The sequence below is a fragment of the Marmota flaviventris genome, chromosome 9 (assembly GCF_047511675.1).
Source record: "Marmota flaviventris isolate mMarFla1 chromosome 9, mMarFla1.hap1, whole genome shotgun sequence".
Classification (NCBI taxonomy): Eukaryota; Metazoa; Chordata; class Mammalia; order Rodentia; family Sciuridae; genus Marmota; species Marmota flaviventris.
The window spans coordinates 16098175-16170263 of NC_092506.1; the positions used below are offsets into that span (position 1 = coordinate 16098175).

The window sequence follows — 72089 nt, forward strand, 5'->3', positions numbered from 1 at the left end:
ATTCTATATGAGATACTCTGTAGTTTTACCATTGTGTTATCATTGACATTTAGTAGTTCCAAATCAATATCCATTGTATTGGATATAATGAAGATTTTTTCTGCTATCATTAATGAATAAATGTAGTATTGAAGGAGAAATTAATTCACAAACTAATTAAAAGTAATGAAGATAAAGAAAAAAAAAACAATATCATATAAACTGAAATTTGAGGCATGTATTTTCAAGGAAAATTAGATGTATTGGAAGCAGGATTAAATATGAGTGAACCAGAGATCCTTTTCTGTTATTTTCTTCCAGGAAAAATGATAGTAAGAAACAGTAGCGTTGCAACAGCCTCACAGAGTATTAGTGGTCAAGAGAAAAAAAAATAGTCAAAAGTGAGCAGTGGTCAGACCTGAGGGGAGTCTCACAATGGTTGATATGGGCTTAGACCTGGATAAAGCAAAATTGGCCAGCCAGTAGCACACAACTCTCTGAATTGTTTTCCTTTAGTGATTCGTACATTTTAATATAATTTTTAAAAATGCTGATGTATAGTTACTGCAGTCTGTGAGGAGTTAGAGAATAATCTTAGATCAGTGTTGTAGAAGGTATGATAAAAGAGAAAGAAATTCACCCTCAAAACTTATCCCAGTGATGACACCCTGGAATCTGATCAAGTTACTTCTGGTGTCTGAACCACAGGCTGAGTAGTTTGCTGCGTGGACATAAGGATATAGCAGATTTCTTTGAGCTAGAATCAGGTACAAATTACTCTACAGAAAATGCCATAGAATTATGAATGCAGTATTATATGATCTAGATAGAGGTTAAACAAACACACACAGCATTTTAAAGCAAATCATACGTAAATATATGCCAGCATGTGTGGATTTTTTAGCATTTCACTTAGTATCAGCATCAATGCTCACATTTATGTATACATATTCTTATACTGGTATGAACATCGTAAAAATCAAATGGATGTTAAACGTTTTCTGCATGTAAAACAACTTACTAGAAATTATCCATGAAATTTATTTTAAAATGTCTGCAAACAAGAAAATACATTAGCACATTCACATAAACACTTTCATTTAATCCCCTTGACACTGTATACCTATCACACAAATTTTGTCAATATAATTTTAGTATGAAAAGTATACTTTAATGATAAACATTTTTTTCCCAAACACTCCACATTGCTTCTTTTACATCCTTGTTTCTCAAACTGTAGATGAGAGGATTCAGCATGGGAATAACAATGGAGTAAAATATAGACACTACCATGTCATGCTCCAAAGCATAGTGGGATGTTGGTCTCACATACATGAATACTGCAGTGCCATAAGAAATAGACACTGCAGTTAGGTGAGAGCCACAGGTAGAAAAGACTTTCCGCTTCCCTTCAGCAGAGTGTATCCTCACAATAGCCAACAGAATGAAACCATAGGAGATCAGGATGGTTAGGATAGTACATATCACAATAGAGCCAGCAAAATAGAAGAGCAGAAGCTGATTGGGGCGGGTGTCAGAACAGGAAATTGCAAGGAGAGGAGGGATGTCACAGAAGATGTGGTTGATTATGTTGGATCCGCAGAAGGACAGGCTGAAAGTGGCTGTGGTGTGTGTTACAGCGTGCAGAATTCCACCAACACAGGAAGCCACGATGAGTGACACATAGACCCTGGGTGACATGCTCACAGAATACAGAAGTGGGTTGTAGATGGCCACATAGCGATCATAAGCCATGGCAGCCAAGAGAAAGCACTCTGTGGTTCCACAGGTTACAGCAAAAAACATCTGGGCTGCACAGGCACCAAATGAAATGGTTTTCTCCCTTGACAAAAAGTCTACCAACATCTTTGGAGTGATACCAGACGAATAGCAGGCATCTATTAAAGACAATACACTCACAAAATAGTACATTGGGTTGTGCAGCTGGGAACTCCCAATGACCAGTACAATCAGTCCTAAATTTCCCATGAGGGTGAAAAGGTAAATTGCTAGAAACAGGAGGAAGAAGAAGATCTGCAGTTCAGAATTGTCAGTGAAGCCCTTCAACACAAATACAGTTACTTCAGTGACATTCTTCATGCTGAAATCTCATGGAACACACTCGAAGATGATGGTGAAATGACAGCTGATGGTACTATAAAAGAATTAACAACAGTGAATTTAAGGAACATGAACCATGCCTATTGATTGTGTATGTTTGTGTGTGTGTGTGCATGCACGTGCGCACATGCACATGCACACTTATTTGTCTGCCTGATTTCCAAGCAGTAGATCAGAAGACAGTCATAATGTTGAATGCAGCACTCACAGCATTCCCTGGAGGATCATGTGGATCACAAGGGTGTTTTCACAGTCACTATACCCATGTCACTTCTTAAATCATCAGGTCAACTGAGTAATTTACCATTGAATTCTATTAGCTCTTTTCATATTTATTCATGTTAAAACACAAGGTATGGGTGAAAAATTCCTTCTGACATCTGAAAACACGAGCTATTGTCTGGGGTTGTGTCTCAGTGGTAGGGTGCTCGCCTAGCAGGTGTGAGACACTGGGTTCAATCCTCAACACCACATAAAAACATAAATAAATAAAACAAAGGCATTGTATCCATGTACAACTAAGAATATTTAAGAAAACATGAGTTATTATGTCAGGGAAATAGCTTTGGAACAGAATCAGAATTTTATATCAATTATCAACTGTTTAGAATGATTTGCTATAATTGACTCAATTATGCAATGTAAAATTCAATATTTATTTACAAGATTGTAGTTAATATTCATGGACAAATTTTTTGAAATCTAAATCTGTTGAATGGCTTGAATTATAGAATGTGCTAACTTAGGTTCATTTATAGAGTAATCTATCAGGAATAAATTCAATTAAACACTTTTAGAAATATGAATTTTTCCATGAATACATTGTATATTTCTGAATTACTCTTTAAAGAATAACAATTTGTGTGAAAACAATACACATGCAAACTATCACAGTTCTATTTTTTACATTACAGTGGCTTATTATTGCTTTGAATAAATAAGATATTTCAGACAAATTCCTCATGGGACAGGAATTCCAATTAGATGTTAAAAGAAAGTTATACTGTAAGAATAAGTCATAGTGACACGGTATTCAAAGACTTCAGAGAGATAAAGAGAAAATAACTATGATAAAGTTATAAAATTAGTGTACATAAATCCGATTTAAGTAGAAGTTAGAGAATACCACATACATTGGGCTTCATGAGGAAACACTATATTTTCAATAGAGGACAAAAATCATAATAACTATTTGATGCATGGACTTTCATGAACATTGCATTATTTCACGTAATAGCAAATTTTTCAGGTGATGATTTTCAGAACTAAAATGCCATCCCACCTCCGGTTCAGGAGTGCATGCTTTTTCCCGCATGTTCAACTGAATCCTGTAACACTGTGGCTCCCTTGTGCAAATGCACTCCTTCTTCTCAGGGAATTAAGGCAGAACCTTATTCATGATGGATTTGACCATTCTTAGACTATTAAAAATAAAGATATGTTAAGAGAAAGTCATACTATGAAAGATCACTAGATCCCATAGCTAGGATTTAAGTTTTACTAAGTCATTGCTTCTTAACTATTATACCAAAATATAATACCCACAGTGGTTTGATATATCAAACATTTTCTTACAATCTAGTGATCAATTTATGACTGTCCTTACTTTTAAATATATCAATCTGTCAGAAAAAAATAAAAATAACCTGCTAAGGAGCACACTTATTTGCCTATACAAACACAAATTCAGTATTTTCCTTTTTTTTTAACTCCTTACCATGAAGTTGGCTTAATGTAATAAATGAATTTTGATGAATACATGTGATTTATACTTGTAAGAACCAGGTACTTAGTACTTGAAGTTCAGCAATTATAATGTTTAATATAAAGTAACATAGTTTCTAATTGCAAGTTTATGTGCTAGCTCCAAAATACCTGTCAAATTATCTGAAATATTCTCTTACTCAAGAAACAGCAACACAGTTTCAGGTACACTGTGAATATGGCTAATTTAGATTGCTTATATCCACTTATGGAACTTGATGAAGCCCACAGGAGATGCCCCAAGGGAATATGCCCCAGTAGTCTTCTGCTTTAATATAGCAATACAAAGATTTATTTCATAACAAAAAAGTAAATGTTTCTGCTACTGTTAATTAAGCAAATAGTGTTCTGCTTTGGCTGTTGTTAAATGTTTCAGATTTGCATTTCCCTGATGATTAGTGACATGCAATATGGAATGTCTTTCTATACATGTGTAAGCCATTGTTTTCACTGAAGAAACATATTATCAATACCTTTGCCTACTTATAAATCAGATATATTTTTTCTTCCTTAAAAGTTTCCTATGTTTTCAATATTGAGTTTAAAATATAGTTTGCAAATATTTTATGCTGTTTTATTGTTTGCTTTTCCACTATGGTCATTATTTTCTTTGCAGAAATGTTTTTGGATGGATATAGATCTAGACCTAATTGTCTAAATTTTTTGTCACTGTTGGTTTTTATGGTGTCATTTCAAGAAATTATTGCCAACCCCACAGTCCTGAACACACAACCCTAAAGATTTTCCCTGATGATTTGTTCTGGGCATTTTACTTTCAGGTCTTTAGTATAAAACTTGAATGCAATTTTTTTCTTTTATGTTTATTTTTTTTTAACTTTCCCCCCCTGTAGTCCTGGGGATTCAATCCCACAGCACTCTACCACTGAACTACTTACTATTCCAACCCTAATTATTTGTTTTATATATTTATTTCTTTGTTTTTCAAGGACTGAGGATTGAATTCTGGGGTGCTTTACCACCATTACAAACATTATCAACCTTTTTTTCAATTTTTAATGTTGCTCTAAGTCTCCCTAAATTGAAGATGCTGGACTCAAACTTGGATTTCTCCTGCCTCAGCCTTCCAAAGAGTTGGGTTTGCTAGAATGTGCCACCATGCCCAGCAATTTTCACCCATTTTAAGCTGATATTTCTATATGTTATATATGGAGTGTCTCATTTCATGTTTTTTTCTGCATATGCATATTCCATTTCTCAACATTTGTTGAAGAAACTCTCCTTTCCTTATGGTTTATCTTGGCACCCTGTTGAAAACCAGTGGGAATATATATATATATATATATATATATATATATATATATATATATATATAAAATAGTGATAACTATTTGGTTAGCTATCCTTTTCATAGCTAAATAGTGTTCCATTATGTGTATATACAACATTTTCTCTATTCATCTCTCAGTTCATGGACACTTGGTTTGCTCTCAATTGTGCTTCATTGCCTAAAATGTCTTCCTTATGCCCATTCCTTATGTTTTTATTCTTTGCATTATAACTTCATATTAACTGATATGTAAGTCTGCAAATTATCCATATCGATGATATTAATGTGGGCACCATGCAGTGTTTTTATGCATTTGTGTATTGTATAATATTTCACCATGTTAAATGTGTTTTCCTCAAAAACCTGTTATTTCTTGAATATGAGTCATTAAAAACCCTTCTAGGTTTTGAAATATGCAGTAATTATTGCTGCTATAATCACCCTTCTGTGCAATATCAGAATAGTAATTTTTATTCCTATACAAATGTGATTTAGTACTCACTGATCAACATTTCTCTCCTGTTCTCTTTGCTCATATTGTTGCTTGTCCCTGATAGCCACCATTCCACTCTCAAAGTTTATAAATACAACTATTTAAATATCAACTATAAATCAAAAAATGAGATAACTTATATCATGCACCTGGTTTATTAAAAAAATAATGAAATTGTAACTATGTTGTCAATAGTGACAGGATTTCATTCCTTTTTGTAGTTAAATAGTGTTCCATAATAGTGTTCCAAAAGAGAAAATGTATACACAACATTTCATGGACACTTGGTTTGCTTCCAGTTGATGGCTTTTATGAACCATGCTACAGTGAACATGGGAGTGTGTATGTCTTCTACACACCGACTTCTTTTCTTTGGATGTGGAACCGGTAGCAGGGTTGCTGGATCATATGGTAGAGCTATCTTTAATTTTTTGAAGAACTTCTATATAGTTTTTTAATAATGATTGCACTAATTTAATTTAATAATTTAAATTCCCACCAATAATATGCAAGTTTCCTTTTTTACCTCATGCTTGCCTATACTGGTTATATTTTTTATAATAATCATTCTTATTGAGGTAAGGTGATATCTTACATTGGCTTTATGTGAATTTCCCTGATTATTATCATATTTAATCATTTTTATTCATCCTTTCTTCATTTGTAAATCTTCTTTTGAGAATCTCTATTCAGATTGATTGCCAATTTTTAATTGGGTTGCTTGTTGTTAGAGTTTTTAGAGGTCCTTACATATTCTGGACAGTAGCCCCTTATTGGATACAAATATATTCTTTCATTCTGTACATTGGATCTTCACTCTGATGATTGATTCCTTTATGGAAGAGAAACATTTTAGTTTGGCATTATCTTGTAGGCCAATTGATGCTTTTGTTTTTTTTGTTTTTTTTTTTTTTTTAAAATGTCTTCCCCAAAAGTCCTTGTCAATTTCAATATTGTGAGGCATTTCTCCTATGTTTCTTTCTGGTGGTTTCATATTTTCAGGTCTTCCATTTAAATTTTTAATTCATTTTGAGTTGATTTTTGTTGCTAATGAGAGATGAGTTCAGTTTCATTATTCTTCATGTTGATATCCAAATTTTCCTCACTACTAATCATTCCTTTTTCTCCTTCAATTATGTATTCTCAAAAGTCCTTTCTTCAAGCTCACTCTCTTATTGTTGATACCTTCTATCACACTTCTAATTTTACTTAAGGCAGTTTTCAGATCAAGGATATCAGCTAAATTTTTTTTTTTGATTGCTTCATTTTATCTTCTAAAAGTCTGTGTTAAAATATAGTCATTGATATGTGTTTCCTTGAAGGCCAATGTGTTAATGTTGAAGGCTATTTATAGGATTTCTATCATAGTGATAACTATTTGGTCATTTTAAGAAACCTTATTTTAATCATTAAGTGAAGTCATTATTTCCAGAATGCTCTTGGTCTTGTTAACATATGATATATCAGGGCAGAAATTAGGTGACCTAGCTTGTCTTTCTAGAAATTCTAAGCAGTTTTCCAATTGTCGTAGAGGCTATATTTCCTTCCTGTTTCTCACAACCAGATTGACAACATAACCCTGGTTTCTGCGAGTCAGCTATTGCTGATTTGTAATTATTTCAGCACTAGAGATTGACCCAAGCTTAGCTATGACCCAATCCACTGTTGTAGTGTCATTCAACAAGAACTAAGGGAGTTTCTAAGAGGGTAGTCCATCCCCCAAATCGCTTCTTGTTACTTGGGTTAGCCTGTATCCCTCACTCAAGGTCACTAGATCATAGTTGAATATTGCAGAATTTTACTACTTGACTGTAGGCTGAATTTCCATGAAAGGACCAGCCAAACCCATGAGCCCTGCTGCTGCCCAGTAATTACACAAAGTCACATTGCACTCTTAGCCTAGAGCTCACCAAAATCATCACAGCACTGAGGGAAAACCAAGTCTTACAATGCTCTGCACTGCCTATTGTTGAGTTATCCTCATGGCCCAAGTTTACTGTAATCAGCTATATTAGGGCTATCATGAATTCAATGATTTGGGGCTGTATTTCTCTAACTGGCAATAGGATTGTTTTAGAGGTTCCTTCTTCAGACAGGTCTGAGTTTAGAAGATGTTAAGTTCTGATCAACATTCAATTTCATCAGCTGAGTAAGAAGTTCCAAGGCTAAATTTGTGCTAAGTACAATGTCCTACTCTCAGCAAATGGAGTCTTGCTCCAAGTTATGATGCTTCAGTTTGGGGTACTGTTGGTGAAGGTAGTCTCTTGACTACCATGACTGATTCTATGTTGGGTCTTGCCTGAGTCCCACAGCTACAAGAACCTGCACAATCTCAGTACTCACCTGGCTTTGAAGTTGGCTAAAATACCTATGTATTCCACTGAGGCAGTGGACTCTGCCTGGTGCTGGGCACATTTATTGGCTCCATGTTTGAACACTAGTCTTGAGATAGCTGTGCTGCCGAAGTTTAGTAGCACTCTTTCTTTTTCTCCTTTTTAATTTTTTTATATAGTTTAGCAAAATCAAACTCAGTGGTCAATCCCCTGGCTTCCTTAGCTGCTATGTAGGGAATTTGATGCTTCAATAGCAATCATAATTGTTGTAATTTAGGGAAAAGGATGACTGGAAGATTTTTCTCATCTTCCTTCTTTTGCTACCTCCTTAATTTTTAAAATATAATTTACTGATTGATATTCTTAAATTCTTCTATGAATTATTAGTATTGCCTCATATTTTCTTGTATTGAATCATATTGTTTTATAATAAATATTATATAACAAAAATATTGACTTTATTTATTCAATTAGTTAATTTAGGTTTATTTGAAACAAACATTTTTCATGATAAATGAAATAAGTCACACTCAGAAAGTCCAGCCTCACATGTTTTCTCTTATATGCAAAAGCTAGAGAAAAATAAAGAATTAAAAGAGTGGGGGAAATCTCATGATGATAGAAAGGAGAATAGTGAATTAGATAGAGAAAGAGACAGGGAAGGGGTGATAAAGTGGAGGAATTGCAGAATAAAATTGATCAAGTTATGTTAAGTGCATGAATTAATATATCACAAAGATTTTCACTTTTATGTTAACTATAGAGCTTCAATTAAAGAAAATAAATAAGTAAATAAATATAAGGAAGCTTAGTAGTATAGAGGAAGAGAATTGAGGGGAAGGAAAATGAACAAACTATGGAATAAGATTTACCAAATTATGCTGTATACATATGTAAATATATCATAATGAATCCCACATATATGTACAATTATAATGTTTTAATTTAAAAATAAATACATGGAAGGAAGACCAGCAGAGTAGAGAAAGGGATTAGGAGAAAGGAGGAAAAGAGGGAGAGGAGAAGTACTAAAGATTGATATGAAGCAAATATTATATGCATTTAGGAATATGTGAAAATTAATCCCATGCTATTATGCCTAAATATAACTCACTAATAAAATGTAAAAAATGTCTTTTTTATAATTGAATCTTTGTGCATTATTTTCTCTTTCTTTTTAATCCATTTCCTGATACTGAGAACTTACCTCCTTTACCAGAAGCAAGACCTATTTATAGTTTTTCTTACCTGTGGATGTAGCCATTAGTAACATTTATGCATGTTCTCATTGACAATATGCATTATAGTTTTGCAAATATATTAAATTAATATTTTAAATGGTGAAAGTCTTATTCTTCAATTATTTTTTACTCAGGTATGTTTTATTCATGTTAACTCCTCCATAAACAAGAATTGTTCTTTGATTTTGCAGGATAAATATACTTATTAGACTTTTGTAAGTTGTTTACTATGATTTCATAGGCTCTCACTGAGAGTGGGAATATTTACTTAACTCTATCTCATTGCCATTATTTGGAAATCATGTACCTTTAAGCTTTTGTCAATAAAGAGCTTGTAGTATAATTTAATACTTAATTTAATTTAGAAGTATAATATAATTTTATACTTCATTCTATGGATTTTAGACCTATCAACTAATTAATTCTATATGCACAATTGCATCTATTTTCTATAGTCTGTGAATTATTTTATTTGTAAATATTCTCATTATGTAGACATTAGAAACATTAGTAACCAAATATATCCAACTTTGTGATTTTTTTTCACTTGTTTTTAAGAGTCATTTCCATGCTGAGTCACACACACTTGTGCACATACATACATATAAACACAAGCAAATACATGCACAGAGGACAGTCATTGTTTGCAAGCCTAAAAAAACTGCCCAGATAATGTATAAATATTACTCTTATTTAGTTTTGACATTTGAGTAAGTAAGCATGTGAATAGCAGTTAAGAGAGGCTGTGAAATAAAAATAGAGAAATTGTGGTAGGAATATGTGATAGGAAAAGATGTTCTTCTTATATAAATTTTAGGTATTATATAAACTTATTAAAAATCTCAATTTAGGAAAATATCATTTGATGGAATTCTGTTTTCTGAAGAGATTTTCCTGTGGAATTAAAGAATGAAGGGTGCACAGAAGCAAATACATGAGTCTAGCAATATAATGAAAGTTATCAATAAAAAACAGGAGAGATAGAGCAAAATTAAAATACTACTAATGTCATGATATCTCATTTTTAACATTAGTTGGGTCAAAGTTGTTGCCATTAATGAATATTGGAGCCTAACTACTTTTTATATCTATTTAGACGTAATTACATGCTTTCTTTTTTTAGTTGCTGGATATGGCGAATTACATTGTATTTTTAAATGTTGAGACATTTAAACTCCTGTATTATAGGAGCTTTTATATGATATTTTATATCAGGTTATGCCTAACATGATAAAAAGCTTATTGTGCATAGGGCTATATTCAGCAGTTAACATTCAGTTTAGAATTTTACACATTTGATACCTTTAATATCAAGGAGTGCTCACAAAAATGTTAGAAAATACAGCTTCTCTTTATATTTCTGGAAGAATTTTGAGAGAATGTTTACTCTTTTTTCTCTCTAAATATGTATTAGAATTCGCCAGTTAAGGAATGACTTGGGGGAGAAAAGATGAGTTATTTTTAACACAGTTTTCATGTTTGAGCTCCATCTCAACATGACTTTTTCCTCATGCCTCTGTAAGTGAAAAATCACAATACTTATATCTCTGGCAACCATAGAAAGCTCTTAATAGACATTCTGAACATCAATAAGATTTCTTTGAATATTTTATTTTTCTAAATTTGTTTTGAAGTTTCTCTATAAAATATAAAACTATATTGACAAAAATTATTTTAGCAAATAATAAAATCATAAGCCAAATTCTTTTTTATAATTTCTATATTCCATGAAAAACTTTCTGAAATAACTTTTAAAAATATATGTAATAATGAGAAAGATACTAACATTGAAAATGAGAACATATATTCATTCATTAAAACTTTAAGTATTAGCTTATTACTTTTATGTTTTTGTTTATCATTTGAGGATATCTGCCGCAGTCTGGCTGCAGCAAAATAACCGGGGGGTGACAAGCAACTTGTGTACATTGATACAGCAGGAGTGGGAGCCGTTTATTGTAGGACAGGAGGGGTATATATACATTACACACAGCTTATCTTAATTAACATAAACTAGATACAGCAGTCAACCAATAAGGTATCTCCACACTTAATGGCTTGCTGGTGTTACTTCACAAACCACTCCCTCTGACAAAATGCCAGGCTCGATCCTGACTTGTTTACAGACCCTAACAGATATCCCTATGAAAATTATTTTAGAAGTGCTATATTTAGTTGTGTTTATTGACTTTTTTAAAATTTAGATATTAGAAGCTCTTACCTTCATCTATTATAAAAGTTGAAATTTTCTGTGAAGTTAACTTGGTGTAACATAAAATAACTAATAAAATTGATAATACTCATTAATTCTAAAGTTATCACAATCTTGTGTCCACTAACAAATTATACTAGCATTTAATCTGACCTCTGTTCAACTTATAATTTCTAGGCAATTCCAACACTTTATACATACATATATGAGTAAATAAAAAGCTAACAACTAGGTATATTCTGTTGTCAAAAGAAAGAAAAAAATGAAATATGTAAACTCTGCAGTAATGTTTATTTCCACATGATAATATTTGTATGCTTTTAGTTCACCAATTAATTATTTTTAAACATATGTTTAGATACATAGATAATTTTTTTTTCTCAAATGTGCGTGTAAATTAGAAATACATCAATCATTTTATGACACAAATAAAATTCCATGAACGTTAAATAAAAATAAAATAAAGAAAACATGAAGTAATTTAGGGAGGGTTGTACACGAAATGTGCCAAGGCACCAAAAAAAGTGTTTGTGTCTACACAAAACACATTACATTCTCCCTGCAAATTAGCACAACTCAATCATGCAGTTTTTTCTTTTCAGTTCTTTCAAGTCATATTATCAATTTTATGCAAAAAATGTATACTAATAAAAAGATCTGATACCTTCTTTGGGACCAAATATAAGGGAAAGCAGTCACTGAAAGAGAAGCAAGAGACCTGCTTAATCACACAGCATGAAACTTGTCAAGAATAAAATAAAATACAGGCTGTTTTAAACAAGAATCATTGTGTTCATTTGGGGAGATGAGGACAAGAAACCAAGTATTAGACAAATATAGGGAGTTAAAATTTAAAAGAGAAAGAAGCTTCTATAGTAAAACTTAATATGGTCTCTTATTTGGTATATTCACCAGTCTCTATAAAGGACTAGATTACATGAATTTTTTTTTTTTTTTTTTTTTTTTTTTTTTTTTTTTTTTTTTTTTTTTTTTTTTTTAGCAGAACTATGATTTTCTGGATAGGATCATGAGTTAAGTAAATAGTCTCTTTTGAGTTCATACACAAAACAAAGGCCACCAATGAGGAAAACCAGAAGCCCAGGAGCCCCAGGTGAAAGAGGGGCTCAGAGCACATGATCTGACTCAGTTATTTCAATCACTGTACTACACTGAGCTCCTGATGACTCATGCTGTTGGATTTTAACACAACCCATGGATGTATATGAAACTTAAAACATAGGGATTACGCTTGCACAACCAGAAAAACACACAAGCACATTCACAGTCATCAGAAATTTATTACTATAGTTGTGACTAAAAAAAATCAACTCATTTTTTGTATTTACCATTCTTTCTCATTCTAATGCAGCATCAAACTCTGACACTTGCTTGTGGAGTCTATAGGTCTTAAATCCATTCTACTTTATTATACAATTTATTCAATTTTTTTTAAATTCATCTTTCCCCATTCAGAAAAGAAGAACGTGCTGTTTTGTTCACTAATATATAGATAAGCATTTAGAAATTTTACTGTTACTACAGTAAGATTAATTATTTGAATATATATTGTTTGCTAAACATGCTGGGGGAAAACTGACTGGCTTCATAACCAAACCACATTCATAGAACTCATATTATATGTAATCTTTAAGAAAAGATGTTGCATATCTTTTTCCATGTGCCTTGTAGAGCAAACTTGACATCTTTGTTCCTCAAGCTGTAGATCAAGGGATTAAACATGGGGATAACCAGTGTGTAAAATATGGACGCCACTTTATCAGTGTCCAAAGAATGACTGGACTTGGGCTGGACATACATAAATATCAAAGTCCCATAGAACACTATGACCACTGTCAGGTGGGATCCACAGGTGGAGAAAGCCTTGCGCCTGCCCTCAGCAGACTTCATCCTGAGAATGGCTAGGAGGATGAGCAGGTAGGACACTAGGACGATCAGAAGAGAAGAAATCAAATCAAAAGCTGCAAAGATCATAATTGTCAATTCGACATCATGAGTGTCTGAACACAGCAAAGATATTAAAGGCATACAGTCACAGTAGAAATGATTAATGACATTGTAGCCACAGAAGGATAAGGTAAAAATCTTTATGCTGACTGTAAGTGACATAAATGTACAATAGAGATAGGGAATTGCCACCAGCAACTGACATAACCTGTTTGACATGCTGACAGTGTAGAGGAGAGGATTACAGATGGCCACATAGCGATCATAGGCCATTGCAGACAGAATAAATAATTCACTTCCAATGAAGAAGAGAAAGAAAGCTAGCTGTATAGCACAAAAGTAATAGGAAATTGTATTTTGATCCACAACAAAATTTAACAACATTTTTGGGCCCACAGCTGTAGAGTATCCAAAATCAGTGAGAGCCAGGTTTCTAAGAAAAAAGTACATGGGTGTTTGAAGTCTGGAGTCCACCTTGGTGAGGAGTATCATGCCCAAGTTGCCCAGCACTGAGACCACATAGATGATGAGAAATAGCCCAAATAATGGAGCTTGCAACTCAGGGCGATTTGTGATGCCCATCAGAATGAACTCATGCACCACCGTGAGATTGTGTTTCTCCATCCAATTTCATTAAAAAACCTGTTTCAGATAAAGCATCAGTGCAATCAATGGATTTCAAATATTATTACTTGACAAATATTCATTATGGAAGGCTGGTGTAAATAAGATATATTCAAACTTTCCTAACAGTAAATTTGAATTTATATACATGTTTACATGAACAAATACATAGAAATGAATGATCAATAGTACTACTCTAGGGTGATTCTACTCACAAAATAAACCTATTAATTGTAGTTATATTTCAGTATAACTGAAATGATTAGAGGCCAGTTAAGCTGCTAAACATTCAACTCTGTTCAATGTCGAGGCAAAACAATATTCAAATCAGTTACTTTCTTCCAAGAATGATAAACCCTGATGCATAGAGAGATGTACATATATACAGGTAGATATGTAAAGCAAAATAGGAAAATAATCTAAATTTTGCTAATTTTTGTGTTAGATAAATGTACAATTATTATTTTTAAGTTTACTATTTCCATATACTTAATTACACTCACAGTCACATTAAATAATTGCATTCAATAATATCAGATAATTCATAGTATAATTACAAATTAAGGATTTCTACAGACAAAAAATCTAAGATTTTATGCAACTCCTTATATTACAAGGTACTGAATAATTTTCTTGAAAGAAAAGGTGGTAGAAGTCAGGCTATTAACTCAGTGGCTGATGTTAGATTATGAATAGACAATATACTATTATTTTAGATTATTTATACTTCTTATATTCAAAACTATTATAAAAATAATATATAATGTTATCACAATAGAAATTAATTTAACATATTATTCTTCCCCTGTGATATTTCCATTATAAATGAAATATACTTACTTGTGTGTATCAAATTAGATTCATTGTATTATACCACAAAATGGGAGAATATGAGGAAAATATGAACAAATTTGAAGAGAGTTTATTTCATTGATTCTGTACAATGAAGACTTACATAATCTTCTTGGGATATGATGATGTTATGCTTTAAAGTAAAAGGTTCAAATACTTTTATGATGAACTTAAAAATGTTCTACATTGCACATTTTTCACTAAATAGCACCATTTAGACAAAATAAACTATAATAAGGATGAGTTAAACATAGATATTTGGGTATGTTTTATAGCACTCTGTATATTAAAACAGCAATAATTTCTTCCAAATGTAATGTAGCACAGTTTGCAGATGTATGTGTGCATAACAAAATATAATATATCTGAACATCTCCAATAACCCTGAAAATAAGAAGATATGATATAGCAGCAGGTATATGGCAGGTACATCTTTATTTTGAAGTAAAAACAGTGAAGAAACATTTTTCTTTCATAAAAAAAGGAAAGAGAAATGACCAACTTTATAATGAAAATTTTAGTGACGGGCACTTGTACATGAGATATAAGTTAGCAATTTTCAAATGGTCAAATATAGCTTTCTACATGTAATTTGCACTTATCTCAAACAAAATGTTTCTTACATAGTTGTGGCTGCTGATATCCTACCCTAAATTAATTTAATAAACTGCATCAGTTTATGTTAGAGAAATACCTTCAATAAAGGAATAGGAAATAAATTGAACTATTTTATTTTGTTTTGTTTAGCAATCATGAAATACTACAATATAACATGCATATGATCAGTTTTAATTAATATTCCTGTAAGATAAAATTATGTTAATTAGCTTGGTTGAATCATTTCACCTTATATTAAATAGTCATAGTGCCATTTTATATCTACACATGTATATAACTATTAACAATAAAAAGTGAAAAAATAGAATGTTTTGTGTTCATCAGTTTTGTGGTTCTATGAAAAGAACCAAACTACTTTCTCATAGTTTTCTCATCTTTACTGAATAATCAATTTTACTTTTAAGCTTATACTCTGAGAAAAATTTAGTAAAATCTCACTGCAAAATATGGAAAATTTTGCTATTTCTGTAAAACCAGGTATCCTGGTATATTAAAAAAATGTTTTTTTTCTATCTCATAGTGAAACAGTAACTCCTATCTCTAAGAAAGAGATCTGGAATGAATCACATTCATGTATTTAATTACATAATTTTAAATGTTAATTTATCTTACAAATGGTCACAAAGAAAGCACAGATATATTAAATGCCTAAATATTTGGGAGGAAAAAAATGTAGGTCTTGATCTCTGTTGTTTTAGATTTTGCCATTACAATGTCTTTGAATTTATATTTTATCTCCTGTCACTTTTGCTTTTACATGGACAATTTAATCATTAAATTAAGCACATGGACAATTTAATTATTTTATAAGCACACAGCTTGTGGGTTTCCAGATACATATGAGCTTTTAACCTCTCAGGTGCCAATATTCTAAAGTTAAGATGAGGGAAAACAGAGAGAGATTGTATTGATACTGAGGTATTACAGAGCTGTAGAAAACACAGAAACTGAATCAGAAATGGTCACTTAAAAAAGAGGGTAATGCCATAACAAAGTTTATCTACTTCAGTAGGTACTGCTAACATATATGAAAACTTCTGTCTTTGTTACCTGAACTGAAGCCTCTCTCTCTTTGATTCTCTGATGTTTCCGAACATTGCATTATAGAAGACAATTTATGGGTTTTTTTTTCACCATTTGATACTCTCCCTCAGGAGATGCCAAGGAACTAGTAGAGTATCCCTAAAGCATTTGAGAACTTAATGAAAGGCCTGGAGTTTGTCCATTAATTGCCAGGGGAAATTTATATTCAATATTTATTTATTTATGATAGGATTCAGCAAATCCACTTCTGAATTTTGTGCAGAATATTTGAAATTAGGATTTTAAAGAAATGCCTGTACCCTCTTGTTCTTTTTAACATAATTTGAAATAGACAAGATGTGGAAAAAATCTAATACCTATTTGTACATTAATGGATTTGTAAAATGTGGTATAAACACGTGTGGAATATGAATTAGCCTTAAGAATGTAAAAAGACAAGTACCCATGCTCTCCCTTACATGGAGTATGGAAAATAATCAAACTTATGGAATCAGGTATTGGCATGGTGATAACCAAACCCTGAGAGTTTAGAGAAATGAGGAGAGGCTCATAAATAGACATGAAATCTTAATTATACTAAATAAAAAAAATAAAGACAACTGTTTTAAGAACAGTACTGTTTTCTACTTTGAAATTGTTAAGAGTCTAGATCTGATGTTAAGCACAGCACATTTTTTGTTGTTTTCAAAAGGAAATGTAGTTTCAACACATACCATGGCAGGCATGAATCTAGAAAACATTAATTCAAAGGAGACAGGAAACAAAGGTTACCTTTACCAAAAAATATTTTCTAAAATATATGCAGAATAGAAAAATGTGTAGAAATGGAAAACAGTTCAGGAGGACCTGAAGAAGTTAAAAATGAGGAGAGGTAAATAAATGGGTACTACATAGTGATAAGTGCATCAATTAGTAATAAATATTCGAAGGATTCATAATTATAAAGAATAAATCAATATGAGTGTTAGAGGTTGAATATTACAGGATCAACTTCTAAAATTAGTGTAAATCTACTTCTATGAATGCAATCTCAATAGCATTTGGAAAACTAAATATCTTGGGCTTTTATTTTGGATGAAGTACTAATTTCAAAAAGGTGAGAGAAATTATAGCAATCCTCTATTGAGCATGTGCTGCAAGAATGAACTTTTGCTTTTTTTCTTATTTTAATAATAAAGTCCTCATTCTATTTATAAATTAAATTGTTCATTACCTTTGAGTTTATGTAGTTATGTAGTTACTTATATAACTTCAATATTAATTGCATTTTAAATCTATGTTTTTAAATGTTTTCTCCTGTTTTGTAGTTTGCCTTTCACTTTGCTGATCATTTTTCTTTGATTTGCAGAGGATTTTTAGTTACATGTAATGATATTTGTGTGATTTTATTTCTTTCACTTGGCTTTGGAGTTATATCCTTTTACAGCTTTGCCAAAGCTGTCCTGATGCTTTCCCTTCACAATATGTTGTTGGGATTAACTTTTAGGTAATTTATAATATTTAATCGATCTGAGTTGGGTTTTGCATATGGTGCAAAGCTGGGGTCTACTTTCAATTATTCTCACACATGCATTCAGTTTTCCTAGTATGATATATTTAATTGACCATCTTTCTCCATTTGTATGTTTGGCACCCATTTATAAATCAGTTGTTATAATATGGGATTGCTTCTCTGTTTCGTTCCATTGGTTTACTTGTCTGTCTTCAAGCCATTTCCATAGTTTGCAGTTAATGTAGCTCTGTAACTTGTTTGCAATCCGAGAGTTTGATTCCTGTAGCTTTATTCTTGAAAATCACTTTGGCAATCAATGTGTGAAATTGCTTTTGGTATGTGTATTGGGCTCTAGTACTCAAAATGTCTCCTTTGTGCCAGTCCCACAAGTTTTTAAATGGTTTATTATTAAAGTGGAATTCATCTTAACTCATACATAAAATAATGAGGTTCTACATGATGTTTCTATATGTGTATGCATTGGGTAATGTTTAAATCAGTTGAAACAAGTTTATCCTCTTCAACACATCATTTCTTTATGGCAAAGTGTTCAAAATCATTTCTTCTGGATTTTTGAAACATGTAGCAAACTACTACTTACCTACACCATCCTACTGTAAAATAGCACAATAGAAAATCTTAGGCATGGCTAATGGTAATTTATTGCACATTGATCAACATTTCCTCAGTGTCCCAACCCACCCTTTCTTCTGACCTCTGGTAACCACCAGTCTACTATAAACTTTTATAAGATTAACTTTTTAAAATTTTTTCTGTAGTTGTAGATGGATAAAATATCTTTATTTTATTTATTTATCTTTCTGTGGTGCTGGGGATTGAACCCAGAGCCTCATATGAGCTAGGCAAGCACTCTACCACTGAGCTACCACTCTAGCCCCTAAATTTAAACTTTTTACATGCCATACATGTGTGAGAAAATGTAACGCTCAACTTTATGTGCCTGGCTTATTTCAGTCACCAGTTTCATCCATATTATCACAGATGCCAGGATTTCATTCCTTTTGAGGTTACACATCATCCATTGTGTATATGCACATTTCTCTGCACATTCACCAGTAGATGGATGCTCAGGCTGACTCCCATTGGTGGCTGTTGGAAATAATGTTGCACTGAACACAGGAGTGCAGATGTGTTGTTGCCAATATACTAATTTCATTTCTTTGAATATGAATCTAGCCATGTGATTGCTAGAACATGTGGTAGAGCTATCATTAATTTTTTGAGGAACCTCCCTAGTTTTGCATACCGCTTGTGCTAATTGATATTCCCACCAGCAGAGTTTAAGGTTCCCTTTCCCCCACATGCTTGCCTGCACTTGCTACCTTTTGTCTTTTAGATAACAGTCATCCTTACTGTAATAATGTGACATCTCCTTGTGGTTTGGATTTCAATTTCCCTGTTGGTTAGTGATGTTTATCATTTTTTTTTTTTCTGTCATCTGTTCTTCACTTGTGTACCTTCTTTTAAGAAATGTTGATTCAGATCTATTGTCTATTTTATTATTTGGAACTTTTTATGCATTATGGACATTAATCTTTGTTTAATATATACATGGCAAATATTTTCTTCCATTCTTTGTGTTGGGTCTTTACTTTGAAGATATTTTCCCCTGAAAACAGGAGCTTTTAGTTCAGTGTAATAAATATGACTACTTATGCTTTCAAATTGTGCTTTTCAAGTCTCCAGAAAATTCTTGTCCATTTCAATATTTTGAAGAATTGTTTTTTCAGTTTTCTTCTGGAAGTTTCATGTTTTGAGGTTTTTGATGTATATCTTTAATCTGTTTTGAGTTGATTTTTGTAGCTGTTGATAGAGGGCTAGTTTCATTGTTCAGCATGTGATTGTTCATGTTCTAAGCATTGTTTATTGAAAAGACTTCTCTTTACTAGTGCATGTTCATTATGGTTTGAATATGTGGTGTCCCCTAAAAACTCACAGGTAAGACAATACAAGAATATTCAGAAGTGAAGTGAGTAGATTATGATAGTGTCCAGCCCACGTCCTATGCGAGCAGTGGAAATGGGGTTCCCCTTGGTGGAATGGGCTGGCTGAGAAATGAAAGCTAAGAGAAATAAAATGATGAAAAACACAGAAAGTAGTTTCAAAAGCAGGGGTAGGACGGGCAAGCTGATCAGGTGGATTGAGTTTCTGGCAGGGAACGCACCTGCTTTATTTATATCAGGAAACATCAAAGAGATTCTGTAAAATTTTCTTTTTCTAAGAAAGGTTAAAAGTGGGCTGTTCAGTTCCTAAAGGTTAATTCCTGTCTCCAGAGCTACTATGAGGAATCTTCCTAGCAGAGTGGAGAGAATAGGTCACATGCATTGGGCAATCTTTTGCTGTGGGTGAACCCAGGCCTATCTCTCCTTGGTTTCCATGCAGAGAAGATTCTCATGTATTTCATGGATGGTTTCCCACAACAGTGTAACCTATCAGTGGATTAATCTACTGATATGGATTAACTGGGTGGTAACTGTATGCAAATAAGATATGGAGGAGATAGGTAACTGGGGGTGTGACTTTGGGGTTTATATTTTGTCCCTGGTGAACAAAGCTCTCTGTTTCTGGCTTACCGTGTCCAGCACTGCTTTCCTTTACCATACCCTTCCACCATGATGTTCTGTCTCACCTTGGGCCCAGAGCTATGGAGTCTGTCAACTTTTTCTCCTCTAAGTTGTGCCAGGTCCTTTGGTCACAGTGTTGAAAAGTTGACTAACACAACAAGGTTAGAAGACAAGGTTAGAAAAGTCCATTGTCCAGCAAGACTGGTGCTAAGCTGGGACACAAGTGATCCTTATATCCAGACAGCCTTTATGGATATGGGCCTGACCTATTCTAAGTCTGGCAAGGATCAGGCAAAACTTGAGTGTGACTCATAAGCATGTAGGTCTCCACCTGATGCCAAGGCTGTTCTTAGATTTCATCTTTGAGCTCTGGCTTAGATATAGGGCCTTTTGTTTCTGGCTCATGCTGGTTGTCATTGCAGTGGGCATGGTGCTAAATTCTACAACAAAGTCTTTTGGTTCCGTTTATTCTCAGATCCTAAGTGAGTAGAATCTTGTTTCCTACATTGATGCCTAAGGTTAGTGGAGGATGATGGAAGTCTCTTTGCAGATTGGATAATGCTGTTCCAGTAGATATAGATCAAAGTGCTCTACGGAGGACTAGGATTCAACATGGCAGGCTTGATACTGGGGGTCAAGTCTAAGGTCTGGATTTTATTCCTTTTGCCTCTCCCAAGTGAAAGGTAGCTCTTTCCTCACTGCACTATTGGGGAAATTGGGAGAAGGCTACTCTTTCTTTGCTGTCTTCTTTAACTTCCTTTCATTATACTAAAACCAAGCTCCATGGTCCCTCCTGTGGCTTCCTTAGATCTTGTGATGGTAGTTTGTTGCTTCAATATTAATTACAATTGGTGTGACTCTGAAGTGCAGAACTGGATAGTATTTCTCATTGACTATCTTGCTCCACCTCCCCAACATTTAAGATACGATTTAAATAATAAGGGGATTCTACTAACCTTAAGTGCTCTGGCAATTGGTACTAGTAGAATTGCAATTTTTTTTCTATATTAAACCCTGCTGGGTTTCCTAATGAATATTACATAGGAAAATATTTTTACATATTTACTTTCTTTAATCTTTGATTTATTTTTATCATAAAAGTATACTTTAATAAAAAATATTTAATATTGGGGTATTATTTAAACTGAATCCCTGTTCATTTGCTCTATTGTTTATACTAAATTTTGGGGCTTTTGACCCTCCTTACAATCCTTATCAGTTACCACCAGATTTCTCAGTGACATCATTTACCCTGGGGTCAGAAACACCTGGTCTGGTGGTCTTCACCCTGATCTTCTTGAGGTTTCCTCTTATCAGGCAGTGACAGCCTGCCAGGGACTTCACTCTATTTATCAGGGTGAAGGGAAATAACTTGTTTGAGGCCATTCGGGAGGGCTCTGTGTGTGTGCCTGTTGAAACTGCAGGTTTGGAGTTTTTAAAATGGAGTTGCTTAGGCTCAGGCCTAAGGCCATCCTAACAAAGTGGAAATTTATTTCTAACGCAAACTTCAATTTTGAGCCCATCTTCCACATACATTTTTTCCTGTAGTTATCTCTGAGACACTAAATGGAAACTAAAATACATCACTGTTTATCAAACTAATGCAAACCACAGAATTGTTTTTTACAGACAATCAAGTATTACATACAGTTTTTTTTTCTATTTTTCTTATACTAAATTGCATTGCAGTTTCTGAATCTCTGTTTTAAAGTATGAAAATCTGCTGATTCAAATTATTTTAGTAGTTAATAAAATTATATGATAGATCCTGGTTTTTAAATGTTTTATGCTGTGCAGAAGAGAGTCCAAATCCTTCTAAAGTAACTTATAAATTCCATGTAATAGTGAAAAAGAGACTAACTTTTAAAATGAAAGAGATATGTTATCAATTGTTAAATGTTAGCATATTGCTCTATGGTTTTTGTTTATCATTTGAGACACAATGAAAGTCCCACCTAGATTTATTTTAGATATAATTTATTGGGTTATATTTATTCAGACATTTATGTATGTAATTTAAAATAATTTACCTTTTTTCTATCATAATAGTTATGATTTTCAAAGGAATTAATTTGGTATAACACATAAGTAATTTTAAAATTTATTGTTTCAGCATTTAGATAATCTTGCATCCACAGAAAAACAATATACACACTTACTTTACATCTGTCCAACATACACTTCCTAGAAAATTATAGTATTTTCGTATATGTACGTGTCTATGAATAAAAAAATAGTTTACCATAAGGTATATAGTATTGTCACAATAATAAAAAAAATCAGCAATAAAATACTTAGGAGTGTTTATTCCCACATTAGATTATACATATGCTTTTACAATGCTACTTAATTACTTTACTCCTATTTGATTAGCTCTATAAATAATTTTATTACATGTTGGTGTAACAAAAACAACCAAATAATTTTTATATGATGAAAATAAAATGCAATGTGCCCCAAGCAATATAAATAATGGAAGAAATATAGAAGGTTTTACATATTGTTGAGGATGAACTGTGTCCAGAGAGAAAAAAAAAATCCATTGATTAAAACATATCATAGTATACTCTCACTGAAATTACAGTATAGATCATGGTAGTATCTGTGTCTATTTCTCACAATTCTGATCATTAAATGCATACAGCCAAAGAACAGATAGTACCAAAAAATATGACAATATCATATTGAACAAACATAAGGGAAGTGGGATATAACGAAAAGGAGAAACAAACTCATTTCATCATTAAGTGTGCAAATTATACAGGAATTAAACAACAAGGTATACTTTTTAAACTAGAGGTACTCTTTTCATTTAGAGAATAAGGCAAAGTGACCATATTTTAGCAAAAACAACCAATGAAGAATAAATAAAAAGCTGCCTTTAAGGAGGAACATCCGTCCAACCCCTAGAAACTTCTGTGGAAAACTTAAGAAATATATCTTAGTTGGTGTCTTCACTCAAATACACGTATAGTCTGAATGAAATAGAATTTGATGCAGCACTTAACAAATTGGGTGCTCAAAAAAAATGTACATTTAATAGACTCTCCTAAGCTCATGTCTGTGAAAAAAGGAACTAAGGAAAACAGAGGAGTCCAAGATCCCCATGTGGAATAGGAGCATCTGAATACATTCATGTCACTAAATGCTTCAGATTATCCAGTACAGTGAGTTAGCTGATACTTGTGGAAGTGCACAACCTAAAATGGAAAGATTGTGCTCACACAAAAAGAGAAATTCACACAAACACACATTGATTCAGGAAAGTTTATCATACTCATTTAGAATAGAATAGAATAGAACTATTTCAAATCCTCTTCTGTAAATACAAATCTTTCTTACTCTCCTACAACATGCTACTCTGCTACTCCATGGATGCTTGTTGACCTGAAACTTATTCTACTTCATTCTAGAACTTACTCCATTATTATGATTACAATTCATCTTTCTCCCTCCAGGAAAGCAAAGACTTAATTTTTGTTGTTCACTAAAGTTTTTTCAGCATTTAGAAGTTTTTACTTATATTCCATGCTGATCTCATTGGTGCTTTCTCTTGTTTCACCAGGAAAATAGAGCCAGGTCATTTCTAGCCCTCATGTGTAGGACTCCTTTTATCTTTAACTTTTAAGAAGTAACATATCTTATCTTTTTCCATGTGCTTTGTAAGGCGTGTTTTACATCTTTGTTCCTCAAGCTGTAGATCAAGGGATTCAGCATGGGGATAATCAGAGTGTAAAATATTGAAGTCATTTTATCATTGTCAAAGGAATGACTGGACTTGGGCTGCACATACATGAATATCAAAGTCCCATAGAACACTGTGACCGCTGTCAGGTGGGATCCACAGGTGGAGAAAGCCTTGCGCCTGCCTTCAGCAGACTTCATCCAGAGAATGGCTAGAAGGATGAGCAGGTAGGACACAAGGACAAACAGAAGAGAGGAAATCAAATCAAAAGCTGCAAAGATCATGATTATTAGCTCAACATCAAGAGTATCTGAGCATAGCAAAGATATCAAGGGGACACAATCACAGTAGAAATGATTGATGATATTGTAGCCACAGAATGGTAAGGTAAAAATCTTTAAGGTGACTAGAAGAGACACAAATGAGCAGTAGAGATAGGGGATTGTCACCAGGGCATGACAAACCTTTTGTGACATGATGACAGTGTAGAGAAGAGGGTTACAGATGGCCACATAACGGTCATAGGCCATTGCAGACAAAATAAAAAGTTCACTTCCAATGAAGAGAAGAAAGAAAGCTAGCTGGGTAGCACAAAAGTAATAGGAAATTGTATTTTGATCTGAAACAAAATTCACCAACATTTTGGGGCCCACAGCTGTAGAGTAACCAAGATCAGTGAGAGCCAGGTTTCTGAGAAAGAAGTACATGGGTGTTTGTAGACTGTGGTCCACCTTGGTGAGGATGATCATGCCCAAGTTGCCCAGCACTGTGACCAGGTAGATGATGAGGAACAGCCCAAACAGTGGAGCCTGCAGATCAGGGCGTGAGGTGATGCCCATCAGAATGAACTCATGCACCACTGAGAGATTGTGTTTCTCCATCCAGGTTTTGTATAAAGTTTAATCTGGGTAGAGACATCAGCACAGTTAAAAAAAATCCAGATATCATCATCTGGGATTGTATTATGCAAAGTTGGTATAAATAAGATAAATATATTTTTCAATTTAGAATATTCAAAAACACACATTTATTTGCACTTACAAATATGCATAGATGTGAGGTGCTCTACTTTTTTACTCACAGAATATTAATCAATATCTAAGAATATTTGGTTGTTTTGACTGGAGGAAGAACTGCTATTGGCATTTAATATTTAGATGAAATAGTTAAGCTGCTAAAAATTTTATTATATCCAGTATCCAATGCAAACTAATATTCACAAACAAGTTATTTAAATGGTCCAAGATAAGAAACTACGAAAGATAGAAAGAGAGTTAGATGCAGATATATAGATATATGAAACAAAAATTTTAAAAAAAAACTAAGTTTGATAAATGGATGATTATTGTACAAGTTTTCTACTTGTTACTTATAAATTACATTCACCCAGTGAAACTGAATAGCTACATTAAAAAATGTTATATGAAACATATGCAAATGCATAATAAGAATCTTTTTTATAATCCTCCAAAATGTACACAACTACCTACTTCAAAGTATAGTTCTATAAATTCTTAGATATCAAGATGATGCAGCATAAACTTTTAGTGCATTTGATAAATTTGGGCTGGGTGTATGCATAAATAAAATAGTAAAGAATCTCATTGGAATTTTATTTATAAGAAACTAGGAGAGATATATGTACATAGATATAGACTATATTAAACATTAACTTATGTATTACAAATATAATTTTACTTAAATAATTTGCCTGCAACTCTAACATCATAAACAAACCAGGTCTGTCCTCATAGTGTAGTTTGGAAGGTTGAAAAATGTTCAAGTACTTCTATGTGTACTTGGCACCTAAAATAGACTCAAAGATCATGAATGTATATATTTTTGTTTTTTATATTTATTTTAAAAGTGCTTCTAGTTGCCTACATGAAAGAAGTCTCATTTACATATAAATATGCACATTCTTCAGCACAGGGATAGCACTTATTTGTTTGGGATAAAATAAGAAACAGGTCAATTATTACATAATACATGCAAATTCATCCATTCTCCTTTAATACTATACCTCCCCATTCCATGACAACAGTTAAACAATCAATGTGCTATTATTTTGGATTAATTATATTCTATTTTCCAAATTAATTTAAGGAAATTTCAATACATGTTACCTTGATATAAATTTACTGAAATATTATTTCCCTCAGTGAGAATATTCATTATAATTAAAATATGCATATATGTAATATATCAGACCACTTTTTCATACCCCCAAAAACAAAACAAGAAACTAAGAAATTCTGAATAACAACAACAACAAAAAAGAGATATCATTTCATTAGTTTTATACAATGAAATCTCATAAAATTCACTTTGAGTAAACACACACACATATTTCTTTTTTTAAGTATTGAGAGTTGAACCCAATGCACTCTACCAACTGAGTTACATCCCAATCATTTTTTAAATGTTTGTTTCAATTAATTATACATGAGAGTACAATGCATTTATGTACTTTATATATCATGCATAAGTGAATTATAATTTCTTATTTTTCTGATTGTACATGTTGTAGAATCAATGCAGTTATGCAGTCATATATAAACATAGGGTAATAATGTTTGTTTCATTCTAATATTCTTCCTATCCCCGTATCATCCCAACCATTTTTAATGTTTGTTTTGAGACAAGATGTTGCTAAATTGCCCAGATTGGCTTCAAATTTGCCATCCTTCTATCTCAGGCTTCAGTCTCTCTGATTACAGGCTGTACCACCACACCCAGTAGAAATAATGCATTTTAAAGAAAAGAAGTTTAAGTACCTACCCTTGACCAAATTATGTTATGTGTATATACAAATATGTGACAATATTTGTTAACCATACTGTACCACTAGTTTTAAAGGTTAAAATGTTTATATAACTTTTATAAAATTATATATTTTATAAGATTTTAAATTTTTTTATGGCACACAATACCATAAAGACTGAATAAATAAACTAGAGTTGAGATACATGTGTATTCTTGGATGTATTTTGAAATCCTCGTCAACAAAGCCACAAGGACTTCTTTCAAATATGACAGAACACATTATGCTGATAAACAACTATATGATCAAATATAATATATTTGATTAATTCTAACAGCCCAGCTATTCAAGAATTTTGTATAGTAGCAGAGAAATGGCATTTTAAGATAATATGATTATTATTTATTATAATTTTATTATTATTACTTATGAGAAAATAAGTACCAATGTTTCCTAGATCAAAAAAATAAAGAATTAGAATTCACACAATTTCCATAAAAATAGTGACATCCATGTGTACATGGGCTAAAGCCCATAAAAATCATGCAATTTTGCAACATATATATAAAGCTGATTACATGTAGTTTGCACTAAACACACTTAAAATATTCCTTATTTGATTGTGGGTACCTGCTTTTCTACCTTGCTTTTCCCAGATAGCTTCCTCATATTAAAAACTAAAAAAAAAAAAAAAAAAAAAAAAAAAAAAAAAAAAAAATGTCAGCTACAGCCTTAAATAATTACCTTCAATAGATGCAATAATAAACAAATTATGTCTTTTGATTGTTTAGGTTTGATTCATAACCATGATATAGCCCTAAATAACTTGCACATAATAAATAAGTACAAATGTCACTTTAATGTAAACAAAGATACATGTTTCATTTAGCCAGTTTTGGAGTTTAATGGTAAGAAACAAAAAGCTTTTTCATTGTTTAATAATCCTCATTGAATTTTCAAGTTTATTTTTTAAAGTTAGACTCAAAAATATGTGGTCACATCTGAATGCATTTTACTATTATCATTCTTATAAAATTGAGCACTTAGAGTTTCCTAATACTAACAAAATGCTTTTTACATCTAAACATGAGGTCAAAACTTTCTTTTCCTTCTAAAGAGATCACAGGTAAATCTCATTCACACATTTAATTACATAATTAAAATCAAACTGAATTTTGAGACTGTTCCAAAAAATGCTGAGAGCCACTAAGTATGGAAGGACACAAAAATGAGAGAAATAATTCTTGCTGTTACAACTTCTCCCTCTACCAAAAAATAATAATAATAATTATGTTTTATCTACTGTCACTTTTTTCATTCATTTGATAAAAAAATTGAATGTGTTCAAAATTTAGTATTTTCTCATTGCACACAACGTAAGCATTTCACAGATGCTTATGAGTATTTACCAATTCAACTTGGGTGAAAATAATAACAATTAGTATGCAGAGAAAAGAGTTCCTACTCCTGATGCTATTCAGGCATTATGGAGTAGTAGAAACATAGACGCTAATCAGATATGGATTGGATTTAATAGCTATAGCAAATGAGATAATTTCTGTAGAGACTGTTAACATACTGTGAACTCATAAAACCTACCTGTTACCTATAATGTACCCTCTTTTGTGATTCTCCCATGTATTCCATAACTTGGCATTTTCAAGCATAATTTATGCATTGTTTCAACTTTAGAGAGGCTCCCTGAGGAAATGCCAAGCAATTTATTTATTATCACTATAGCATTTGAATGCATAATGAAATGCCTGGAGATTGTCCACTAATTGTCAGGGGCAATGTTATTTACTTACTTTCTTTCTCTCTCTGTCTCTTTCTCTCCTCAGTATAAAATTCTGCAAATTTAACTTTCAATTTCATGCAGAAGTATCTGAGCATTAGGGTCTCAGACATATTACTTCTCTCATGTTCATTGCAGCATTATTTGAAACAGCAAAGGTGTGTAAACAACATAAGTATTCACTGATAGATGAATAGATAAATAAAATGTGGTATATACAAACAATGGAATATCCTACTACCTTAAAGATTTCTATACTAAGGAAGCCAAAATTAGACAGGCAGTCAGTATAGATAAATCAAGTCAGGTGGGATCAAGGAGGCCAATTTGAGTAAATCTGGAAAGTTGGAGACTTCCCCCTCAGTGATTGAAATTCCTTCAGAGCCCTTCCTCCACTCTTATCAAGAACCTGGCCCTGCTCTACCTGTTGCTAAGGTAACCAGTCCCAGGAATTACCCCTCCCTACAGGGAGCTATAAAGTTGTTAATGACTGTGTCCTGGGCTGCTCCATCCTGCCCTTCCACCTTCAGCCCACCAGTTTCCCACCTTTTGGCCATCCCATGGAACATTCCTGGGCTTAGTCACTAGGCAGAAAGCAGAAAGACAAGGGGGAGAGGGCAAAAGAATGAAGGAAGACTAAGACATAAAAAGGCAGAACACCTAGCTTCTTGGGATACCAGGATACCAGCTATGGCCTCCTTCTCCCTCCTAAGAGAAGACTTTGTTACCCCATTTTAAATAAAACCTGCTTTATACGCTTGCTTTAGCGTGTTTCTCTAATGTTATACATCAACACATGAGGGTGCAGAACTCGTCACTGATAATTGGTGGTATCACTGCTTTGTATGATAAAGTGGGTGAACCTGGAGAACATTATTCTCAATTAATCAACCATAGAATGATCAATACTTCATGACCATTTACATGAAATACCCCCAAAACTCAAAGATTCAGAAAGTGAAACTATGGTTGCAAAGGAATGAGAGTTGGAGGATACCAGGTAATAAATAGGCATAAAGGCTCAATTTTGCAAGATAAGCAAATTCCAGAGATGTGCTGCAAAACTTTGTGCCTATATTTAACAATACTAAGAATGCAGAATTCATTTTAAGTCCAATGGGCGGGCATGGTGACACATGTCTCTAATCCCAATGGCTCAGGAGGTTGAAGCAGGAGGATAACAAGTTGAAAGTCAAACTCAGCAACTTAGCAAGGGTCTAAGCAACGCAGTGAGACCCCTTCTCTAAATAAAATGCAAAAAGGACTGGGATGTGGCTTAGTGATTATGCACTTCTGGGTCTACTTCCTGGTAGAAAATAAAATAAAATAAGAAATAGCAATGAGATGAGGAATATCACAGAAAATGTGTCTGATCTCATTGATCCACACAAAGAGAGTCTGAAAGTGGCCACTGTGTGCATACTTGCATATGGAATTCCTCCAACATAGAAAGCAATGATAAGTGTCACATAGCCTCTGTCTGAGAAGCTTAATAAACACAGAAGTGGGTAGTAGATGGCTACATAGCTTAATAAGCCTTTGCAGCCATGAGAAAGCCTTCTGTGGCTCTGAATGGTTTAGCAAGAAACATCCATGCTGCAAATACAAAAAGATTCCTTTATATAGTTTGGTCAAAATTTTTGTCATTAATGCATATTGGAACTTGTCATTATTCTGTATTCATTAACATGCCACATACATTTTATTTGTTAATTTCTCAATATAGATAACTACATTTTGATTTTCAAACGATTGATGAAACATTAATTTCTGCCTTAAACCTAGCATAGTGTATTATTGTTTTTATTTTCTGCAAGATTCATGTTCTAACATTTTGCTAAGATTTTAGAAGGACTTGATGCCTTCATTTGTCTTTGATATCCAGAGCGTACTCATCCATAAGTTGAAAAATATACCTCCTTCTTAGTTTTCTTTAAGTGTTTCTGAAAACTGATTGCTCTTTTTTATTTCCCCTATTCATTTTGAAGAATTTCAGATTGAATAACCTGGACCTGATTTGGGAATGGGGTGGAAAGTTAGTTTTAATACATTTTCATTTTAAGATCCTCTTCATCCACACTTTTCTTTTTTCTAGTGTGTTGTTTAGTGTCTCTGAAATTATTCAATTTAATACCTCATGGCTTATGATTCTAATCTTAACTGCAGATTTGTTTGTTTAGAAACTCAGAGGATTCTTAATTTTCAAAATATCTTATTCTAAATTGGCTAAACCTTCGGAATCATTATTTTATACAATAATAAATTGTACTGACCCCAATTTTCCTATCAAGTATTTTGATCATATGCCAGTCTTGGTTTTTAGAACATTACATTCAACAGAAAAATCCAAGTTGTCTGAAAGAATTTGTAATTCCACATAAGAATAAAATAAACACCAACTTTGTAAATGAGTGAAATGTTTTAAAATGTTCAACCTCAGCATACCATTCGCTTGATAATTTGAGGAATCATCAAAAGTCTAAACAATGTTTGTTTCAGAAGTAACATATTAGGCAACATTTATTCACAGTTTGGTGTTTGAAATTTAAACATTAGAATTACTTTTGTTTCTCTTTTTTGGTACTGACGATTGAACCTAGGAGCATTTAACCACTGAGCCACATGCCGGAACTTTTGACAGGGTCTTGTTGAGTTGCTTAGGGTTTTGCTAAATTACTGAGACTGACTTTGAACTCTCAATCTTTCTGTCTTAGCCTCCCAAGCTGCTAGAATTATAGGCATGTGCCACACCAGGCAAAATTACTTTTATTCTTAAAAAGTTATAATCATTCACTGGTATTAATTTGGGGGAACATAGAGGATTTAAAATTATATTAATTTAGACATTTCTAGAATTTGTACTCAGAAACTACTAATTAAAAATATTTCACTTATTTCTGTTGAACATATGTTTTTTGGGGGGAAATAAAACATTTTCTTAGCCAGGCATGGTGGTGCACGCCTATAATCCTAGCAGCTCAGGAGGCTGAAGAAGAAGAAGTGTGTCCAGAAGAGATGACAATTATATATAGGGAGAGATATAAAACATGTTACTCTCTATTATGGTTCATAATAATATGGTTCTCTATAATATGGTTCAAATTGTGGGACTATCTTTCTTTGCTTCCACCAACTGGGATTATGAAATTATGGAGGTAAGCCAAAAGATAGTACACTGTCATGTACCAAACCTAAGGAAAGTCATCAGAAATGGGGAGGGCAAGGGGAGAGAGAGAGAGAGAGAGAGAGAGAACAATAAGCCTATTCCATAAGAGAAAGTTCCCTTAGGTAAGAATGCAATAATAAATAGATTATGATTTTCAAATAGAATTATTCTTACATTAAGTAAGTATGCTTACATTAAGTTGAATAGAATAAATATCCATTAGACACAAGCACTAATGAATCAAGATGGAGCCAGGGAAGGGAAAGTAGGAGCAAAACCCAGAATTTTCAAGGACAGAATTTAAGAGTTTTGCTTTAATTGGTGCAGTCACTCCAATATACAGATAATATTATATACAGTACTGAATCTGTAGGACTAAATAGCCAAATATGTTAATAGGATGTCTTGGGCTAATATACAACTAACACTACTGTTAAGGAAAGAGGAAGATCCTAAGAACCCTAAGTGGAATGGGGTACTAAGGTATTTTCTTATGACTGAATCCTTCAAATCATTGTGATGCATAAGCCAAAGAAATATGCCTAAAGCAGAGCAATTACTTGTAAATCAAAGAACAACACATACAAAAACAAGCATGTGAATGGAAAATATGATACATAATTAAGATTTCAGAGCCACAACAACTCCTTTTCTATGCATATTACTTATTCTCATTCTCCTACTCTATACAACTTAAAGACTATAGACCCTAAGCCCTTTTATTCAGAATTTCCTTAATTTTTATACTATAATTCATCTCTCCCCTTCAAAAAAGACAAAATCATTCAGTATTTTGTTCAATTAAATATTTATAGTATTCAGCAATGGGTAGGCCAATCTTTGAAGATATGTCAAGCCCAGTTCTGCTGAGTGTTTTAGAGGGAAACAGAACAGGTTCACAACCAAACCTGATTTATGGTTCATAGAATACATAACATTCAAGAAATTATGTTGCGTATCTTATTCCAGGTCCTCTTTAGGGCACACTTTACATCTTTGTTCCTCAGGCTGTAGATCAAAGGATTCAACATAGGGATGACCATAGTGTAAAATATGGAAGCCACTTTATCAGTATCAAAAGAGTGACTGGACTTGGGCTGCACATACATGAATATCAAAGTCCCATAGAACACTGTGACTGATGTCAGGTGGGATCCACAGGTGGAGAAAGCCTTACGCCTGCCCTCAGCAGATTTCATCTTGAGAATGGCTTTGAGGATGAGCACATAGGACACAATGATGACCAGAAGAGAGGAAATCAAATTAAAAGCTGCTAAGATCAGAATTATCACTTCAATTTCATATGTATTTGAGCAGAGCAAAGCTATTAAAGGGAGACTGTCACAGTAGAAATGACTGATGACATTGTAGCCACAGAAGGATAATGTAAAAATCTTTATGGTGACTAGAAGAGACACAAATGTGCAGTAGAGATATGGAATTGCCACTAATATATGACATACCCTCTGTGACATGATGACAGTGTAGAAGAGAGGTTTACAGATGGCCACATAGCGATCATAGGACATGGCAGACAGAATAAAAAGTTCAGTAATAATAAACACAAGAAAGAAAGCTAATTGTGTAGCACAAAAGTGATAGGAAATTGTATTTTGATCCACAACAAAATTTACTAACATTTTGGGGCCCACAACTGTAGAATAACCAAGATCTGTAATAGACAGGTGCCTCAGGAAAAAGTACATGGGTGTTTGCAGGCTGTAGTCCACCTTGGTGAGGATGATCATGCCCAAGTTGCCCATCAGCGTGCTCATGTAGATGATGAGGAACAGCCCAAACAGTGGAGCCTGCAGATCAGGGCGTGAGGTGATGCCCTTCAGAATGAATTCATGCACAGCTGTGAGGTTGGGTTTTTCCATTCAGTTTTATTAGAAAATCTATATTGGAAACACAGAGTAGCAATGTCAGTAGATTACAAATATTATCATATGGAGTTTAATACTTCAAATCTACTACAGATAAGATAAATCCTTAGTTTTGGTGTTGTAATATTAAAAAACAAACATCTTTACAAATAAAAATATAAAGAAATTGAGACTGATATAAATTTATTCTGATCTAGGATGATTTGGCTCACCAATGAACTTTGTGCAATGTCTGGAGATATTTTGATTTTCACAACTAGGAGATGAACTGCTACTGGCATTAATGGTAAAGATCATATATGATCCAGAATATCTTGTCCCAAACAATATTCACACCAATAAATTGTACCAAAGTTGAGAAATCTAGACAGATAAATAGATAATGATAGATGTGTAAATAAATGAATAAACAGAGATATTGAAGAATTTCTACAGAATTATGAGGCAAAAATGACCAAAGTGTAAACATTCTAAAAATTATTTTTGTTGAATAAATATATAATTGTATTATTCTTTGATTTTATATATAATTGCAATGACATATTGATATTTGCTAATTACATTTAATAAACTGACATTGTATTTATGTAAATTATATATAAATTTCTAATAACCAAATAAAATTTCTAATAACCGGTTTTCAATTGCATACAAATCTCTTGGGCTAATATACAACTAACACTACTGTTAAGAAAAGAGAAAGATCCTAAGAACCCTAAGTGGAATGGGGTACTAAGGCATAGTTAATACATAGTCCTCTGAAATCCAAATTTTCACAGGTATAGCTGAAAGTATTAGCACACTTGGAATTTATGAATAGAAAACTATAAAAGATCATGGTAATTGTTCTTATTTGAAGAAACAAACCAGAAGAAAGTGCACATGTGTTGATATTGTCATTTGCATGTTAAATTCTCGTGTATAATTCCATGCCAATAATTTAATCTAAACCCTTTATTCTCAGATGCAAAACCAGTTTATCCTTCCAAATTTGTTCAGAAGGTAATTAAATTGTTCAATGTGCACATACTTCCCGTTAGTAGCTCTCAGATTTACATTCAAGATATTACTGTTTTGTTTCTTATGTGGCAACAGCAACCTATCTGAAAAGGTTTTCCTTGCAGATGTACATGGACACTGCTCAGAACTTCACTTGACAGACTAAGAAGATGAATAGGTAAGGAACAGGTCAAGGTAGGATGTATCCTTGTAATTTGTCCTGATTTCTGCAAATGCCCCAAACTTGATGACTTAAATTGGATAAACTAAGCTATGGTTTTGGATGACCTACCATCTATATTTTTTAAATTTTTAATAACATTTTAATTTAAGGTATCATGATTCAAAACCACTTAAAATATTAATCTTCCCCTGGGTACACAGTCAGTATTATTGAGATATACTTGCTTATATGCAACAAATCTGATATATAATACATGCAAAAACGTGGGGTGGGTATGAGGTAGTCTGATCAAATTAGAACAAACCGGTGCATTCTGTCTTTATATTTCATTTTGAGACAGGGTCTCACTAGGTTGTATACAGCCTCACGAGGTTGTTGCTATACTCCTTCCTCATCTGCCCGAGCTGCTGGAATTACAGGTCTACAAAACAATCTGCTTTTTCATAGTGTGCTTTCTTTACTGAATCCTAGAATTTCATTTTTAACCCTATATACCATGAAAAACTGAATCAGATATTAATCCAAAATAAAGAATATTTTACCATCAGTGTAGAACTGGGGTCTTAAAAGTCTCCTTAATCTTCAAGACAGGCTTTTCATCTCTCAATATAAAGTGGAAACTCCCATTTCCTTATTAAGAGATCAGAAATGAATCACATTTATATATAATTTACATAATCATTAAATTTTAAATTACTTTTGAGAGGGTGGCAAAGAAAAGCCTAGAGTGAGTACATAAGTATCTGGAAAAACTTCAAAATGAAAGCCTGAATGTTGGCAGTTTCAAATTCAGCCTTTTGTGTTGGAATTGTCACTCAGTGGTACAGTACTTACCCAGTATAAATAGGGCCTCAGATTTAGTTACCAGCACACAGAAATTCAAATTCTACCTTTTACAAAAAAAAAAAAAAAAAGTTATTTTGTGATTCACATCTTCTCATCTCCCCTTTCTTCTTTGAACTTCTGTCATACACACACACACACACAAATACACACATACACATACACACACATCAATGTATACATATGTGTATATATAATATTTTATTATATATGTGTATGTATTTAGTTTCAAGTATTTTTCAACCTCACACCATCTGTTTCAAAGATACTCCAACTATTTAAAAATATTCAATATTAAAAAAATAATATGAAGGAAAAAAATGAGATTTCATTGCATTTAAGGCATTGCAATGGATGGATAACCACTGTGATTAGATTGCAAAGCCAGGGAATATTGTGGCCATTTCTATAGATACTATTCACTTATGACACTACATGAAATCTTCAGTCTTTGTTACCTGTAATGTAACGGCTCTCTTGATTCCCCCATGTTTTCTTACCATGGCATTTGTGAGGACATTTTATAGATTTTTTTTCACATATTGAGATTCTCCCCAAGGAGAAGTCAAGCAAGTAATAGATTATCCCTAAAGCATCTGAGAGTTTAAACAAAGGCCTGGAATTCATCCACTAATTATCAGGGAAAATTTCTGTCCAACTGTGGATTCATTTACTTACTGATAGTACAATATGAGCCAGCCAACCAATTTACGGATTGTGTTCAAAATAACTGGAGTTAGGACTCAAGGAGATAATAGTGTCCTCATTTTCTTTAAAGCATAAATAGAAATAGCCAAAGGGGAAGCAACATAAATATATGTTCATGATTGAATGGATGAATAAAATGTATATATACAACATGGAATATTTTATTTATTTATTTATTTATTTTGAATTTTTATTGTTGGTTGTTCAAAACATTACATAGTTCTTGACATATCATATTTCACACTTTGATTCAAGTGGGTTATGAACTCCCATTTTTACCCCGTATACAGACTGCAGAATCACATCGGTTACACACCCACTGTTTTACATATTGCCCTACTAGTGTCTCTTGTATTCTGCTGCCTTTCCTATCCTTTACTATCCCCCCTCCCTTCCCCTCCCCTCCCATCTTCTCTCTCTACCCCATCTACTGTAATTCATTTCTCCCCCTTGTTTTTTTTTCCCTTTCCCCTCACTTCCTCTTGTATGTAATTTTGTATAACCATGAGGGTCTCCTTCCATTTCCATGCAATTTCCCTTCTCTCTCCCTTTCCCTCCCACCTCTCGTCCCTGTTTAATGTTAATTTTCTTCTCATGCTCTTCCTCCCTACTCTGTTCTTAGTTGCTCTCCTTATATCAAATAAGACATTTGGCATTTGTTTTTTATGGATTGGCTAGATTCACTTAGCATAATCTGCTCTAATGCCATCCATTTCCCTGCAAATTCCATGATTTTGTCACTTTTTTAATGCAGAGTAATATTCCATTGTGTATAAATGCCACATTTTTTTATCCATTCATCTATTGAAGGGCATCTAGGTTGGTTCCACATTCTAGCTATTGTGAATTGTGCTGCTATGAACATCAATGTAGCAGTGTCCCTATAGTATACTCTTTTTAGGTCTTTAGGGAATAGACTGAGAAGGGGAATACCTGGGTCAAATGGTGGTTCCATTCCCAGCTTTCCAAGAAATCTCCATACTGCTTTCCAAATTGGCTGCACCAATCTGCAGTCCCACCAGCAATGTACAAGTGTACCCTTTTCCCCACATCCTCGCCAGCACTTGTTGTTGTTTGACTTCATAATGGCTGCCAATCTTACTGGAGTGAGATAGTATCTTAGGGTGGTTTTGATTTGCATTTCTCTGACTGCTAGAGATGGTGAGCATTTTTTCATGTACTTGTTGATTGATTGTATGTCCTCCTCTGAGAAGTGTCTGTTCAGGTAACATGGAATATTAATAAGACTTAATAATGATATACTCTGCTGAGTATGATGGTGCATGTCTGTAATCCCAGTGACACAGAAGGCTTAGGCCAGAGGATTGAAAGTTCAAGGCCAGCTCCAGCAACTAAGCAAGACTCTATTAAAAAAAGAAAAAAGAAAACAAAAAAGTTTAGGGAATGTAGCTGATAAGTAGAGAACCTCTGGGTTCAATCCCCAGTAACCCCCCCAAAAGAAACAAAGGGTTGGCATTGTGCCTCAGTAGTAAAGCACTTGCCTGGCTTATATATGGCCCTGGGTTCAATCCTCAGCACCACATTTGAAAAAAAAAAAAAAAAAGATAAATAAACAAAATAAAGGTATTAAAAATGTGTCCTCTAATATGTGATATCACAGAAAACTGGGAGAACATTATGCTGAATAAAGTAGTCACAGACAAATAATTCATAATTTTTGCTTATTATGAAATCAGAATGTAGAGTGTAGTTTCCAAGGGTTGGGCATTGGGAAAATGAGGAGTTGCTAATAGATGTGAAGACTCAATTACTGAAACAAAATGTGTTCTAGAGATCTGCTGTGAAACATTGAGTTACAGTTAACAGTTCAGCTTTATACATTTGAAATTATTAAAACTGCAGCTCTTATGTTTAATATTATGCAATGAATATTTAAAAAGAATAATGAAGTACCAATAAAATGATAACAGATCTGAATCTATAAAATATACTAATTCAAAGCAGTTAAGAAACAAAGATCACCTCTATTATGAATTCTTTTTGAATTATACAGAAAGTAAAAATAAAGGATAACACATTAGAAGGGCTGAGCCAAGTGAGGATGAGGAGAAGTTAACTTTCACTGGAGGAAATGACAGCTCTAAAGTTGATTGGTTATAAAGCATTACAAATATAATTGACAATCATTCCTTTTAATTTAAAATAATTCACCTCAAGGCATGTGAATTTCATTTCAATAAAGAATCTTTAAATGAGTTTAGATATAATTTTCATCCTATATGAGTAGTGCCTACTTTTATAATTTATCTATGTAATATACATGCATTCTGGATAATAAATTATATATTTTTACATGCAATAAATAATTGCATTTTCATTAGTCATGATAGTCATGGGTTTATAGAGGTTTCCCACGTGGTGGGCTTACATTAATTTGTGTTTCAAATTATTATTTTTTTAAATTAATAAACTAAAGAGATTATACTAAAGGGATTATACTTAAGAGTTCTGGTAACTATTTACATATTAAAGATAAAAGTATACATTTTTTGTTTTTTTTTTTTTCTTTTTTAAACAGAGGATTGAACCTAGAGGTGTTTAACCACTGAGTCACATCCCCAGCCCATTTTTATGGGTCTTGCTGAGTTCATAAGTGCCTTGCTAAGTTGCTGAAGCTGGCTTTGAACTCCAGATCCTCCTCCCTTAGCCTCTGGAGCCGCTGGAATTACAGGCATGTGCCACCGCTTCTGGCACAATAAAAGTATACTTTTTCCTGTAATTTAATGTACTTGTTTTTCCTAATGGATATTAAATAAAAGTGTGATTTCCTTTACATATTAATGTTAATCTTATTTTACACATAAATATCATATTTTACAAAATTGGAGTTCAGTGTGTATCTGTTTCTCCTTTTGTGACTTCTGGTTCAAATCCCACCCAGTTTTCTCCTTTCCCGCGTGTGAACACTGTCCACACTTTGTCATTGGTTAAATAGAAATGTACTTACTCTTCAGCAGATATGCTATAAATTTACAGAGGATTTAAGTAAATATTTTTGACATATTACTGAATATTCTGCAAATTTCCTTCCTCACATGGTTATTTTGTACTATTCTATGTTACTTCATTTTGCTAGAGATTCTCCTGTGATTATGCTGAACACAAAAATTTATTAGAAATGTAATATTTTCCCACAACCCCTGTTATTATATTCACAGCACAAGGTAAGACTTGTTTGTTTGTTTTTTAACTTCATCTTCTCAACACCTATATAAAATGACTTTAATTTTTTGTCAATTTAGGGCATTTAGAATGGTTAAAATGACTTTATATTTGATTTTTTCAAGCCATTTTTAACCCTAAGAGGTTTCTTTCTTTGTTACTTTCTTTGGTATGAGTGTGTTATCCCAATGTCCTAAGGGTTAACAGTCATTAATTCATCAGATGTATATTGTAGCTATTTTTAAAACTATGTGGCATATTTTCACTATTGTTGTGATTACTATGAGGTAGATGCAAAGTTGAAAATGTACATGCATAAAGTTCTTGGTAGGTTTAAACTGTGCTTAAAGAATTCTTGCATGCTTAATAATACATGAGCACACACACAGAGAGACACAAATACACACACACACATCTACATGTTCAGTCCTGCTTCGCATCAACTGGAAATACACAAATATTAAATGCCAATCATCAGGACTTAGTTTTAATACTTGAAGGGAGTAATCATGTAATGTCACATGAGAGCATAATCCAAGGGAAGTAGTCTTTAAGGTATTGTGGAAGACTACAATGTGGTAGGAGGTACTCTGTATTTGTCTCTTACACTGTTATTTAAAATTTAATTCCATTTTAGGGACACACATTAAGGTTGCATTCTATGTTATAAAGATAATATCTTGCTACAATTAATGAACAAAGGGGACTCTGGAGGGAGAAAATGAGTTTACAAAATAATTCAAAAAACAATAAAGGAAGATAAAGAAAGAAAGGAAAACATATCACTGAACTGAAATTTAAGACGACATATCTGTACAGTGAAAATTTGATGTGTTGGAAGCAGGGTTAAAGGTGAGCACATTAGAGATTCTGGAATGTTCATTCGTGAACCTGGGTGATTAGGAGGGGTGCCATCTTCAAGAGCTTCACAGAGTGGTGCCATCAAGAACAAAGCCAAAGCCGAGTAGGGACCAGGCCTGTAGGCAATCTCATAATGACCCCTGTGTGCTCAGTTCTGGCAAGAGCAAAAGCTGTCATCCAGTTGTACATTAAATCTTAACAAATTTTGTTTTGTATTACTTGTATTTAAGTTTAATCTTGAAAATGCTGAAAATATCAATAGTCTAGTATCAATATCTGTGAGGAATTTAAAGATGAGATTAGGCCTATGATATTGGAAGACAGAATAAAAGAGGAAAAATTTCATCTTCATGAATTAGGTCAGTGATCAGACCCTGGAACTTAAGCATGCTATCTGTGGTATCTAAACAACAACATGGGTAGATTGCTCATAGACATAAGAATGCAGTAGATTGCTTTGAACTGGATTAAGTTACTTATGGCATTCTGGAAAATTTCCAAACATTCTGTGGCATTTTGTGTGTGTTCTTTTTTCATTAGCATGGGGCTTGATCAAGTTGGTGAGATGCTATTTATATAAAAAAATTATAGTTGCAACTAAAATATAATTTAGAGAGAGACCAATACAAATAAATAGAATATTAAATAATATGTAAATATATGCAAGTTTGTGTTGGATTTTGTACACTTATATAGAATTATGTATATGCATATGCATATACATATAGAAGTAAGATCATTGTAAATAGATGATGCAGGATTTCTACAGTTAAAACAACACAAGAGAGGACTGAGCATATAATCACAAGAAAGATAATACACTAAAAAAAGGTAACAATTTTTTTGCATACTCTCATAATACTGTCAAACATTACTCTCAATTTGTTCAATGAATATCTACCGTGAAAAATAGATTGTATTGATTAACCAATTATTCCCCAAAACTCTCTTCATTGCCTCTTTTACATCTTTGTTCCTCAAACTATAAATGATGGGATTCAGCATGGGAATAACAATGGAGTAAAATATAGACACTGTCATGTCATGTTCCAAAGCATAGTTGGATGTTGGTCTCACATACATAAATAGAACAGTACCATGAAAAATAGACACTGCAGTTAAGTGAGAGCCACATGTAGAAAAGACTTTCTGCTTCCCTTCAGCAGAACGTATCCTCAGAATAGCCAACAGAATGAAACCATAAGAGATCAGGACAATTATTATAGTACATATCTCAATAGAGCCAGCAAAGTAGAAGAGCAATAGCTGGTTGGGGCGAGTGTCAGAACAGGAAATTGCAAGGAGAGGAGGGATGTCACAGAAGATGTGGTTGATTATGTTGGATCCACAGAAGGACAGGCTGAAAGTGGCTGTGGTGTGTGTTATAGCATGTAGAATTCCACTAACAAACGAAGCCACGATGAGTGGCGCATAGACCCTGGGTGACATGCTCACTGAATACAGAAGTGGGTTGTAGATGGCCACATAGCGGTCATAAGCCATGGCAGCCAAGAGAAAGCACTCTGTGGTTCCACAGGTTACAGCAAAAAACATCTGGGCTGCACAGGCACCAAATGAAATGGTTTTCTCCCTTGACAAAAAGTCGACCAACATATTTGGAGTGATAACAGAGGAATAGCAGGCATCTATGGAAGAGAGTACACTCAGAAAATAGTACATTGGGTTGTGCAGCCGGGAATCCCCAATGACCAGTACAATCAGTCCTAAATTTCCCATGAGAGTAAAAAGGTAAACCCCTAGAAACAGGAGGAAGAAGAAGATCTGCAGTTCAGGATTTTCAGTGAAGCCCTTCAACACAAATACAGTTACTTCAGTGACATTCTTCATGCTGAAATCTCATGGAACACACTTGAAGATGATCATAAAATGACAGCTGATGATACTAGGAAAGAATGAACAGCACCATGACTGTAAGAAACATGAAACACTTTTTACAGTGTATAATTTTCAAGCAGTAGATCAAAAGACAATGTGAATCCACTGATCATTTCAATCACTGAATAATCATTAGGAAGTTATGAGTGTTAACAATGTAACCCAACATGTGCCATTTCCCTTAAATGATGAGGTCAAATGGTTTTTGTATCACTGAGTTCCATTAGCTCCTTTCATATAAAAACACCTTAAAGCAAAAAGAGTTTAGCTACAACATGTGTGTATGTGTGTTGAAACATGTAGAATTCTGATTCTATTCCAATGTTTTCCTCTGATATAACATCTCAAGTATGCATATATAAAATATATATATTTAGTAAATTTTTGATAATGTATATTAGATAAGTACATATTTGAAATATATTTTATATATTTGATAAATATGTATTTGAAGATATATATTATATATATTTGATACTTGCATACTTGACTTGTTATGTCAGAGCCACTCTTCATTGAAATAGAATCAAAATTCTACATCTTTCAATAATTGCATTCAATTATTTCCCAAAAGACACTCATTTGAAGAATCTGCACACTAATATTTATTTTACCAGATTGCAGTAAATATTCAGGGACAGACAACTTTGTTTCAAGAATGTGGTGAATTAGTGTGCATTTACAACAATTCTCTAGGGATTAAATGCATTTAATCACATAAGGTTATTATATTTTTCCTGTATCTACACTTTATATCCCTGAATTATTCCTTAGAGAATAAAAAGCCGTGTGAGTTGACTTATTTCTGGAAAAAACCTCATGCACTCTTGAAAAGTACATTTCCATTTTCTATGTTAAAGGGACTTACTTTTGCTACAAGGAAATTGTATTTTTTAGCTAAATGCTTCTATAGACAGCATTTGTAATTTGAAAAGGACAGTAATTTGGTAAAAAAAGAAAATTATATTATTCCAATATATCAATATTAACACAAGTTCAAAGGAATCAGTTACCGAGAGAGAGACTAACTATGATTCTTTTTTTTTAATTTTTTTATTGTTGGTTGTTCAAAACATTACATAGTTCTTGATATATCATATTTCACACTTTGATTCAAGTGGGTTATGAACTCCCATATTTACCCCATATACAGATTGCAGAATCACATCAGTTACACATCCATTGATTTACATATTGCCATACTAGTGTCTGTTGTGTTCTGCTGCCTTTCCTATCCTCTACTATCCCCCCTTCCCTCCCCTCCCCTCCCCTCTTCTCTCTCTACCCCCTCTACTGTCATTCATTTCTCCCCCTTGTATTATTTTTCCCTTTCCCCTCACTTGAAGATATTATAAAATGAAGTTATAAATTTCATCTATATCTACTTTGACAAATCCTATCTCAATTGATGATAGAAAATACCAATTATATTAGGCTTCATCTACTAATACTAAGTCTGCAAAAGAAGAGAGAAATTATAACACGCATTTATTGAATTTTTGGTAAAAAAATGTTACTTTATGCATATTATGCTATCTCACCTTTTGTGACTTTCACAGATAAAAACTGTCAGAAACAAGATTCATTGTCAGATCTCCCTCCAGGGTGGATTCATTGCTGCTGTTTTCCTGTCTCCTTTAATATCTTGGCTTCATTGTGCCTCTGCACTCTGTCCCAAGCAACACCCAGACTCAGGAAATTAAAGTCTCAATTTTATGTTTTAGGATTTTTTAAACCATCAAACCTAAAAGAAATGCTATGAAATGTGAAGCCATCTGAAGAGAATACAAAATTGTGTAGCAGGTATGTGGCTCTTACCAAATTACTGTTATTTTCCAACTATACCAACATAGAAGACCCCACAGAGTGAAAAATGTCCCATTGTCTTTCCCTCTGTTGATAGATTCATGATTGTTTTAACTTTGAACTATTTTCCTCCACCATCATCATGAAAACTCACATTCAATAAAGAGCACACTTTTTAATGTAGTGAACATAAATTCAGTATTTTCCACCTTTCTTCTTTTTCCAGTATTTTGGGTTTAAATTTCTAGGTAGAAAAACTCTGACTAAATCAGATCTTAATATAAGTAATCAACACCTGCAAAAGGAAAGAACTACTTTTTACTTATTCTTTGGTAGCTAAAATATCTACTACCAATTAATAGATTTATAGTCAATAGCATAGGTTCTAGTTCCCCAAATATGCTTCAAATATCTGAAATTTTCTCTTACCAATGGATCAGCAAATAGAATTTTGAGTGCAATGTAAGTATGCCTAATTTAAACTGTTTACATCCACTGAAAGAACTGTTGATGAAGCCTATAACAGATGTCTCAAAGGGAATAAGCCCAAATTATCTTCTGTTTCCACAGAGCAGTTTAATGATTTGCTTCAAAACAAAAAGTAAATCATTTTGGATGAGGCCCAAGACGATGCTATTTATTGAATATATAGTGTTCTCTGTTCTGTTTTTAATATTTCAAATTTGCATTTCCCTAATTATTGGTGGTGTTGAACAACTTCTCTGCATACCTTTTTGCCATTTTCTTCTTTACATATAATCAGTTCCTTGATTATTTATAAATAACTGATTTTGTTATGTTTTAGGAATTCCTGCTTATTCATATATGTATTGGTGCTGGAGATTGAACCCCTCTACCACTGAGCCATATTCCAGGCTTTCATTTTGTTTTTAATGTTCACTTTATATTAGATGTGGTTTGTGAATATTTCATCCAATTTTGTACAGTTGCCTTTTCACTCTGTTGATAGCTCCTTTGCATGGCAGAAGGTTTTTAATTGCATAGTCTCACTTTTCTCTCTCTCTCTTTTTTTTTGGGGGGTGGGGGAGTGATGGTGCTTGGCTTTGATCTGGATACCAAGAAATTATGACCAATCCCATAGTCCTGTAGCTTTTCTGTTAAGAATTTTTCTTTTACGACATATTTAAATCTTAATCAATTTTAAATTGATACACCTACATGATATAGTTGGAGACTCTGATTATATTTTTTGCATGTGCATATTTAAATTTACTAAAACCATTTGTTGACAATACTATCTTTTTCCAGTTTTGTATATTTAAAACCATTGTTGAGTAACAGTGGCCATATGTGCATGGCTTTGTTTCTAGTTTGCTGATTGTTTTCCATTGCCCCCTATTTTTTTTATAGGGGTACCTTATTTTAAGAACTTCTTTTAGTTATGTTAATCAATTCATTTTCATCAGATACATTAAAACATAAATTATTCATATTAAGTTGGTAACATGCATTGCTTCTATGTAGGTATTCATTAGGTCATATTTAAATCTAGTTAAACATTTATAAATATATATTTATATGTTGTTTCAAATAGCACAATGATCTCCTGTTCCTCCCATGTGGTTCCAAATTAAAGCATTTCATTACTTTCTCTATGCAAATCACATTATTGTGTACTTCTCTATGAACTCTGTATATCTGAATCAGTGGGGGAGCACTTAGGTTGCTTCTCGCTTGTGGCTATTGTGAACAGTGGTGCAAAGAACACTGAAATGTAGACATCCCTTCAACATGCTGATTCCATGTCCTTTGTATATATACTCAGAAGAGGAATGACTGGAGAATGTTGCAGGATCTACATTTTATTTTACCGTAGTGCATGTTCTGACTTAGCATTCCACCAACAGTGTACATGTCTTCCCTTTTGTTCATGTATTTACCTGAGCTTGTTATTATTTATACTTGTTTATTTATTTGCTTCATTTTTTTGGTAATAGTCCCATTAACTTTTTTGACATATTTCATTATGGTTTTGATTTGAATGTCCCAAATGATGAGTGATGCTGCACACTTTTTAAAGATTTTCTATTCTCCATTTATATGTTTTCTTTCCAAAAATGTCAAAGTTGATCTATTGTGCATTTCTAATATGGGTTATTTGGAAGTTTTAACTATTGATTTTTGACTTTGTTTATAGTCTGAACATTCACCCATTGTTGGACGCATAGATCACATGTGTTTTCTTCCACTCCACAAGTTTTCTCTTCTCTCTGACTAGCATTTCCTTTACTTTATAGAAACTTTATGGTTTGAAGTAATCCTATTTGTCTACTTATAATTGTCTTTTGTGCTTTTAAGACCTTCTTATGAAATCCTTCCCCATTTCAATGTTCTGCATAATTTTCTGGTAGATTTTTGTTTTCAGATCTTCCATTAAATTTTTATAATCCATTTAGACTTGATTTTAGTAACAAATGATAGAGGTCCAATGTTGTCCTTCTGAATACAGAGATCCACTTTTCCAAGCACATTTTTTTGAAAAGACTGCCTTTTTCCCCTAATGTGTGTTCTTAGAACTTTTCTTGAACCTCAGCTAACTTGGGATGCATGGGCTCCTCTCTCTTTTCCTATTGGTCTGAAGGTCTGTTTCCAAGCCAACTGCAACTGATCTGATTGCTGTAGCTTTGTAGTATATATTAAAATAAGGCAGTGTCTGACTTTCACTTTGTTTTTATTGGTAAAGATGGCTTTGGCTATTGGTGCGTGCGTGCGTGTGTGTGTGTGTGTGTGTGTGTGTTTCTGTATAAATCTTGGACAACGTTTTCTAGTTCTGTGAATTAGTGCAATGCTATCTTCATAGAGATTACCTTGAATCTGTAGATCATTTAGAATAGCATAGAAATTTTAAGATTATTATTTTTTCCAGCCTGGAAACATGTTTTTTTCTTGTTGTTTTTCATTTTACTGTGACTTCAACTTATTTCTTTAACATCATGTAGTGTCCATTTTCAGGATTTTTCACTTTGCTTGTTAATTTTTTTCCTAGATCTTCATTTACATTTGTAGCTTTTATGCATGGTATTTTTGTCTTCATTTCCATTTCAGATGATTTTATTTTGTCATAAAGCAATACTCCTGGCTTTTTATTTCATTTTTATTTTGTATTCCATAATATTGCTGCATTTTTATTAGTTCTAAGAGTAATTTGTTGCAATTTTTTAGATCTACATATAAGATCATGTTTTCGACAGTGACAGTTTCACTGCTTCTTTTTCAATTCAGGTGTCCTTTTTGCTTTTTCTTGCTTGGCTGCTCTGACTGGTGAATAAAAATGAAAGAAGTAGGCACCCTTGTTCTTGATTATGGAGAGGAAGGTTTCAACTTCTTGCCTTTTAGTATAATGTTAGCAATTGGCTAGTTACATATGGTCCTCATGATATTGTGGTGCCTTCCCTAACATTCCTAACATTCCTACATGTCCAGTTATTTTATTTTTTGATACACATTTTCTGCATACATAGAGATTATATATATATATATATATATATATATATATATATATATATATATATATATATATATAGAGAGAGAGAGAGAGAGAGAGAGAGAGAATATATATATATATATATATATATATATATATATAGAGAGAGAGAGAGAGAGAGAGAGAGAGAGAGAGAGAGTCTTTGATGTTCATTCTTGTGATAATGTTTATAATTGTTACAGAATTCCACATATTGACACATGTTTGAATCCATGGGAATTATCTCATATGATAATACTGAAAAAGCTTTATAACATGCTGTTGGATTTGATTGGCTGAAATTTTTCGAGGATTATTTTACCTTTTTTGATCTAGGATATTGGCCAATACTTTTTATGTCATGTCTTTGTGAGGTTTTGGTGTCAGGGTATTGTTGGCCTCATAGAATGTGTTAGGAAAAACTTCTTTCTCTTTTATTTCTTGGAACAAATTAAGAAAAGTTAGTGTTATATGTCCTTTATCTCTTTAAAATCCAGAAGGGAAATGTTTTCTCTTTGATGAGAGTTTTTTCATTACTTACTCAAACTTATTGCTTCTTACTCATTTACTCAAGTTTTCTATTTCTTCCCGATTCATTGTTAGTTCTTGATCAGGTATGTGCATCCAGGAATTTGTCCTATTCTTCTAAATCACCAACCTTGCTGATACAGAGGTTCATAAAAATATCTGATGAGCCTTTGTATTTCTGAAGTATCATGTGAGATTAATTCCCATTAATTTTTTTCTTCAGTACTAGGTTTGAACCCAGTACCTTGCACCTGCTAGGCAAATGTTCAATTACTAAGCTATATCCTTCCTCCCTACTTATCCACTTTTTATTTAAGTAAGTCTTTTTTTTTCCATTTTTCACCTCTAAATATGAGTGAATCAATTTTCCTGATCTTTTTAAAGAAATGGCTCTTCATTTTATTGATTGCTTCCATTTGTGTTAGTGTCAGTTCCACTTATTTATAGTCTCTTCTTCATAATTTTTTTCCTTGTAAAATCTTTGTTTGTTTGGTTTGGTTTGGCTCTCTTATTCTTATTTCTTGAGATATACTGGTAGGATGTTTGAGTTCTATTTTGTTTTTGTTGTTGTTGTTGTAGGTATTGCTTGGCATAAACTTACCCTTTCACATTGATTTTCCATATCTCATTGTTTGTATTTTGTATGTTGTATCTGCCTCTGAATTTATTTCATGAAACATTGTAAGTTTTGTTCATGAGTTCTCCATTGATTCATTATTTTTTCCAAGATAGATTATTCCACTTTCAAGTAATTTTACAGTGACCAAAGTATCTCTTTCTAGTGATTTCTGGTTTTCCTGTATTAGGCTGAAAAAGATTATATGGTTTAAATTAAAACATTTGTTCATACTTGTCTGTGATTGGTCACGTAATGCATTCTGCTGAGTATGCAATGTGCTGATGACATAGATATGCAGTATCTAAGGGTTGGATGGAATTTTCTGTAGATGTCTATTGGGTCTGTTTTGTGTAAGGAGAAATTTAAAACTTGTTTCTTCACTAATTTTCACTCTGTTTAATATATCTATAGCTGAAAGTGGAATAATAAAATCTCATAGTATTATTTTATTATAGTATCGTTATCTCCAAAGGAAAAAAGAGACACCGTAATCTTCATATAATATTTATGTATTTGGGTGCTTTGATTTTGCATACAAATATTTGCAATTTTATTACCTTTAGCTAAATTGACCCATTTATCATTTTATAATTATCCTTTTGTGTTTTTGTTGCTTCTTATTTTAACTTCATTTTATCTGATATAAATATGGCTACTTTTTTTCTCTTGTGGAGTTAATCTGCATGGGATATCTTACTTTATTGCTCAATATCCATGCAACATTACTTAGATATAAAATCAACCCCTTGAAAGAAACACATAGTAGTTTCTTGGATTTTTAATGCATTTATACACTCTACATCTTTTAATTGGAAAATTTAATCCATTTACATCTATTATAATTAGCATAGGGACTTCACCTCCATGTCGCATATAAGTGATGGATGGGCAAGAATCAGATCAAGCAGGGTGAACACAGTCATCTTATCCCAATCTCTATCCTCCCTTCATACATCCAGTGAAAAACATTGGGTAACTTTCTGTTGGTTTTCTTATTTTCTATTTTCATAGGTGTTTAAATATATTTTCATGTAAATTACTCTGATATAAATTTATAAATATTCAATATTTATAAAATATTCATCTTCATCTGGGGGAATTATCATTATAATTGAGATACACTTACTTATGTGTAAAAAGTAAGATATTCCGTATTGTCTGATACAGTGTTATTTAAATGTATTAATCCCATTTAAGAAAATATATTTTAGTTGTACTCTCTATAATAAGCTTAATGTCCTACTGAAATTAAGGAAAAAGGGAAGCCTAGAGAGAGGAAATGGGATTACAAAATAGTTTATGAACCATAAAGGAAGATGAAGAGATAAAGGAAAAACTATCACTGAAACAACTTTAATGGAGACATATCTGTGTAATGAAAACTTGATGTGTTGGAGGCAGGGTTAAAGATGAGCACAGTATAGATCTTAGAATGTTCTTTATTGTACCTGGGCACAAAGGAGGCACAGCATCTTCCAAAGCTTCTCAGAGTGGTGGAATCAAGGAGAAAAGAGCTGAAGCTAAACAGGGCCAGATCTTTAGGAATCTTCTTGTTAGATGTATGCTCAGTTCTGCCCAAAACAAAATATTTCATACTCTTCTACCTTACTCTCTGAATTGTGCTTTTCTTTTATTATTCTTTTATTCAAGTATAATTTTGAAAACTGCTAATGTCTACATCAATAGTCTGTGAGGCATTAAAGAATGGCTTCATGTCTATGCTATGGAAGACAAAAATTAAAAAAAAAAAAAAAGAAATTCAGCAGGGTGCCTTAGCACACACCCTTGTAATCCCAGCAGCTCTGGAAGCTGAGGCATGAGGTTTGCCACTTCAAATCCAGCCTCAATGAAAGCAAGGCACTAAGCAACTCAGTGAGATCTGTCTCTAAATAAAATACAAATTAAGGCTTGGGATGTGGCTCAGTGGTCAAGTGTCCCTGAGATCAATTCCCAGTACCGTCCCCAACCCTCTCCCCCCCAAAAAAGAAATTTAACTTCACCAATCATTCCATTGGTGTGCATCTGGAATGTGAGCATGTTATCTTTGGTGTGTAAACCACAGGCTGAATAAATTGTTGCATAGAGATAAGGGTAGAGGAGATTGCTTTGAACTGCATTCAGGTACCTAGGATTTCATGGAAAAGGTCCTAGGCTTATGAAAATGGTCACCTTTTCTTTGTTTTAACATAGTAATTGATCAAATTGGTTGACATGACAAAATTATACATGAATATATCTAATATAGTTGATACATTAGAATTTAGACAGAAAACAATATAAATAATATTAAAATTACATAAATAAATTCAAGTTTGCCTTGTAATTTTGGACATTTCACTTAGTATCACAGGATGTACATAATTATGTGTATACATATTTAATCATGAATATAGGAAAAATCAAATGAATGATTCCATATTTACAACAACACAAGAAAAAAATGACCATATTTTGTATTTCAAACTTCCACAAATAGGAAAATTACAACAATACCAGGAAACAAAAACTTTGAGGAACTCTTATGATACAGTCAAACGTATAACTTGCAATTTGTTCAATTAATTTCTACTGAGCAAAACAAACTTTATTGATAAGTTGATTACTCCCAAACACTTTCTTCATTGCTGCTTTTATATCTTTGTTCCTTAAACTGTAGATGAGGGGATTCAGCATGGAAATAAATATGGTGTAAAATATCGATACTATCATGTCATGCTCCAAAGCATAGTTGGATGTTGGTCTTACATACATGAATAAACCAGTACTATAAAAAATGGACACTGCAGTTAGATGAGAGCCACAGGTGGAAAAGACTTTCCGCTTCCCTTCAGCAGAACGTATCCTCAGAATAGCCAACAGAATAAAACCATAGGAGATCAGGATGATTAGTATAGTACATATCTCAATAGAGCCAGCAAAGTAGAAGAGCAGAAGCTGATTGGGGCGAGTGTCAGAACAGGAAATTGCAAGGAGAGGAGGGATGTCACAGAAGATGTGGTTGATTATGTTGGATCCACAGAAGGACAGGCTGAAAGTGGCTGTGGTGTGTGTTATAGCGTGCACAATTCCACCAACACAGGAAGCCAAGATGAGTGGCACATAGACCCTGGGTGACATGCTCACTGAATACAGAAGTGGGTTGTAGATGGCCACATAGCGGTCATAAGCCATGACAGCCAAGAGAAAGCACTCTGTGGTTCCACAGGTTACAGCAAAAAACATCTGGGCTGCACAGGCACCAAATGAAATGGTTTTCTCCCTTGACAAAAAGTCGACCAACATATTTGGAGTGATAACAGAGGAATAGCAGGCATCTAGTGAAGACAATACGCCCAGAAAATAGTACATTGGGTTGTGTAGCTGGGAATCCCCAATGACCAGTACAATCAGTCCTAAATTTCCCATGAGAGTAAAAAGGTAAACCCCTAGAAACAGGAGGAAGAAGAAGATCTGCAATTCAGGATTGTCAGTGAAGCCCTTCAACACAAATACAGTTACTTCAGTGACATTCTTCATGCTGAAATCTCATGGAACACACTTGAAGATGATCATAGAGTGACAGCGGACCCTTAGTAAGAAAGAATGAACAGCACCATGACTGGAAGGTACAAGAACTGTGCCTATAGATGTGTATGAATATATTCTTTACAGTGTCTAATTTCTCAGCAGGAAAAGACAATGTGAATCAACTGATCATTTCCATCACTGAGGAATCATTTGGAAGTTATGGTTGTTAACAAAGTAACCAAACTTGTGCCAGTTTCTTTAAATGATCAGGACAAATTGTTATTGTACTGCTTAGTTCCCTTAGCTCTTTCCATATAAAATAACATTAAAGCAAAAATGTATATGTGTGTTGAAAGATGCAGAATTCTGATCCTTTTCCAATATTATATATTATATATATTCAAAAATATATTTAATAAATATGTATTTGATAAGTGTATTTTGAATTTCATATATTCATGAATGTACATTTGATAATTTAATATATATTTGATACATATACATATTTTATATATATATATATTTGATATCTACATACTTGAGATCTTATGTCAGAGCCAAATTTTGGAATAGAATCAGATTTCTACATCTTTCAACAATTGCATTCAATGATTTGAAATAAAACACTCATGTGACTATCTGTATGCTAGTATTTATTTTACATTACTAAAGTAAAAACAAACAGCTTTGTGTTAAAAATATGGTGAATTAGTTTGTTTTTACAGAGTATTCTTTGGAGATAATATGCATTTAATCACACAGGATTATTATATTTTTTTCCTGTACCAACACTTTATAGTCCTGAATTACTCTTTAGAGTAAAAATGCCTGGCGAATTTAGTTATTTGTGAAAAAGAAAAAAAAATTATACACTATCGAAAATTACATTTCCATTTTCTATTCCAGGGGGATTTTGCTTTGAGGAAATTGTTTTCAGCTAAGTTCTTCTTGAGACAGGGATGACACCTATATGCTACAAAAATGTAATATTATTTCAATACATCAATATTAACACATGTTCAAAGGAATCAGTTATTAAGGGAAAACAACTATGATTCTTGAAGATAGTATAAATCAGTTGTAAATTTAAGTCAGATCTACCTCTACAAATCCAGTCTCAATTGATGACAGAAATGGCAAATTATCTTGGGCTTCATCAGCAAATTCTAAATCTGAAAATGAAGAGAGAAATGATAATACCCATTCATTAAACCCTTAGTGCAGAAACATTCTTTTGTGTATGTTATTTCACTTTTTGGACTTTCCCACATAATAATCACCAGAAAAAACATTCAGTGCCTCATCTCCCTCCAGAGTGGATTCAATTGGCCACACTGTTTTCCTGTTTCCTATAATATTTTAACTTCACTGTGTCATTGGACTCTACCCCAAGCAACACCCTTCCCCAGGAAATTAAAGCAAGTCTCAATTTTATGTTTTAGGATTTCTTAAGCCATTAAACCTAAAAGAAATGCTATGAAATAAGTAGCCATCTGAAAAGACTACAAGACTGTGTAGCGGGAATGTGACTTTTACTGTCCTTCTACAATTATATAAACAAAGAAGACCCCACAGAGTGGAAAATGTCCTATTTTCTTACCCTGTGTTGATTCATGATTATCTTTATTTTCAACTATCTTCCTCCATCATCAGCATGAAAGAACACAGGCAGTAAGGAGCACACTTATTGTGTAGTAAACATAGATTCAATATTTTCCACTTTTCCAAGTAGTTTGGATTTAAATTTCTAGGAAGAACTCTTACTGTATTAGACATTAATGAATATAAGAGATCTCTACTGTAAAGAACTGCTTATTACTTCTCCTTTGGTAGCTTAAATGTCTAGTACCAAGTAACAGACTTTCCTTTGATAGCCTAGGTTCTAATGCCCAAAATACCCTTCATAATTTCTGAAATTTTCTCTTACCAAAATATCAGCAAACATAAGCTTGGGTGAATTGTAAATGTGGCAAATTTAAACTGTTTACATCCCCTGAAGGAACTGTTGAGGAAACCCACAGCATATGTCCCAAAGGGAATATGCCCAAATTATCTTCTGTTTCCACGGAGTAGTTTAATGATTCACTCATAACAAAGAGGAAATCATTCTAGCTGAGGGCCAAGCTGATGCTATTTATTCAGTGAATAGTGGTCACCGACTTGTGTTTTAAATATTTTATGTTTTTTTTTCCCTAAATATTGGTGATGTTGAACACACCTTTTGGCCATTTTCTTCATTGCATGAAGTACAGTCAGTTCCTTTGATAATCTGTAAATAAATGATTTTGTAACAATTCAGGTGTGACTTTTTTATTAATTATTTATTTACTTATGTATTTATTTTTGTGGTGCTGGGTATTTAACCCAGGGCCTTTCGTATTCTGGGCTAGTGTTCTACCACTGAGTGTCATCACAGTCCTTCCTTGTATGTTTGAAATATTGTTCACAATAGATTGCACTTTGTAAATATTTCATTTCATACCATTTTGTCACTTGCCTTTTCACTGTGCTGATTGCTTCTTTGTCTGGTAGAAGATTTTTAGTTGCATATAGTCTCACTCAACTTTTCTTTTTTGCTCAACTCTGATATGGCCACCAAGAAATTATGGCCATTTTGTTTTTGAGGGTTTTTTTGTTTGTTTGTTTTTGTATTTTTTAGGACTTAGGTTTAAATATTTAATTCATTTTAAGTTGATATACCTATATGGTATCATTGGAAAGTCTGACTACATTATTTTGCATGTGGATATTTAGATACACTAAAACCATTTGTTGAGGATACTATGTTTTGCCAAACCTGTGTTCTTGAAATGATTGTTGAATATCAGTGGCCATATGTGCTGACTGTTTCTAGTTTGCTGATGGTGTCTGTTGCCCAAAATCTATTTTTCATTCCAGTACTTTATTTTAAAACTTATTTATTTTTGTTCATAAATCTATTTTTATCTGACACATGAAAACATAAACTTATACATATTAATTGGTTAACATGTAGTGCTTCTATGTTTGTATTCATGATATAATATTTAAATCTGGTTAGATATTTATAGATATATATTTATATATTGTTTCAAATAACATAATGATCTGTTTTTCTACCCACGTTGCCCCAAATTAAAGCATTTCATTGCTTCCTCTGTGCAAATCACATTCCATTATGTACGTATATAGCATACTCTGTATACCTGCATCTGTTGGTGAGCACTTAGGTTGCTTCCAGCTGAAGCTATTGTGAACAGTGGTGCCAATAACACTGGAGTGTAGAAGTCTCTTCAATTTGCTGATTCCATTTCCTTTATATGTGCAAAGCAGAGGGATGACTGGAGATCATTGCAGATTGATATTTTACTTTGCCATAATGCATGTTCTGACAACATTCCACCAACAGAGTGCAATTCTTCCCTTTTGTTTATGTTTTTACCTGAGCTTGTTTTCATTTGTTTTTGTTTTTCATTTGTTTGTTGTTTTTGGTAACCATCCCTTTTAGTCCTTTGAGATGACATTTGATTATGGTTTTGATTTGAATGTCTGTCCCAGGTGATGAGTGATTTGAATAGTTTTTTAATTTTTCGGTTCTACTTTTATGACTTGTTTCCAGAAATGTCAAAGTAGATCTATCATGTATTTCTAGTATGGGTTATTTAGGACTTTTAGCTATTGATTTTTGACATTTTTATAGAGTCAGAACACAAACCCTTTGTCAGAGGCACAGGTTCCTTGTATTTTCTTCCACTGCACAGGTTGTCTCTTTACACTGATGAGCATTTCCTTTACTTTGTAGAAACCTATGTTTTGAAATCATTCTATTTATCTACTTATAATTTTCTTTTATGCCACTGAGGTCTCCTTATGAAATCCTTCCCCATTTCAATGTTCTGAAGTATTTCTCCTACGTATTTTTCTGGTAGTTTCTTGTTTTCAAATCTCCCAATAAAGTCTTTAATAATCCATTTCAAGTTGATTTTAGTAACTAAGGAGGGGGGGGGGACCAGTGTTGTCTTTTGGAATGCAGATATCCACTTCTCCTAGAATTTTTTGTCAAAAAGACTTTTTCCCTAATGTGTGTCCCTAGCACTTCTCTTGAACCTCATGTGGCTTGAGACATAGGAGCTCATTTCTCTCTATCCTGTCCCATTGGACTGAGGATCTGTTTTTAGGCTGATATAGCTCATCTGATTACTGTAGCTTTGTAATGTATTTTGAATCAGGGAGCCTACTGACTTCCTCTTTGCTCTTCTTGGTCATGTTAGCATTGGCTGTTGGGATGTGTGTGTGTGTGTGTGTGTGTGTGTGTGTGTGATTGTGTGTGTGTTTCTGTATAAATCTTGGGCAACATTTTCTAGTTCTGTGAATCAGTATGGTGATATCTTCACAGGAATTGCCTTTAAGCTGTCAATATTTGTAGATACCATGATATTTTACATAGAAAATCTAACAGGTTTCATCCAAATACTCTTAGAATTAATAACAATGCAGCAATGTTATGGAACACAAAATCAAAACAAACAAACAAAAAAAAAAAAAAACAGGAGCTTTGCTTTATGACCAAATGAAATCATCTGCAATGCAAATAAGATAGAAGCACCATGCACAAAACCTACAAATATAAATCCAGGTGGGTCAATTTTTCTTACCTTTTTGAAGAAAAAGCTCTTCATTTTATTGATTGTTTGCTTTGTGTTAGTCTCAGTTTCATTTATTTACATTCTACTCTTTATCAGTTTTCCTTCTAAAACATTTGTCCAGTTCCTTTTGTTTTCCTTCTTTCTTATTGTTGTTTTTTGAGATGTACTGATAGGGTGCTTGAGTTCTTTTTTTTTTAAATGTAGGATTGCTTGGTATAACCTCACTGCTTCATTCTGGTTGTCTGTATCCCATATTTTTGTTTGTTTGTTTGTTTGTTTATTTTGCATCTGTCTCTGAATTTATTTCAGGAAGCATTTACATTTTCTTCATGAGTTCTCCCTTGATCCTTTAGTTTTTCCAAGGTATGTTATTTCTTCTTCAAGTAATTTTATGGTGTCCAAAGTATCTCTTTCATGTGATTTCTAGGTTTTTTTTTGTTTTATTTTTTTGTATTTAGGTTAAAAAAGATAATATGATTTAAATTAAAACATTTGTTTTACTTGGCTGTAGTTGGTCATGTGATGCATTTTGCAGAGCATTCCATGTAATGATAACATGATTGTGCAGTCTCAGTGTTTGATGGAATTTTTGGTAGATGTCTATTGGGCCTACTTTGTCTAAGGAGCACTTTAACTCTTGTTTCTTCACAAATTCTCATTTTTTTAAATATACCCATAGCTGAAAGTGGAGAAATAAATTCTCCTAGTATTATTTTATTCCAGTAATATTATTATATCCAAAGAAGAAAAGAGACACTGTAATCTTTCTATATTATTTATTGCCACAGTCCGGCTGCAGCAAAATAACCAGGGGGTGACGAGGAACTTGTGTACATTGATACAGCAGGAGTGGGAGCCGTTTATTGAAGGACAGGAGGGGTATATATACATTTCACACAGCTTATCTTAATTAACATAAACTAGATACAGCAGTCAACCAATAAGGAATCTCCACATTTAAGGGCTCCCTGGCGTTACTTCACAAACCACTCCCTCTGGCAAAATCCCAGGCGCCATCTTGACTTGTTTACAGACTCTAACATTTCCCCCTTTTATTTAATTTAAATAACGACCATAGTGATTTTTACACAAACACGATAAATAATCTGCTACAAGCAGAAGGGGAGGATACAAAATGCCATAATACCAAGCCAATTGATGGCTCCATGCAAGAAGCCCTTAGAAAAATTATACCAGCAATGACACCGTTAGTAAAGATACCGAGTTACAATTTGTTGTAGATTATAGTTTGTTGTCTCAGTTCAGGTAAAGCAGTGTCTCAATAGATTAACTCACAGTCCAGGTAAATCAGTCCAGGTAAGTTCTGTAGGCAGCCAGCTTAAATCACAGTCCAGGTAAGTTCTGCAGGCAGCTAGCTTGATCTGAAGTCTCGTCCGGTTCTCAGCAACACTGGAAATTCTTCCACCCTCGTCCACCATCTGCTGCAGTCTGGCTACAGCAAAATAACAGGGGTTGGGGTGGGGGTGACGAGGAACTTGTGTACATTGATACAGCAGGAGTGGGAGCCATTTATTGAAGGACAGGAGGGGTATATATACATTCCACACAGCTTATCTTAATTAAAATAAACTAGATACAGCAGTCAACCAATAAGGAATCTCCACATTTAAGGGCTCCCTGGCGTTACTTCACAAACCACACCCTCTGGCAAAATGCCAGGCGCCATCTTGACTTGTTTACAGACTCTAACATTTTACATATTTGGATACTCTGATTAGTGGGTTAGGGAGGGGGAGCATGGGAGGAATAGATTAATTCTAGATAGGGCATCGAGGTGGGAGGGGGCAGGGGATTAGCAAGGATGCTGGAATGTGATAGACATCATTATCCACAGTACATGTATGAAGATACAAATTTGTGTCAACATACTTTATATACAAACAGAGATAAGAAAAATTGTGCTGTATGTGTGTAATAAGAATTGTAATGCAGTCCATTGTCATTGATTTTTAAAAAAATCAAAAAAAAAAAAAAAAAAGAAAACCCCAAGGTCATGCAATTGTTTGCAAATAAATCCAAAGAAATATCCCCCCCCAAAAAAAAAAATTAGAATTTTTATTACCTCTAGTTTATTTGACTCCATTATCCTTTTATAATTATCCTTTTGTATTTTTGTTGCTTCTTATTTTAAATTCATTTTTTTCTGATGTAAGTATGGCTATTTCTTTTCCCTTTAGATTCCATCTGAATGGGATATCTTATTTTATTCTTCAATATCCACCCAACTTTACTTAGATATAAACTCAACCCCTTGTAGAGAACATATAGTATTTCTTGCCTTTTTAATGCCTTTATACACTCTACACCTTATAATTGTAATATTTAATCCATTTACATCTATGATAGTTATGAATAGGACTTGACATCCATGTCATGGATAAAATGATGTATACTCAGGGATCAGGTCAAGCAGGATGAATACAGGCAACTTACCACAATCTCTTTCCTCCCCTCAGACATCCAGTGAAAAACACTGGGACAATTTGCATTTGTTTTATATTCCTTATTCTCTATTTTATAGGTGATTAAGGGATATTTTAATGCAAACTACTTTAATATAAATTCATGTAAAATATTCATCTTCATCATTATAATTGAGATGCACTTACTTATGTGTAATAAGTAGGATATTCTATATTGTCTGTTACAGCGTTATTTAAAATTTTTAATCCCTTTTTAGAAAAATATTGTTTGGTTGTACTCTGTGTAATAATTGTATTGTCCTACTGTAATTAATGAAAAAGGAAACCCTTGAGAGAGGAAGTGTGGTTACAAAATAATTTAAGAAAAATAAAGACAAATGAAGGAAGAAAAGAAAAAGTATTACTAAAACAAATTTAATAGATATATATGTGCAGTGAAAACTGGGTGTATTGGAAGCAAGTTAAAGATGAGCATGGTACGGGATCCCAGAATGTTCATTCTTTTGCTGGGGTAACAAGGAGCCACGCCATCTGCAAGAGATTTTTCAGAGTGATGGAATCAAGGAGAACAGAGCCAAAGCTGAACAGGGGCTACGGCTGTAGTGAATCTCATCATGACAGATGCGTGCTCAAATCAAATATATGAAATATGATATGTCAAGAAAAATAAATAAATAAATAATAAAAAAGAAAAAGTCTATCCTCCAGTTGTACCTTATTCCCTGAATTGTGCTTTTAATTTGTTGTTCTTATAGTTAAGTATAATCTTGAAACTGCTAATGTCTATTTTAATTGTCTGTGAGGAATTAAAGAATGGCTTTATGTCTATGCCATGGAAGACACAATAAAAGAAGAAATTCACCCTAACCAGTCATGCCAAGGATGTGACTCTGGAATGTGAGTATGCTATCTTTGGTGTCTGAATAATAGATTGAATAGATTGTTGCATAGAAATAAGGATATAGGAGATTGTGTTGAACTGCATTCAGTTATCTATAATCCCATGGAAAATGTCCTAGGTTTATGGAAATGGTGATTTTTTTTCCCTGTGGTTTAACATAGTACTCGATTAAGGTAGTTGATATGATGAAATTATTCATAAATACAAATAATATAGTCCATACATTATAATTTAGAAATAAATAAAAAGAATATTTAAAAATCACATAAATAAATGCAAGTTTTTGATTTAAGTTTTGGACATTTCACTTAGTAACTGTGATAAAAATAAAAGGAGACACAAATACAAGATGCAGAGCCAGGAAAGAGAAAGAATGAGTGGCTGCCCCTCCAAACAGCCATGTTTATTTATATCAAAAGTTACATTAGGTTGTTAGTACCATGACTACATTATTGTCTAGTATTCCTTTAATCCCACATGGTAGATAACTGAGATCAAAGTCCAGGCTAATTAAGACACAGAGCCCTTTTCTCCAAGGATAGTACCATAGTAACTAGATACTGCACCTTTATAGATATCTTACTAGCTTCAAAAAGAAACTGCTGAGCATTCTAAGTGTGGGAAACAGAATACCTGTGACCTCCCACCCCTGGAGTTTGCTCACCAGAGGACATTTCCCTGTATTTTTGCACTGTCAGAACACCCACACGTATCAGTATGATGTACATACATATGTGTGTACATATATAAGTATGAACACAGCAAAAAGGAAATAGATGATTCCACATTTACAACAACACACACACATAATTAGTATTTCAAATATATACAAATAGTAGAATTACATCAATACAAGGAGACAAATATTTTCAGGAACTCAATGATACTGTCAAAAGTATCATTCTCAATTTGTTCAATGAATTTCGACTATTAAAAACAGACTTTATTGATAAGTTGATTATTCCCAAACACTTTCCTCATTGCTTGTTTAATATCTTTGTTCCTCAAACTGTAGATGAGAGGATTCAGCATGGAAATAAAAGTGGTGTAAAATATTGAAACTACCATGTCATGCTCCAAAGCAGAATTGGTTGTTGGTCTCACATACATGAACACAGCAGTACCATAAAAAATGGACACTACAGTTAAGTGAGAACCACAGGTAGAAAAGACTTTCTGTTTTTTTTCAGCAGAGCGTATTCTCAGAATAGCCAACAGAATAAAACCATAGGAGATCAGGATGATTAATATAGTACATAACTGAATAGAACCAGCAAAGTAGAAGAGCAGAAGCTGATTGGGGCGAGTGTCAGAACAGGAAATTGCAAGGAGAGGAGGGATGTCACAGAAGATGTGGTTGATTATGTTGGATCCACAGAAGGACAGGCTGAAAGTGGCTGTGGTGTGTGTTATAGCATGCAGAATTCCACCAACACAGGAAGCCAAGATGAGTGGCACATAGACCCTGGGTGACATGCTCACTGAATACAGAAGTGGGTGGTAGACGGCCACATAGCGGTCATAAGCCATGGCAGCCAAGAGAAAGCACTCTGTGGTTCCACAGGTTACAGCAAAAAACATCTGGGCTGCACAGGCACCAAATGAAATGGTTTTCTCCCTTGACAAAAAGTCGACCAACATATTTGGAGTGATAACAGAGGAATAGCAGGCATCTAGTGAAGACAGTACACTCAGAAAATAGTACATTGGGTTGTGCAGCCGGGAATCCCCAATGACCAGTACAATCAGTCCTAAATTTCCCATGAGAGTAAAAAGGTAAACCCCTAGAAACAGGAGGAAGAAGAAGATCTGCAGTTCACGATTGTCAGTGAAGCCCCTCAACACAAATACAGTTACTTCAGTGACATTCTTCATGCTGAAATCTCATGGAACACACTTGAAGATGATCATAAATTGACAGCTGATGATACTAGGAAGTATGAACAACACCATGACTGTAAGAAACATGAACCATGCTTATAAATGTGTATGATTGTATTTTGACAGTGTATAATTTCCAAACACCATATCAGAAGAAATGTGAATCAACTGATTTGGAGTTATGGGTATTAACACAGTTACACATTGTGCCATTTTCCTTAAATGATCAGGTCCAGTGGTTATTGTACCATTGAGTTTCATTAGCTCTTTCCATATAAAATCACACTAAAGCAAGAAGAGTGTAGCTAAAATGTGTGTGTGTTTGTTGCAATATGTAGAATTCTAATTTTTTCCAATGTTTTGCTCTGACATACCTCCTCGAGTATGCAAATATAAAATATATGTATTTGATAAATATATGAATATATTTGATACATATGTAAATATACATAAATATACTTGATAAATACATATCTAAATATAAATAGACATCTGTATTTTTGATATATATTTAATTAATATATTTTTTAACTTTATACTTTCAATATATTTGAGTATTCATAAATACTTATTTGAAAAGTGTATATACTTGATAAATATATATTTAATAGATATACTATATATGTATAGATATATATGTACTTGAGATGTTATGTCAGAGGCAAATCGTGGAATAAAATCAGAATTCTGCATCTTTCAACAATTGCATTCAATGATTTTCCATAAAACATTCATGCGAAGAATCTGCACCCTAACATATATTTTACAAGATTGCAGGAAATATTAAGGGACAAAAAACTTCGTTTCAAAAAGTTTGTGTTTACACAGTATTCTCTGGGGATTAATTGCATTCAATCACACAAGGCTGTCATATTTTTCCTGTACCTACACTTTATATCCCTGAATTTTTCTTCAGAGAATAAAAAAGCCCTGTGCGTTGGATTATTTGTGAGAAAAAATAAATAAAAAACACTAATACACTCGTGAAAATTACTATTCCATTTTCTATGTTACAGGGGACTTAATTTCACTCTAAAGAAATTATATGTTTTCAGCTAAATTCTTCTTGAAAGAAGCATGTCTTCTATATGCTAAGATAGTAATATTATTTGATACATCAATATTAGCACATGCTCAAAGGAATCAGTTACTTGGGGAGCCTAACTGTGATTCTTAAAGATAATACAAAATCAAGTTATAAATCTAGGTCTACTTCAACAAATCCAACTCTATTAATAATAGAAAACACCAATTATATTGGGCTTCATCAGCAAATACTGAGTCTGCAAAAGAGGAGAAAATTGATAATACCCATTTGTCTAACTCTTGATACAGAAATGTTCCTGTGTGCATGTTATGCTCTTTTACCTTTTGTGACTTTTTTGTTTAGGGAAATAGTATCAGTCTTATTATTTGTATCTCTGAAAGCAGATATGAATGTTTTCTTTTTTTATTAGTTGTTCAAGACAATACAATGATCTTGACATATCATACATTTGATTCAAATAGGGTATGAATTCTCACCAGGCACAACATTCAGTGCCAGATCTCCCTCCAGAGTGGATGCATTTCACAAAACTCTTTTCCTGTCTCCTTTTAATACCTTAGTTTCACTGTGCCACTGGACTATGCCACAAGCAATACCCTTTCCCAGGAAATTAAAGCAAGTCTCAATTTTATGTTTTTGGGTTTTTTAAGCCATTAAACCTAACAGAAATGCTATAAAATATATAGAGTTCTGAAGAGACTACGAGATTATGTAGTAGGTATGTGACTTTTACCAATACTGTCCTTTTACAACTATACCAACATAGAAGACCCCACATAGTGGAAAATGTCCTGTTTTCTTACCCTCTGTTGATAGATTCATGATTGTCTTACTGAGAACTATCTTCCTTCATCATCTGCATGAAAGCACATACACAATAAGAAGCTCACTTGTAGTGTAGTAAACATAGATTTGATATTTTCCACTTTTTTTTCCCCAGGTAGTTGGGGTTTAAATTCCTAGTCAGAACTCTTAATAAATTAGATCTTAATAAATATAAGTGATCCACACATGCAAAAGAAAGAACTATTTCTTGCTTCTTCTTTGGTAGCTTAAATGATTGGTACCAAATAATAGACCTATACTTGCTAGCCTACATTCTAGTGCCAAAATACCCTTCAAAATATTTTAAATTTTCTCTTACCAAAGGATCAGCAAATAGAAGCTTGGGTGAACTGTAAATGTGGGAAATTTAAACTGCTTTCATCCCCTGAAGGAACTGTTGAGGAAGCCCACAGCAGATGTCCCACGGGGAATAGACCCAAATTAACTTCTGTTTCCACAGAGCAGTTTAATGATTTGCTTCATAACAAAAAGTAAACCATTCTGGTTTTGGCCCAAGCTGATGCTCTTTAATGAGTGAATAATGTTCTCTGTCCTGTGTTTTAAATATTTCATGGTTGCTTTTCCCTAACTATTGGTGATGTTGAGCATCTTGTCCACATATGTTTTGGCCATTTTCTTCTTTACATAAAGTATAGTCAGATCCTGTGATTATTTTTAAATTACTGATTGTGTAATATTTTATAGATTACTTTTACTTTTTAATAAATTTACTTACTTATTTATTCATTTTTGTGATGCTGTGGATGGAATCCAGGGCCTTATGTATTCTGGCCTAGTGTCCTACCACTGAGCCTCACCCTAATCCTTCCTCATATATTTTTTATAGTCATTTCATATTAGATTGCAGTTTGTAAATATTTCATCCCATTTATCACCTGCCTTTTCACTGTGCTAATTGATTCTTTGCCTGACAGAATATTTTTAGTTGCATAGAGAGTCACTCACCATTTTTTCTCCCCCCTTAGCTTTCATATGGTCATGAAGAAATTATGGCCATTGTCTGTTATGAGTATCTTTTTTAGGGCTTAGGATTAAATATTTAATTCATATTAAGTTGATATACCTACATGGCATAGCTGGGAAGTCTGACTACATTCTTTTGCATGAGGATATTTGGATGTACTAAAATGGTTTGTTGAGGATACTATCTTTTGCCAAATGTGTATTCTTGAAATCATTGTTGAATATCAGTGGCCCTATATGCATGGTTTTGTTTCTAGTTTGCTGATTGTGTTCCATTGCCCAGAATTTACTTTTCATGGCAGTACTTTATTAGTTGTTCAAGACAATACAATGATCTTGACATATCATACATTTGATTCAAATAGGGTATGAATTCTCGCCAGGCACAACATTCAGTGCCAGATCTCCCTCCAGAGTGGATGCATTTCACAAAACTCTTTTCCTGTCTCCTTTTAATACCTTAGTTTCACTGTGCCACTGGACTATGCCACAAGCAACACCCTTGTTGTACAAAAAAAGATATTATCTCTGTTTTCTTGGTAAAAACTTGCAAAACCTGTGTCTGATCTAGGAAATGGAAGAGAAAGAACTTGTTATGTGAACCTCCAAGGATCCATCCCACTCAGTATGAAGGTCAAAGAATTCCCAAAATCGTTGTTGAGAGGAAGAATCCTTAGGCTAGAGCCACCTCTGAATCCTGCAGTCAATTATCCTACTTCCTGAAGTTTTCTCAGGTGTCCAGCCTATTTTGTCCTACTTCAGTATCTTCACAGGAATTGCCTTAAATCTATGAATCTTTTGGGATATCATGGATGTTTTAAGATTATTTATTCTTCCAGCAGAGGAATATGGGATACTTTTTTTCCATTTTACTGTGACTTTAATTTATTTCATTAATATTCCATAGTGTTCACTTTAGGGATTTTTCACTTTGTTAATATTTTTCCTAAATATTTATTTATATTCGTAGCCTTTGTGAATACCACTTCTCTCCCCATTTCCATATCAAGCAAACCCCCTAGGTTTTGTATTCTGCAACATTGGTGCATTTTTATTAGTTCTAAGATTATTTTGCTGCAATCCTTTAGATTTTCTGTGTATCAGATCATGTTGCTACAAGCAGTTGCAGTTTGACTTCTGCTTTTCCCATTCAGGTGTCTTTTGTGTTTTTTTCTTGCCTGGTCTTTCTGGCTGGTGAAAAAAAAACATGGAGGAAGTGGACACCCTTGTTTCAGATCCTGGAAAGGGAGATTCAGTTTTTCATCTTTCAGTATCACATTAGCAACTGGTTAGTTGCATATGGTCTTCATGATATTGAGCTCTATTCTTTTCCATTTCTGCATGACCAGTGTTTTTATTTTGTGAAACACATTTTCTGTACATGTGGAGATAATCATAAATAGGATTTTTGATGTTCATTCTGGTGCTAAAGTGTAGCACATTCATAGAGTTTCATATATTGACACATGCTTGAATCCCTGAGAATAATCTCACATGATAATACTGAAAAAGCTATTGAACTTGCTGCTGCTTTTGACTTGTTGTAATTTTGTTGAGCATTATTGTATCTTTTTTGATCAAGGATATTAGGCAAAACTTTTTATGTCACGTCCTTGTAAGGTTTTGATGTCAGGGTATTGCTTATTTCATAGAATGTGTTAGAAAAAATTCCTCCCTCTTTTATTTTTTGGAACAAATTAAGAAGAGTTAGTGTTAGTTATCCTTTAACTCTTAGAAACCAGAAGGTAAATGTGTTCTCCTGAGATTTTCTATGATAAAATATTTTCACTATTTTTTCAAATTTAGGCATGATCATAAAATCTCTGGCGACCCTTTGTATTTCTGAGGTGTCATGTGGTATTATCTCCCACTTTTTGTTTCCTCACAATGGTTTGAACCCATAGCCTGAGCATGTTAGGCCGATGTTCAACCACTGAGCTATATCCCTTTTCCCTATTTATCCATTATTTTATTTAATTAAGTATTTTGTTGCTTTTCTTAGTCTAAGTATGGGTGGGTCAGTACTTCTGATAGTTTTGAAGAAACTATAAACACATTTTGTGGGTAGTTTGCAATCCTGTTGGTCTCAGTATCATTTATTTAGGTTCTACACTTTATCATTTATTTTCCTTCTAACATCCTCTTTTTCTTATCATTATTCCTCTTCCTTGTGATGCACTGATAGGGTGTTTATGTTTTTTTCTGATTTTTGATGTAAACATTGCTTGGTAAAACTCAGAATTTCATATTGATTTTCCAGATCCCAAGGTTTTGTTTCTTTCTGTGTTCCGTCTGTATCTTAATTTATTTCATGGAACATTTAAATTTTTTTTCTCCCTTGATCCATTAGTTTATTCAAAGTGATTTCAGTTTCATGTAATTTTATATTGTCCAAAGAATATCTTTTCAATAATATCTATATTTCTTGTATTTTGATTGGAAAAATATGGTTTTGATTACAATATTTGTTCATACTTTTCTGTAGTTGATCATGTAATGTGTTCTGCAGAACATGCCATGTGCTGATGAGATGGATGTGTAGTCTTCAAATGTTGCATAGAATTTTCTGTAGATATTGGGTCTGCTCAGTTCAAGAAGCATTTTGAATTTTGCTTCTCCATTAATTTTCTTCCTAAATTATATATCCATTGTTGAAAATGGAGCATTAAATTTTCCTAGGATTATGTTACTACAGTATTATTATCTTTAAAGAAAAAGACACTGTAATCTCTCTTTAATATTTATATTTACTTGGGTTCTTTGATTTTGGATACATAAAAATTTAGAATTCTATTTACATTAGTTGGAATGACCCTTTTATCATTTTATAATAATTGTACTTATGTATTCTCATTGCTTCTTATTTTAAGTACATTTTATTTGTTACAAATATCCTTACTTCTTTTCTCTTGTGGATTCCAAATGCAAGGGATGTCTTCCTTTTTTTCTTAAATACCAACTCAAGCATTTACTTAGATATAAAGTTGACCCCTTAAAAGAAACATATAATAGGTTCTTGTTTTGTAATGCCTTCATTCACTATATATCTTTTAATTGGAAAATTTAATCCATTTACATCTCTGACATTTACAGTGACTTTGCCTCAGTGTCACAGCTAAAATGATGAATAGGTAGAAATCAGATCAAGCAGGATAAATACAGGCAACTTACCCCAATCTCTATCCTCCCCCTCATACATCCAGTGAGGGAAAAAATGGGCAATTTGCTGTTGTTTTGCTTTTCTTAATTTCTATTTTCATAGGTGTTTAAGGGAAATTTTCATGTAAATTACCTTGATATAAATTTATGTATAATTTAATTATAATCCCCCTTCATCTGGGGAATTATCATTATAATTGAGATACCCTTACTTATGTGCAATAAGTAGGATATTCAGTATTGTCTGTTACAGTCTTATTTAAATTTATCAATCCAATTCCAGAAAAAATATCTTTTGGTTGTATTCTATATAATGAATGTATTGTCCTACTGCAGTGAATAAAATAAGAAACACTTGAGAGAGGATATGGAGTTAAAAATAATTTAAAAGTAATACAAGAAGATGGAAGAAAAGAAAAAAAATCACTGAAACAAATTTAATGGAGACATATCTGTGCTCAGTGTAATGGAAGCAGGTTTAAAGATGAACACATTAGAGATCACAGAACATTCATTATTGTATCTGGGTGACAAGAAGCCATACTGTCTGCAAGAGCTTCTCAGAGTGGTAGAATCAAGAACAGAGCCAAAGCTGAGCAGGGGCCAAGGCTGTATGTAGGGAATCTCATCATGAGAGATGTCTGCTGAGTTCGGGAAAGAACACAATCTATCATCCAGTTGTACATTATTCTCTGAAGTGTGCTTTTCTTTTCTTATTCTCATGTTTAAGAATAAACTTGAAAACTGCTAACATCTATTTCAATTGTCTGAGAGAAATTGAAGAAAGGCTTCATCTCCATACTACTATGGAAGACAAAATAAAAGAAGAAGAAATTCACTTCACCAATCATGCTATGGATGTGATTCTAGAATGTGAGCATGTTATCTTTGGTGTCTGAACCACAAGGCTGAATAGATTGTTGGATAGAAATAAGGATTCAGCAGATTGCTTTGACTGCATCCAGGTACCTAAGATTCCATGGAAGATGTCCTGGGCTTATGGCAATAGTGACTTTTTTTCTTTTGGTTTAATATAGTTCTTGACCAAGTTGGTTGACATGATAAAATTATTCATCAACACAAATACTATAGTATACTTTATAATTTAGGCAGAAAACAATATACAGAATATTGAAAATTACATAAATAAATTCAAGTTTGCTTTGCAGTTTTGGACATTTCACTTAGTATCAGCATTATGTACTTACATATGTGTATACAAATTTAAGTATGAACATAGCAAAAAGGAAATAGATGATTCTACATTTAGAACAAAACAAAAAACAAATGACCGACCATTATTAGTATTTCAAATGTCCACAAATAATAGAATTACATCAATACAAGGAAACAAATATTTTCAGGAACTCTATGATATTGACAAACGTATCATTCCCAATTTGTTTAATGAATGTCTATTGAGAAAAATAGAGTTTATTGATAGGCCAAATATTCCCAAACACTTTCTGCATTCCTGCTTTTACATCTTTGTTCCTCAAACTATAGATAAGGGGATTCAACATGGAAATAAAAGTGGTGTAAAATATTGAAACTACCATGTCATGCTCCAAAGCATAGTTGGATGTTGGTCTTACATAAATGAATACAGCAGTGCCATGAAAAATGCACACTACAGTTAAGTGAGAGCCACACGTAGAAAAGACTTTCCTCTTCCCTTCAGCAGAGCGTATCCTCAGAATAGCCAACAGAATGAATCCATAAGAGATCAGGACAATTAGTATAGTACATATCTCAATAGAGCCAGCAAAGTAGAAGAGCAGAAGCTGATTGGGGTGGGTGTCAGAACAGGAAATTGCAAGGAGAGGAGGGATGTCACAGAAAATGTGGTTGATTATGTTGGATCCACAGAAGGACAGGCTGAAAGTGGCTGTGGTGTGTGTTATAGCATGTAGAATTCCACTAACAAAGGAAGCCACAATGAGTGGCACATAGACCCTGGGTGACATGCTCACTGAATACAGAAGTGGGTTGTAGATGGCCACATAGCGATCATAAGCCATGGCAGCCAAGAGAAACCACTCTGTGGTTCCACAGGTTACTGCAAAAAACATCTGGGCTGCACAGGCACCAAATGAAATGGTTTTCTCCCTTGACAAAAAGTCGACCAACATATTTGGAGTGATAACAGACGAATAGAAGGCATCTATGGAAGAGAGCACACTCAGAAAATAGTACATTGGGTTGTGCAGCCGGGAATCCCCAATGACCAATAAAATCAGTCCTAAATTTCCCATCAGAGTAAAAAGGTAAATTGCTAGAAACAGGAAGAAGAAGAAGATCTGCAGTTCAGGATTTTCAGTGAAGCCCTTCAACACAAATACAGATACTTCAGTGACATTCTTCATGCTGAAGTCTCATGGAACACTCTTGAAGATGACCAAAAAATGACAGGTGATGATACTAGGAAAAAATGAACAGCACTGTGATTGGAATGAACATAAACCATGATCAATTATGTACATTTTTTTGTTTGTGTGTGTGAACAATGTGTAATTTCCAAGCAGCAGAATAGAAGACAATGTGAATCAATCATTCATGCCAGTCACTGCAGAATCATGGGAAAGTTATTGGTGTTCATACAAGAAGGATGTTATGTCATTTTAAAAAGTAATCATATCAACTGGTTAATATACAACTGAGTTGCAGTAGGCCTTTTTTTTTTTTAAAGCACATTAGTGCAAGAACTGAATAGCTAAAAAAACAACATATATTTGATATCTACATACTGGAGATATGTCAGCACAAATCCTTGTATGGAATCAGAATTCTACATCCTTTCAACAATTGAATAAAATTATTTCATATAAAATCCTCATCTATATTATCAGAACACTAATTACTTTTAAAGGATTGCAGAAATATTTAGGGATGAATAACTTTTCAGGAGGTGCTTAAGTAGGTAGTTTTGAGAGAGTATTATCTGGGGTAAAATATTATTAAATCACCCTTAGGATTTTGATACTTTTTTCTGTGCCCACAGTTTATACTCCTGAATTCTTTGTTTTTAACTAGGGATTGAATACAGGCTTATTTAACCACTGAGCAACATCCCAGCCTTTTTTGTTTTTTAGTTGAAATAGGATATTTCTAAATTGCTTAGGGCCTGACTAATTTGTTGAGGCTGTCTGTGGAGTTGAGATTCTCCTGCCTCATTCTCCTGAGTTGCTGAGATTACATGTGAACCCCTCTGCACCTGGCTCCTCTATTATTCTTTAGAGAATAAAACTCTTTATGAAATGAGTGATAAAATAAAACATATTTGAAAATTACCACAAATCCTATTTTCTTTTGATTTATAAATTATATTTCAACTATAATCTTCTGGAGACTGACCTTTACCCTAAATAACAAAAGAAATATTATAATCTTTACACATAAGTCAATATCTGCATATATTCAATGCAATAGAAGATAGAATAACTATGATTTTTGAAGATAGTATAAGATCAAGTTATAAATCTAATCTAAATCCACTTTTACAAATCCAGTCCCAGTTGAAGGTAGAAAGCATTGATTATCTTGGGCTTCATGAGCAAACACTGTATCTTCAAAAGAGGAGACAAATGATAATACTCTCTTACTGAGCTCTTGGTGCAGAAACGTTCCTATGTATTTTATGCTATTTCACCTTTTGTGACTTTGACAGATAATTGCTTGAGATCAGATTCAGTGCCAG

The 72089-nt window shown here is 33.3% G+C and overlaps 8 protein-coding genes across 8 annotated transcripts; all 8 read right to left on the minus strand.

Moving 5' to 3' along the window:
* Positions 1-1149: 1149 nt before the first annotated feature.
* On the minus strand, positions 1150-2124 carry LOC139706956 (olfactory receptor 5T7-like). Its single transcript, XM_071616936.1, has one exon. It carries the CDS (start codon positions 2077-2079, stop codon positions 1150-1152), a length of 930 nt encoding a protein of 309 aa, XP_071473037.1. The 5' UTR covers positions 2080-2124.
* A 10954-nt stretch (positions 2125-13078) lies between these two features.
* Positions 13079-14020, minus strand: LOC139707068 (olfactory receptor 8K3-like). The gene has a single exon (XM_071617058.1). The coding sequence runs from the start codon at positions 14018-14020 to the stop codon at positions 13079-13081; it is 942 nt and encodes a 313-aa protein (XP_071473159.1).
* A 10215-nt stretch (positions 14021-24235) lies between these two features.
* On the minus strand, positions 24236-25177 carry LOC139707069 (olfactory receptor 8K3-like). Its single transcript, XM_071617059.1, has one exon. The coding sequence runs from the start codon at positions 25175-25177 to the stop codon at positions 24236-24238; it is 942 nt and encodes a 313-aa protein (XP_071473160.1).
* A 7782-nt stretch (positions 25178-32959) lies between these two features.
* Positions 32960-33901, minus strand: LOC139707070 (olfactory receptor 8K3-like). Its single transcript, XM_071617060.1, has one exon. It carries the CDS (start codon positions 33899-33901, stop codon positions 32960-32962), a length of 942 nt encoding a protein of 313 aa, XP_071473161.1.
* A 7681-nt stretch (positions 33902-41582) lies between these two features.
* On the minus strand, positions 41583-42610 carry LOC139706957 (olfactory receptor 5T7-like). Its single transcript, XM_071616937.1, has one exon. The coding sequence runs from the start codon at positions 42531-42533 to the stop codon at positions 41583-41585; it is 951 nt and encodes a 316-aa protein (XP_071473038.1). The 5' UTR covers positions 42534-42610.
* Positions 42611-51583: 8973 nt separating this feature from the next.
* Positions 51584-52621, minus strand: LOC139706958 (olfactory receptor 5T7-like). The gene has a single exon (XM_071616939.1). It carries the CDS (start codon positions 52532-52534, stop codon positions 51584-51586), a length of 951 nt encoding a protein of 316 aa, XP_071473040.1. The 5' UTR covers positions 52535-52621.
* An 8804-nt stretch (positions 52622-61425) lies between these two features.
* LOC139706959 (olfactory receptor 5T7-like) lies at positions 61426-62482 on the minus strand. The gene has a single exon (XM_071616940.1). The coding sequence runs from the start codon at positions 62368-62370 to the stop codon at positions 61426-61428; it is 945 nt and encodes a 314-aa protein (XP_071473041.1). The 5' UTR covers positions 62371-62482.
* A 4986-nt stretch (positions 62483-67468) lies between these two features.
* LOC139707071 (olfactory receptor 5T7-like) lies at positions 67469-70758 on the minus strand. The gene is made up of 2 exons (XM_071617061.1): positions 69854-70758; positions 67469-67514 (listed from the first exon to the last, which is right to left on the minus strand). The coding sequence occupies exons 1-2, from the start codon at positions 70756-70758 to the stop codon at positions 67469-67471; spliced, it is 951 nt and encodes a 316-aa protein (XP_071473162.1).
* Positions 70759-72089: the final 1331 nt, after the last annotated feature.

Bases quoted from the DNA above. Each gene is read 5' to 3' on its own strand.
- LOC139706956 (XM_071616936.1), bottom strand. From the start codon at position 2,079: ATGAAGAATGTCACTGAAGTAACTGTATTTGTGTTGAAGGGCTTCACT.
- LOC139707068 (XM_071617058.1), bottom strand. From the start codon at position 14,020: ATGGAGAAACACAATCTCACGGTGGTGCATGAGTTCATTCTGATGGGC.
- LOC139707069 (XM_071617059.1), bottom strand. From the start codon at position 25,177: ATGGAGAAACACAATCTCTCAGTGGTGCATGAGTTCATTCTGATGGGC.
- LOC139707070 (XM_071617060.1), bottom strand. From the start codon at position 33,901: ATGGAAAAACCCAACCTCACAGCTGTGCATGAATTCATTCTGAAGGGC.
- LOC139706957 (XM_071616937.1), bottom strand. From the start codon at position 42,533: ATGAAGAATGTCACTGAAGTAACTGTATTTGTGTTGAAGGGCTTCACT.
- LOC139706958 (XM_071616939.1), bottom strand. From the start codon at position 52,534: ATGAAGAATGTCACTGAAGTAACTGTATTTGTGTTGAAGGGCTTCACT.
- LOC139706959 (XM_071616940.1), bottom strand. From the start codon at position 62,370: ATGAAGAATGTCACTGAAGTAACTGTATTTGTGTTGAGGGGCTTCACT.
- LOC139707071 (XM_071617061.1), bottom strand. From the start codon at position 70,758: ATGAAGAATGTCACTGAAGTATCTGTATTTGTGTTGAAGGGCTTCACT. The intron at 67,515-69,853 runs GTTTGGGAATAT...GACGGAACACAG, and splicing joins AAAGCAGGAATGCAGAAAGT to AAAGAAACAAAACCTTGGGA.